The sequence below is a fragment of the Nicotiana tomentosiformis genome, chromosome 8, assembly GCF_000390325.3.
Source record: "Nicotiana tomentosiformis chromosome 8, ASM39032v3, whole genome shotgun sequence".
In the NCBI taxonomy this organism is placed as follows: domain Eukaryota; kingdom Viridiplantae; phylum Streptophyta; class Magnoliopsida; order Solanales; family Solanaceae; genus Nicotiana; species Nicotiana tomentosiformis.
The window spans coordinates 127136719-127208807 of NC_090819.1; the positions used below are offsets into that span (position 1 = coordinate 127136719).

General features: G+C 37.1%; 5 protein-coding genes across 10 annotated transcripts; 4 read left to right on the forward strand and 1 right to left on the reverse strand.

Annotated features, from left to right (window-relative positions):
* Positions 1-23351: 23351 nt before the first annotated feature.
* LOC138898122 (uncharacterized) lies at positions 23352-24014 on the forward strand. Its single transcript, XM_070184159.1, has one exon. It carries the CDS (start codon positions 23352-23354, stop codon positions 24012-24014), a length of 663 nt encoding a protein of 220 aa, XP_070040260.1.
* A 1793-nt stretch (positions 24015-25807) lies between these two features.
* LOC138898123 (uncharacterized mitochondrial protein AtMg00820-like) lies at positions 25808-26293 on the forward strand. Its single transcript, XM_070184160.1, has one exon. The coding sequence runs from the start codon at positions 25808-25810 to the stop codon at positions 26291-26293; it is 486 nt and encodes a 161-aa protein (XP_070040261.1).
* A 367-nt stretch (positions 26294-26660) lies between these two features.
* Positions 26661-26990, forward strand: LOC138898124 (uncharacterized mitochondrial protein AtMg00810-like). Its single transcript, XM_070184161.1, has one exon. It carries the CDS (start codon positions 26661-26663, stop codon positions 26988-26990), a length of 330 nt encoding a protein of 109 aa, XP_070040262.1.
* Positions 26991-35908: 8918 nt separating this feature from the next.
* On the forward strand, positions 35909-38175 carry LOC104117998 (cytochrome P450 87A3). Its single transcript, XM_009629157.4, has 9 exons — positions 35909-36108; positions 36223-36544; positions 36627-36776; positions 36902-37153; positions 37231-37320; positions 37410-37488; positions 37586-37692; positions 37818-37945; positions 38024-38175. Exons 1-9 carry the CDS (start codon positions 35909-35911, stop codon positions 38124-38126), a joined length of 1431 nt encoding a protein of 476 aa, XP_009627452.1. The 3' UTR covers positions 38127-38175.
* Positions 38176-38308: 133 nt separating this feature from the next.
* Positions 38309-52945, reverse strand: LOC104117997 (protein HAPLESS 2). Of its 6 annotated transcripts, none has more exons than XM_070182776.1 (19): positions 52666-52945; positions 52411-52554; positions 49104-49192; positions 47357-47396; positions 46832-46889; positions 46672-46732; positions 46292-46370; positions 45326-45460; positions 44280-44384; positions 43558-43638; positions 43382-43482; positions 42498-42615; positions 41740-41772; positions 41562-41655; positions 41391-41479; positions 40929-40946; positions 40390-40502; positions 39256-39362; positions 38309-39167 (listed from the first exon to the last, which is right to left on the reverse strand). In XM_070182776.1, the coding sequence occupies exons 1-19, from the start codon at positions 52837-52839 to the stop codon at positions 38647-38649; spliced, it is 2160 nt and encodes a 719-aa protein (XP_070038877.1). In that variant the 5' UTR covers positions 52840-52945; the 3' UTR covers positions 38309-38646. The 6 variants fall into 6 exon arrangements, with proteins under 6 accessions (XP_070038877.1, XP_070038873.1, XP_070038874.1 ...); XM_070182772.1 differs by having other exon boundaries at positions 44190-44384; XM_070182773.1 differs by having other exon boundaries at positions 39256-39356; positions 44190-44384; positions 52666-52944.
* Between the last annotated feature and the right edge of the window lie 19144 nt (positions 52946-72089).

The following is a 72089-nucleotide window of genomic DNA, read 5'->3' on the forward strand; positions in this document are numbered from 1 at the left end:
TATGCCATAAATCATTTGACTCCAATAAATAAGAAGAATCTGAAATTTTATTAATAATATCAACAACCATTACATTGAGTTTGAAAAGGTCCTCTGTGAGGTAGCCCTTTCCAACATACATTTCATTCTTGCTTACAACAACTTTGTCAGATACAAATACACATTTGAATCCATTCTTAATAAGTAAAGAAGTTGAAACTAAATTCTTCATAATAGTAGGAACATGAAGAACGTTGTTGAGCGTTAACACCTTGCCGGAAGTCATCTTCAGGAATATCTTCCCATAACCCTCAATCTTGGCTGTTGCAATATTTCCCATGGAAAGCTCTTTTTCGGAACCAACATTAGAGTAAGTAGCAAATGCTTATTTGACAACACAAACATGTCGAGTGGATCCGGAGTCAATCCACCAGTCTTTCGGATTTCCAACTAGGTTGCATTCCGAAAGCATTATACACAGATCATCGATGTCATCATTCTTCTCCACTATATTGGTTTGTCCCTTTTTCTTATCCTTTTTCTGGAGATGACAATCAGGGGTTTTGTGACCAACTTTTTCACAATTGTAGCAGTTGCCCTTGAATTTCTTCTTGTTATGCTCCTTAGTCTATCCAAAAGACCTATTCTTTTTCTTACCTTTTGGAGCAGTCTCCTCAACGATATTAACTCTCATAATCGTTGAATTTCCACGAGACTTCTTCTCGGCTGTTTTGTTGTCTTCCTCAATCTTGAGATGAATCACAAGATCTTCCAACTTTATTTCATTGCGCTTGTGCTTAAGATAGTTTTTATAATCTCTCCATGAAAGAAGCAATTTTTCAATCATTGCATCCACTTGAAATACTTCATTCACTACCATACCTTCAGCAATAAGGTCGTGAAAAATAAATTGAAGCTCTTGAACTTGGGTTTCAACAGTTTTGCTGTCTATCATTTTATAGTCTAGAAACTTGGCAACCATAAACTTTTTCAAGCATGCATCTTCAGTCTTGTACTTCTTCTCAAGTGCGTCCCATAATTTCTTTTCAAAGTTTTCATAGCACTCTAGACATTGTACACGTCATCCTCTAAAGCACTTAGGATGTAGCCTTTGCAAAGAAAGTCTGCCTGTTTCCACGCCTCAACAATCATAAACTTCTCACTTGTGAACTTCTGCATACCAAGCGTGGTAAATCAGAAAAATACCCTTTGCTGCCATCGTTTGAAGTTGGCTCCAGAAAATTTCTCCGATTTCTCTTATGGTGGTACTGTAATTAATGATAAACAATACGTTTAATAAATAAAAATTAAAGTTTTTATATACTGTTTCATTAAAAATGATAAAGTTTTTATGTTCTTCAAATCGTTTCTGATTTTTAATACTCCGATGAAGTTTTTATATCTTCAAATTAGAATAGAAAAATTCAGAAGGAGTAGAAAACCACACAGGTTTTAATCTCTAAAAATAGAATACAGATTATAATATAAAAAATAATTTTCTTAAGATTGTTATCCAATCTGTATTACTATAAAGAATAATGAAACAGTTAACTTTCTGAAACAGAAAACAGAAACAGAAAGTTAGCAGCAAGAGAATGTCGAAATAGTATCTGAAAATAATTTCGAAATAAATCGAGCCCACTGAATGCACTGCGTGTTCTTAAGAAAATTATTCCCTTCAAGTACCCGAGGTGCTGGAATATTATCCTCCCATGATAGAACGATTTAACTCACCAGTGTATTGGTACCAAAAACTCTGATGAACTGCGAACCACTCAATGGTGGTAAAACATACTGGAAAATTTTGTGGAGAAGAAGAATAAGAATATTAGAAAATTTCGTAAGGAAAGATTTTGGGATCAAGCTATATTTATAGCCATTTTCTGGCATTGTTTCTGAAAAGGTTTGCAACCTTTCAGAAACAGCCATGGCTGTTGGAACAGGTGATAACATTTCACTTTTGAATATTTCGGGAAAAAAAATTTAAGATAATCCGGGAAAGAATAAGACCGGGTCGTGTCGCGGGTCCTGAATTATTCCGGGTTAAATTTTCATTAATTAATTGAAAGAAAGTTTGTCCGAAAAGATTAATCAATCAATCTTTGACCAAATTCGAATCCAAAGACGAGCGAGTGCAAGACTTACTTTCTTTCTAGCACATTTAACACCAAGGGAAGTGCTTTCTCAATATAATCACATTCACTTTTTCTTTCCACTACCAATGAGGGACACTTTGTTCTTTTCAAAGCAAAGGAAGCTCACTTTTCCTCCACTTTCTTCCCTCAATTTCCCATTCACTAATCTTTTAATCCCAACATTTACGGCTCGATTGAGTTGTACATACAGGTACCTAAAATAGCAAATTGCTCGTGCTTCATGTTCTTGAATCCTTAATCACCAAGTACGTGTCAGTGTACCTTGCTATGAAAATTATTACTATGAATACAACTTAGCAATCTGCTAAGCATATTATGTCCTCGAATTCAGTAGAGAAGTACTATTATTTATTGTGAGCTGAACATGGAATCAGGGTTATCTTCACTTAATTTTTATAATATTTATATGTTTGTTGCTAAATTTAATATATACTTCCTTTATTTCTACTCCAAATGTTCACTTGGCTTCTCAGGGTGCTTGCTATAGCAGCTAAGCTATTTGGTTCATACAATATCATTACATTTTCTTGTTGATTGTAGTATTCATATGTAACACAAACTTTACATCAACTAAGAAGGTAACGCTAGCTGGTATATTAAATGTATTAATTAGTATCAAGCTAATGGTTGTGGATTAGTGAACGTGGCAACAAAACACACCACTAATTAATGACATCATCAGTACATGGTGCAGTTGGATTATAGTATTCCAATAGCATAAACTCATGAGTAAGATGAGTTAATTAACCGTGGTAATTAAAACTTACTTTAATACAACAAGCAAATGGTCGTGCATAAGTGAACGTGGCACCAAAAGACTCCGTCGATATATATGTGGGTGTTTTGGCTATCGAGAGATTAGAAAAATACCACTAGTTAACATTTTATTTTCGGTATATGGAAGTAATATTCATAAAATTTTATACCAAAATTGCAGTATTATTTTATGCTGGATCTCCAAGACTCCAACATGGAATAATTTATACGAAAACAAAGCACTAAAAAGATCAAATAAACCTTGAACTTATATTTGTATTTTCTTATTTACTTTTAAATACAAGCGTAGAATTGTAGACTTTTATACTATACATTGGGTATCCATATTTAATGTAGTCCAAATAGCATAAGTATACTAAACAATCTCAATTGCAATTGTAACATCATATTTCTTTGCATAATTTTATCTTTGAACCGCACGAATATTTGTGATGGTGAATATGTTGGGATATATACTATTAACTATGGGTTTGGTTTATATATAGTATTTATTAAGAAATAATTATTTATTCAGTTTTAATAAAGTTTTAAATATATCATATATTAGTCTGTGTCCTTTGCTTATATAGTAGATGATTTAGTGTATAGAGTTTAGCTTATACACGGAAGATTAAATCATCAGATCTTATAAGTATAAAGTTTGAGTTCGCAATCTAATGATGGAATTGGACAAACCATCATGGATGATTGTAGCACAAGATTAAGTATAATTTATCTTGATTATGGGAATGGTTTAATTCCAACTTCTTGTGCTAGTATATTTTGTATGTATTGAACGGATCAAGTAGAGATAAGTATTTTATACTGACTTAATAAAATAAACTCTCTAGTCATTAAATGTATTTATACTCTTAATCTTGATATAATTATTACTAACTGTGTATATTATTATTGTTTTGATTTATTATAATGCGAGGTCCTTTCGTGGGTCAATATACCTGGTAAATTGGATAATAATAATGTACATTGGTGAAGTAATAGTTAGTTGATGGAATTCGTGTCTCGGTTTAGAGATTGATGATACACCTTTATGAAAGCTTATAAGTTTTCTTGTGTAAACCCGGCCGATGAATTTTGTATCCGACACATGAAATAAGTTAAGGGAAAGTCTAAAGGAAATAATAAATCAATTAAATCGTCAGTAATTTAATTTAATTGATTAGTATCTGAATCTTAACATGGGGAGTTAAATAAGATTTAATGGATGAATTTTGAAATTGAATAAGGAGTGCAATTACGATTTTTAGTGAAATAATTCGTAATTAGTTATGGTGGATATTAATTTCGAAAATTAAAAATTAATTCCATAATTGGAAGCCTTGTTAATTAAATTCTGTGGTCCATGTTGTGCCTAAATAATAGGAAATAAATGAATCTTTTTTCTGGTGGAAAGAAAAGCCTAACAGGTTTTGGAAAAGGGTTTTAGGCATTAAAACATGTGCTATAAATACATAAGGTTTTCCACATAGAGGGGAAGAATAAATGGTGGCCGAATTTCAGCCCCTTTTCCTTGAAATTTCGCCACACGAAATTACTATTTTCGGATATTATTTGGGTAATACAGTAGAAGACCGTGGAACGTTCGATGATCATGATTATGCGGGTGGTGGAGATTCCATTGAGAAGTTATGAAAATGAAGGCTCACATGTAGAAGAGATATGTTCACGTTTCAAGAGGTAAGCCGTGAAACCCCGTATATGCTAATATATAGATTACATGTGATTTTGATAATGTGATTGTTTCAGCTGTTTATAATAATCAATCCGAATAATCTAGGGAAAGGGCAAATATATATATATATATATATATATATTATTTTCTATCATTAAACGTGCAGAGCAGATCGACAAATTGTCAAACTCTAATATTAGGAACATTAGGACAACTTATGCCTAGTACCTATTGGATTATATGCTATTTTCTTTTAGGGTACTGATTCGAGTTTCTACCTTATCTTATACCTTATTTTAATGGAAGAAGGGAATTTATTTATATCAAGAATCTCTAACTTATATAGTGCTTTTGCTCCCCCAATCCCCTCCCCGTTTTTTTTTTCTTTTTCTTTTTCTTCTTTGGGGTTTTAGATTGGTACATTAAGTTCCTTATGGTCATCGTAATGTTTCATAATTTAATATAGGTTCTTTTGCAAATTGTCAAAAGTATTCATGTGTTAAATTGAAGAACGAAAATTGACTTTTATGTTGAAGTCTTTTCCATTAAAGGGCTGGGGCGCCTCGCATGTCAGGGAAAAATCATTGTTTCTTTATTTATAGTTATGTTTTCACCGTTTTCCTACGTACAAAATAGAAACTAGAGTTATATATGGTGATTAATCAAGATAGATTTGTATAATTCAAAATTTAGATCTAGGTTTCTATATAATTAGATTTATAGAAAAAGAGGGTTAATCAAAATCAATATTAATACTCAGCAACAGATTTAGTATTTTTTGAGCGAGTGTTTAATGTGTGATGTTAGATATAAATGTCCTAGAACGATAATGGAGCAATGAAGGCTCAAAAACGTAAATGATAACAATAAATGACAATAAATGACATTTAAATAATAAGTGGGACAAGATTCACCCGACAAGGGTAAGATTTTCCACTGAGCTTTCTGACAATGATGGATGATGATAAACAATTGAATATTCTGATTCCTCTTGGATCGGAAGAGAAGGATAGAAGAAAAGAAGTATAAAGGTAGACTTTGTATGTATTCAATAAAGAGAGAATCTTCACAGGGAATGTCAATGATGCTCTTTAATCTTTACAAGAATGTTCGATCCTCTTTCTAGAACTACATCTCTTCCTATTTATAAGGGTACATGGGCCACAAAACCCTAGATAGTACAACAGAGAAGAATATTTTCTAGGGAATCTAAATCTTTAAATTAGCCGTTACTGCACACCGAAGATGGATGCTCGTTCTCGTCTTCTATCAAGCCGCCTTGTCCTCGATGATGATTTGACCTCGACCTTTTGGAGTCAAGTTGATACGTCATAACGCCACAACCTTAATAGGCTTTATCTTTGTTGACCAAGTCAAATGCACGACATGAAGTTTTTTGCCCATACAAGATTACTGTACATGTTAGTATTACCACTTTATTGAATGCTCAAGTTAATATGAAGTATAGGATACTCAAATGTGTTAAATAATAATAATGTAAATATAAGATATGTGAATCGACAAAATTTTCCAAATGACTCTATTTCCTACATCCAATCATCACGATTGTGTCGGATAATACATATAACAAATAATTTAATATAGTGTAAAAATTCTTCATTAATGATCACAACATAAATTTTAAAGATTGCAATATTTTGCATTAGATTGGCTATGACATATGACACAAAATATGATCTGGGAGGAAAGAACAAGAAAAATATTTCTTTAAAAATAAAATTGGAAATGTACGAAGAAACGAGAAGAAGAGAACCATTAAGACAATGATTATATCAACATCAAACCTAATCACTATTCTAACATTAACACAATGATTATATCAACATCAACTCTAGCTAATATAAATATTCTACACTGATCAAATGTTACACCCCATGTTTTCGTACGTGAGAGTACGTCGTAAGTCAATTGATGAGAGCTCAGAAATGAGATCATTTTTGAAAGTTCATAAAGTAAGTTAATCAAGTTACCTTGGAGGTTACAAATATTTAAGATCATGAATAACAAGAACCAAGAGTGTTGGAAGGCTTAGAAACTAAACGAATTGAAAAAAATAAGTTTCGTCGAAAGTCGACAAGCAGGGAAAGTTATAACATATACTTTTGGGGTGAGACTAGGGTGCTTAACATGATAATAAGGTTATGTTACAAGTTATTTTAGTCGTATGATAGTCGTGTGTTACGTTTTGGAGTCAAGCAAGTCGTGGAACAAAAGTTGACAAAGGTCATCACAAGTTACATTCATAAATGTGCTGAAACTTAGGTCAAATGTAGCTGAGCTTTTCTCCCAATATACTTTGAATTACGGGATGATCCACATATCAAATTGAAGATCTACGAGTCTAGTTTCTAACTCATTAAACCATTCATCGATACGACTTCTGAGTAGAGAGATATTTATATTTTTGTGAGACTACGCAAGCAGCTCCAATGGGACCCACTTAGGCGGTAGTCGACCTACTTCACTTTAAAAACTATTTGGACGCCTATTTTCTGCTCATTTTCAATTAACTTAGTCTTCAAACTTCTCCTAACCCTCCTAAACAGGTACCATAAGGGTTTGGAGGGGAATCCAAGTGATTACACGATATTTCAACATCAAAGTTAGTTCTAGTAAAGAACAACACCTCTTTGAGGTTGTGTTGTCATTGAGGATAGTTATGGGCTGTGTTTGGTCAAAATTTCAAGTTGTTTCTACTGGTCAAGGTGAGTATAACATCCTATTACATGTTCTTGAAGTTGTTTGTATGTTAGTTGCATTATTTGAGCAAGATACTACAAGAGGAGATTTGAAATAGTTTGAGATGTTATTGTTCTTAATGGACTGTTTTGAAAAGGTTGTTTTCATGAACTTTAAATGGCTAGAAAACTTGAAAAATGACTTTTTTATCATGTTGTTATTATCAATATATTGTCTACATTTCAAACTTGCTGTTGGTACTGTGAATATGAAGAGAAAGGACAACATAACAATGAAAAGTTGTACTTCTTGTTGTTATTGTTGTTGTTGTTATTGTTGGATTGTTGGGCTGTTTGGGGGTGAATTAGGAAATGGATAGGAGGTTATAAGTCCTCCCATTGTACTTAATTTAATGCTAGATATGTGATAAGTGGAGATTTTGACTACTTATTAGCACTTTTTAGCTCTCGTTTTAGTCCAAAAGTATTTAATTGTATTCCTGAAAACTAATGAAATATGCTTAATTGCAGGAGTATTGGAAAATGAGCCACTAAGATGAAATCCAACTCAAAAAGGAGTGATCTGAACTCAAGGACAAAAATCAGGCACATAAGCTCAAGTGTGGACCGCAGATTTTTATCTGCGGCAGCAGAATGTGAAGGAAATTTAATAGAGTCCAAGTGCAAAGTGCGGACCGCATAATTATTGTGCGGCCACAGAAGCTATGCAAGAGCTAAAGTTCAGAGAGTCTCATTTCAAGCTCAAAAAGAAATGCGGACCGCACAATAATTGTGCGGCCGCAAAAATCAGCTACGCGACCGCACTAAAAAATGTGCGGTCCGTAAAAGAGCCCTGTGTAGACGCACCAAGAATTATACAGACCGCAGAATATGGGAGATGCGTCCTCACAATAATTGTGCGGTCTGTACTTTGCACTTGGACTCTGTTAAATTTCCTTCACATTCTGCAGTCGCAGAAAAAAATCTGCGGTCCGAGGAATCTCGCTCTTTTATGTAGGTCATTGTGTTCCCAAACTCCTCCTCTTCTACTCTCTGTTTGCACCTCACTTAAGAATGTAGAACTCAATACAAAGTTTTGTTAAAGGTTCGCTCATCTCTCTCAAAAGAATGTCGCAAGTACGGCTTTAAGTACCATAGGCTTGCCACTCATTAAATCACAACTAATGTAAGCTCACTCGGCTTGAAATCACATAGGGCTTTTTGGTAATGTAATGAAGGCTTTTGGACTAAGGTTATATATACTAGGATAGAACGGGTTCATCTTTCCTTAAGCACTCAATTTTCTCTTATCGGCTCATGCTATGCTACTTTTAGGAGGCATTTTCTTTCCCATATGGGGTTAGAGAGACTTAACATCACCCTTTCTTGGTCATGATATTCATTTCCTCCTTTTTTGTTTTCTCCATGCTTTGCATCATTACCATTCTTTGAAATCCCTTCAATTTTTCAACTTAATCACTTTTTTTTTTTGCATTTTTTTTTCTTTTTGTTCTTCTTTCTTTTTATTGTCTTCCCTTTTCTTCATTTCTTTTCTCTTTTTGTGCCTTGATACCTTTTTCAAACTCCTCGTTTCTCCCCCAAACTTATGTTTTAGCCAATTGTTTCTCAAGAGTGTTAAGAAAAGCTCGGGTACTAAGAGAGGGTCACTACAAAACGGGTAAAGGCTTGTAACATGATTATCAAATGAGAAAGGTTGTAGGCTCAAATAGATTGACTAGGATAACAACTTTGGTGGGTCATGAAAAATTTTAAGCGGGTCAAGGAGAGCCTACAATCACTTCTCAAGCCAAGAAAAACTTAAAATTTCGCCTAGAAACACATTCGGGGTAAGTTCTAGACCATTTGCACGGGGACTTGGACTTGCAACAAAATCATCTCACCTCTCATGCAGCTGGAATGTTAAAAAGGATAGAGTCTAGGGCCCACAACGACCATATTCAAGATTGAAAAATCACTATGGCTCGACTAAACCATTCGATGATTGCCTAAGTCAACGCAAAAGTCACAAGGTCGCTAATTAGAGCTACTTCTTTCCCGAGAAACTTGTTTTTAACCATAAGCACGTAATTAAGTGTGCTGGTACCAAGTGAAACATGTTTGCCTCTTTTATTCATTACTACTACTATTCTTACCTAAACATAAAAAACAGACTCAATCCCTTAAGAAGGTTGTCACGCTATCCATCATTGGAAAGAATCACCCGGTTCACACAAAAACTACCTTTGGAAAGAACCGTGGCATTAAGAAAATAAAAGACTTATTGACTACTAAAAACATAAAAAGAAGCTACAAAATTAAACATAGACTAATAAGAAAACAAAATAAAGAAGCTACAAAGAAAGCTACTAAAGACATAAATGAATGTACATACTGAGAGGGAAAAAGATAGAATATATACATCAATAGAGAAAGAGGGAAAAATATATACATAAATAAAAGGAAAGAGGAAAATGTTATTAGTTATTACAAACTAAATGTCAAATATCCAAATATCAAATAAACTCCACTCCCCTGAATAAAAATAAGCATTGTCCCCAAAGCTTAACAAAATAAGAATAAGGAAAGGTAAGAATAAAGAGGACTCCCTATGTGGCCTTGGACATCTATTTGTCCATAGCAGCATCACCGCCCTTAGTCTCTTTTAACTGGATCTTATCATCCCCGACTCTGGGAGTAACTGGGTTAGTGAACATCTGACGCACCGCCTCAGCAGTGTTGGCAGCCATGTTTGGCTCCTCAGAATGGCCAGCTATTGCTGATGGTGCGGCTGGATCTACTGGTTCTGCTGGGTCTGTCCCCATCAGCATGTCAAATGGAAGGTCACCAGCTGCTACTATCTTAGTCACCTCTCTCATCAGTCTGTCAGCTGATTTCTTGGACGCCTGGGATTTCTTTATTTTCTTTACCTGCTTCCCGAGCTCCTCAATTACTGTGCCATGTGATACTAAGGTGTTCATGATGGTGGTCTGGTTCACTAAGATCTTCTTCAATGTGTCCTCTACTGTCGAAGGAATCTGGGGTGCCGAGATGGATGACTGTGCTGCAACAGCACTGGATATGTCAGTGAGCTTTGTAGTGGCTGTCTGCATCCAGTTGTTGAGGCTCACCAGTATTTAGGAGACTCATAAAGCAGATAGTGGATGAGCGGGCATGGGCACCAGCTTCAAATCGATGTGGAAGGCACTCATGCTGAAGGACCTAAAGAAAGAGGTGGAGGCATAGCTGTTGCACTATCAGAAGGATCTGCTGAAGTAGATGGCATGTCAACTATCCTAGCAACTACCTTGACAGGCTCATTAGACTGGCCTGCGGTAGTAGAGGGCTGACCTCCCTTCTTTGGGTTTCTACTATCCATCAACTAATACCACGAGAAAGGCTTCTTCGCCTTCACCTTGGTGTCAAAATTCCTTAGTTCCACCCCCGCATCTGTGAGGTACTCAGTAATAGTGTTAGGATACGGGTAGGAGGTGTCACCTTGCCTGGGAACCAAGGACATGTTGACTGATATCACGACACCCACATTGATTGGGTACCCGGCCATGATCGAGGCGACTAGCACTGCTCGCGGGATTGGTAGATTTGTTTCATTCCGACATGGGTCTATTCTGCTACACACAAACGTCCGCCATCCCTTTGCCTCAAAATTTAGGGTGTTCCGCTGAATTGGAATCCCTGCTATGATCCATGGTGGTGGTGGTCTCGGAGATGCTAGAAGCTTAGCTAGCCATGGGCGAGCTGCATCGCCCATAGCCAGATTTTCCAAGTATTTCACTGGCTCCACATCCTCCAACCTTAGGTATGTATTCAGAGTGGTTTGGTTAAACCTCACTTTCAAGTTCCTCATTTTCGTCACTTTGGTCCCCTACTTGATGTGTGCCACATTGGCATAAAATTCCCGGACCAAGTGCTTTTAGGCATCCACTACACTTTGAGTGAACCATTTCCATCTTTTTCTTTCCCGAAATTGTCTTAACACATTTGGTTTGTATCTATACAAATCTTTCAACACAAACTGCCGCTCAAGAGTAAGCGATCCCTGCGGCCATCATTCTCGGAACCTGTTGAATACAGTCACGATCACAAACCTATCTTCCCAAACTTCCTTCTTCTTTGACCTCTCTAGGCCTGCAACTCTGGTATCACCCCCCGGCCATCATCTAGGATCTCATCCACCTCTACTGTAGTAGCCTGTGTGTCGGGAGCATGTGTAGATGAAGGCTCCAAAGCCTGACTGTTCCCTTCCGACCCCTCAGAAGTACTCTCAGAAGAGGTAGGCTCATTTCTCAGTCGGTATCTGTCCTGGGGCGGCTATGATTGCACAGCAGGATGCCTTTGCACTGAGTTGCCCTCCGATACTTCCCTAAACGAGGCATATGAACTTGATTTAGAGTGCTCCAGCTGTCTACCTTGGCCTACTGTTCCCTTCTTACTGATCACTTTTTGGAGGGCGAGGGGTAAAGTGCTTTTGCCTCTGCCTCTGGAAGGTTCACCCCTACCCTTTGATGTATCACCATGACCACGTGATCTAACCATATTCTGCACAAAATAGCAGTAAGAGTCAGTTCTAGTTAAGTACAAGTAAGCAGAAAATTTTTAGAACAAAACATGTTACAGGTTGAGGAAGTGCGGACCGTACATTTTTGAGTGCGGCCGCAGATGGGATTGTGCGAACCGCACAATTTGAAAGTGTGGCCGCAGTGATGATTCTGCGGTCCGCACAATTTTAAGTTCGGACGCACATCTGAATCGTGGTCCGCACATTGAAACTTCAAAAATGACAACTCTCAAAAGAGAGAGAATTGCTTTATCTACGATAGCACACACCTTTCTGCGGCCGCGGTTGAATTTTTGCGGACCGCACAATTTCAAGTGCGGTCCGCACAATCATTCTACACCAAGTGCCCTAGCCTACTGATCTGCGGACCGTACAATTCCTTGTGCGGCCGCACAATACAAAAATTTATCTGGCAGATTCTAGGGTTTCTACTTTTACGCACAATTTGGACATGGTAGTAGCAATTATACTATATCAACCAAATATCCATCCCCCATATAGCAACTAGGAGGTTACCCACACAAATTACAGTCCACATGGTTATGAATTTGACAATTGGAAATAGCTAAACAATTTATCAACTGAATTAAGAAAATTGAAAAATTCTAAGGATAAATTGAACATACCAGTGATGAAGTAGTGTTAAAGAGTGATCAAAGATGATGAAATGAGTGTTAGATGCGTGAATCAGTTGAGTGCACTGTGTTTGCCTTTGTGCTAAATGTTCAGAGTTCGTAAAGTCTCAACAGTAGTGAGAAGGCTACTATTTATACTTGATCGGTTAGGGCAAGAGTTCAAGAGATGAGTGCGGCCGCACAATTTCATGTGTAGTCCGCACTCCTTTACCTGTTAATATGTACCCTTTTTTTGATCTGCAGTCCGCACATATTTGAGTGCGGCCGCAGATTTTGGTGCGGACCGCACATTTCCTTGTGCGGATGCACTTTGGCCATTTCCCTGTCAGGAAAACTTCAAAGAGTTTGTAATTTTTTAATCTCTAGTTGTGCGGTCCGCATATTTCCTTATGTGGCCGCAGATCCCTTTCTGCTGTGGCATTCAAAATTGTGCGGTCCACACTTTTTCACACTTAGCCATTTTTTGTGAGCACAGTCCCTGTAAAGAACAATCATTCTTGCAACACACTTTAAAACCAGTTAGCACAAAAGAAAAAGAAAAAGAACAAGAAAAAGAAACATGGGTTGCCTCCGAAAAAGCGCCTGATTTAACATCGCGGCACGGCGCAGATTACCATCACTTCAAATGAATCACTGCCACCACGTGGCCATCATCATCTTGTCCCAAATAATGCTTCACCCGGTGCCCATTGGCTCGGAATACCTCATCAGTTTTGTTCTTCAAGTCCAATGCACTAAAAGGTGTCACACCCACAATTTCAAAGGGACCACTCTATTTGGATTTCAACTTTCTGAGAAACATCTTCAATCGTGAATTGAACAACAACACAATATCAACTTCTTTAAACTCCTTGTTCCGAATGTACATGTCATGTAAGTACTTCATCTTCTCATTGTATAAGGACGAACTTGTATATGCATGGTACCGGAATTCATCTAGCTCATTCAAATATGCAACTCGCAATGCGGCAGTTGCATCCTAATCAAGATTTAGCTTCTCCAAAGCCCACCTGGCCTTGTTCTCAAGTTCCACCGGAAGGTGACAAGCTTTTCCAAACACCAAATGGTATGGAGACATCCCGATAGGAGTTTTGAAAGCAGTCTGATAAGCCCATAGTGCATCATCAAGCTTCTTTGACCAATCCGTTCGATTAGCATTTACTGTTTTGGACAAAATACTCTTTATCTCTCGGTTGGAGACTTCTACTTGACCACTTTCTTGAGGGTGATCGGGAGTTGTAACTTTATTGGTGACACCATACTTGGTGAGTAAAGTATCAAAAGCTTTATTGCAAAAATGCGATCCCCCATCACTTATGATAGCCCTTGGAGTGCCAAGCCTTGTGAAAATGTTCTTCATCAAAAACGCCACCACACTTCTCGCTTTATTGTTGGGTAGAGCAACGACCTCAACCCATTTTGACACATAATCAACAGCTACCAAGATGTAGGTGTTTACACAAGAACTCACAAAGGGACCCATGAAGTCAATACCCCACACATCGAAAATATTAATCTCCAAACTGGTGGTGAGGGGCATTTCATTTTTCTTTGAGATTCCACTGTCCCTTTGACATTCATCACAACGCTTGACGAGATCACTTGCATCCTTGTAAAGAGTGGGCCAATTGAAACTGCAAATTAACACTTTGGCCACCGTTCTTGCTCTACCATGGTGACCACCATATGGAGAAGAATGCCAAGCCCCAAGAATTTCACATTGTTCCTCCTCTAGTACACATCTTCTAATCACTCCATCGGTACAAATCCGGAAAAGGTACGGTTCATCCCAATAATAGTCTTGACAATCCCGTTTGAGCTTCTTCCTTTGGTTTGAAGAGAACCCATTCGGGATAATACCACTCACAAGAAAATTTGCTAGATCTGTGAACCATGGCACCTCTTTAATTGAAATGGCTAAGAGTTTCTCATCGGGGAATGAGTCATTGATTTTAAGACCATCATGCGGCCTCCCCTCCTCCTCCAAACGAGACAAGTGGTCCGCCACTTGGTTTTCACTTCCTTTTCGGTCTTGGATGTCTATGTCAAACTTTAGCAACAAAAGTACCCACATCATCAACCGGGCTTTGTAATCTTTCTTACTTATAAGGTAGCGAAGTTCTGCATGATCCGTGTGGACAATCACTTTTGCACCCATCAAGTGCGGGCGAAATTTCTCAATAGCAAACACAATGGCAAGGAGCTCTTTTTCGGTCATAATGTAATTGACTTGGAAATTATTCATTGTCTTACTAGCATAGTATACCAGATGAAAGATCTTGTTGATACGTTGCCCCAGAACTGCTCCAACCGCCATATCACTAGTATCACACATGAGCTCAAAAGGAATGCTCCAATTCAGGGCGGTGATAATGGGAGTAGTTGTCAACTTGAACTTGAGGAATTTGAATGCTCTCATGCAATCATCATTGAAGTCAAATTTAGCATCTTTCTCCAAAAGCTTGCACAAGGGGTTCACCACCTTTGAAAAATCCTTTATGAAATGCCAGTAGAACCCAGCGTGACCCAAGAAACTTCTCATGCCCTTCACGGATGTTGGAGGTGAAAGTTTAGAAATCACCTCTATTTTCGCCTTATCGACCTCAATCCCCTTCTTTGAAATCATGTGGCCAAGGACAATACCTACCTCGACCATAAAATGGCATTTCTCCCAATTCAACACCAAGTTGGTCTCTTCACATCTTGCCAAGACCTTATCCAAATTTGCCAAGAAATCATCAAAGGAATCCTCGACTACCGAAAAGTCATCCATGAAGACTTTAAGGTAGTCCTATACCATATCCATAAAGAACGCCATCATACACCGTTGAAAAGTTACCGGTGTATTGCATAAGCTAAATGGCATCCGCTTGAAAGCGAAAGTGCCATAGGGACAAGTGAAAGTTGTTTTCTCTTTATCTTAGGGGGCAATAAAGATTTGATTGTAGCCGGAATATCCATCTAGAAAGCAATAGAAGTCCCGGCCGACCAACCTATCAAGCATTTGGTCAAGAAAGGGTAATAGGAAATGGTCTTTCCTTGTAACTTTGTTTAGCTTCTGATAGTCCATACACACTCTCCACCCGGTCACCGTTCTTGTTGGAATCAACTCGTTCTTATCATTGGTGACCATAGTTATGCCCCCTTCTTCGGAACGCATTGCACCGGAGAAGTCCACGAACTGTCAGAAATGGGGTAGACAACCCTGACATCTAGCCACTTTTTGATCTCCTTTTTGACCACATCTTGCATTGCTTCATTGAGTCTCCTTTGATGTTCAATGGAGGGCTTGGCATCTTCCTCCAAATTTATCTTGTGCATGCAAAATGCGGGGCTTATTCCCTGAATATCCGCCAAAGTCCACCCAATAGCTTTCTTCCTTTTGTTGAGTACCGCCAATATAGAGTCAACCTGTACGTTAGTCAAATAAGAGGAAAGAATAACTGGTAAAGTAGAACAAGGGCCAAGAAATTCATACCTGAGATGTGGAGGCAATGGATTCAACTCCAAGATAGGAGGCTCTTCAATTGAAGGCTTTGTAGAAGGAGTTTTCCTATTTTTGAGATCCAAGAAAAGTTTCCGAGGTGCATAATTGTATGACCCCATCCCTTGCAAAGAATTTACACATTCTATGAAGCCATCAATTTCCTCATCATCAAAATTTAGCAAAACGGCCTCCAACATGTCACCCACATTAATAGTGGCACTTGTATCATCAATAATAGCATCGGTCACCAAGTCCACGAACGAACATACTTCATTGCTATTCGGTTGCCTCATAGACTTACACACGTGGAACACCGCCTTTTCATCACCCACCTGAAAAGTGAGTTCATCGGCTTCCACATCAACAAGAGCCTTTCCCGTAGCAAGGAAAGGTCTACTAAGAATAATCGGTACCTTATAGTCCACTTCGCAATCAAGAATAACAAAATCTCCCGGGAGAATGAATTTATCAACACGAACCAATACATCATCAATTATACCCAACGGTCTCTTCATGGTACGATCCGCCATTTGTAATCTCATAGATGTGGGTCTTGGTTGCCCAATTCCCAAAGTCTTGAAAATCGAATAGGACATCAAATTGATACTTGCCCCAAGATCATAAAGAGCTTTATCAAAGTTGGCACTTCCAATGGTACAAGGGATTGTGAAAGCGCCGAGATCTTCCAATTTAGGAGCCATTGAATGCACAATTGCACTCACTTGATGAGTCATCTTTATAGTTTCACAATTCATCGACCGCTTCTTTGTCACCAAGTCCTTCATGAACTTTGCATAATCGGGCATTTGCTCCAAAGCCTCAACCAATGTCACATTAATAGATAGACTCTTCATCATGTCAATGAACTTTTTGAATTGATTCTCGCCATTTTTCTTGGCAAGCCTTTGAGGATATGGAGGAGGAGGCCTTGGCATTGGTGCCTTAGCCTTTGGCACTACCGTTTCTGGTATGTCAACAATGTGCTCCTAGACGGGTTCACTTCCTCTTGCGTCTCCTCCACATTGTCATCAATATCAATTATTATTTCATAATTTGCTTGCACCACATTGTTCGGGATCTCATTTTCTTGTACCACTTGCTCATCATCCATAATTTTTCTTTGACTTGAGGTGGGTGCATGCTCACCTTTTTCACTTCTTGTAGTAACAACCAAGGCATATCCCGTGTTGTTCCCACCCTTTGGGTTCACCACCGTATCACTTGGTAGTGCCCCCTTAGGACGAGTGTTTAAAGCTTGCGAGATTTGCCTCAATTGAACTTCCAAATTGTGAATTGAAGTGTTGTGAGAGGATAGTTTGGCATCAGAGTCGGCATTCTTCTCCATCATTTGTTTGAACATGTTCTCAATTTATCTCACTCATTGTTAGAATTGGTTATTATTCCATCCCCTTTGGTTGTTGCCTCCCCAATATCCTTGACATTTGCCACTCCAATTGCCTTGGTTATTTTGACCATTCCAATTTTCTTGATTGTTTTGATTGTTCCAATTCCCTTGGTTGTTACCACCATTCCAATTACCTTGGTTGCTAGAATTTCAATTCCCTTGATTACCATGAGGTCGTCATTGTTGTTGATTAGGGCCTTGAGAGTTGTTTCTTTTCCCTTGGAAGTTGTTCACATATTGTACTTCCTCCTCTTGTTCATTGTAAGATTCATCTTGATCAAACCCACTCTCTTCTTGCACATAATGTTCCGCACAATTTTGCACTTGAGGACCCTTTTGCCTTCTCTTGTTTACCATCATATTAACTCCCTCCATTGCATTGGCTTGCTTAGGACCTTGAACTTATTGAAGTTGAGCCTTGGCTAATTGATTCATTATGGTGGTCAACTCTGCAATTGCTTGCCCATGATCATGCAATTCTTTATGTAGGTGAATCATGTTTGGATCACCTTGAGGAACATTTGCTCTGTTTGCCATGCCGATGAAGTATCTGCCATTTCATCTAAGATCTCACAAGCTTTCGCATATGGCGTTGTCATTAAATTTTCACCGGCAAGTTGGTTGACCAAACATTGATTGGTAGTATTGACCCCCCTATAGAAAGTTTGTTGAATCATAGCCTCCGTCATGTCATTATTTGGACACTCTTTCACCATAGTTTGGTACCTCTCCCATATTTCATGCAACGGCTAATTGGGTTCTTGTTTGAATGCTAGAATCTCATCTCTAAGAGTAGCCATATGCCCGGGAGAAAAGAACTTGGAAATAAATTTCTCTGCCAATTCATCCCATGTATGGATGGAATGGTTTGGAAACCTTTCTAACCAATCCAAGGCTTTCACCTGTAGAGAGAAAGGAAATAACCTCAACCTTAAAACATCCTCGGATACGTTTTTCTGTTTACTCCCCCAGCAAGTGTCCATAAACCCTTTCAAGTGTTTGTACACATTTTGATTCGGAGTCCCGGTGAAGAATCCTCGTTGCTCTAGCAATGTGAGCATAACATTTGTGATTCGAAAGTTGCCCGCCCTAATACGGGGCGGGACTATGGCACTTGCATACCATTCATTAGGCAAAACCCGGTGTGGAGCCGCTCTTGGTGGAGGTGGGGTGGAACGGGAATGTTGTCTTGAGGCGGCCGGCCTCGTCTATTTTCTTGAGGTTCAAGAGGAACCTCTTCAACTTGGTCATCTTTCACGTCCACATCCCCAAAGGCATGTTTCCGAGAGGATCATTGTTGTTGAGAGCCATTGTTTCACCTATAATTGTTTCACCAAAAAATTAGTAACACGGAAGGAAAAAAAGACAATTCACACATAAAATCAAATATATAGCTAAATCCGTTTTTAGCTCCCCGAAAATGGAACCGAAAATTGATCTCGTCCAAGTCACACCTCTATTTGAGGTTATGAAATGGTCGATGCAATAGTAATACCCAACAAAGAGTCATGGTCGAATTTCACAGGGAGCTATATGAGTGGAATTTAGAAGTATATATTGTGGTAAATGAGCTTGAACTATCTTAAATTACACTTCCACAATATTTGGTTGATTCTAGATCTAGTTTAAACTAAGATTGCAAGATAAATAATTAAAACTAAGAAATGGTTTTTGTTGTTGCTTTCAAATAGTGTAAAAGGCCTAGGGCTATGACCTTCACCTAGGTGTTTGTCTAATGGGTTGTAAACTGTAAAGCTTGTTTCGTTGGTTGGAGTGCATTATAGATATCAACAATCAATTACCCACTCAATACCTCTCGGTAAGAGAGTGATTTTGCCCAATTTGACTTTCTCAAGTCCAAATGGGTATTGAACAAAACAGTTGATAAAATGCTCAAGTCGCGTTTTACAATCTCTAGGTTCAACCCTTTAATTGGGACTATCAATCTCTTGATTTTATCCCAATTTCTTGTTAGCCAAGTTTTCCTAGACTAAGTCTCTATTTCTCAAGACCAAGTCAAATATGCATGGACTAATGTTTGCAACTATTAATTCTATAATTAAAAGCAAAAACAAGGCTAAAAAATAAATTCCGAACCATAAACAAGCCATAAATCAAATACCCCTTAGGTTTACACACTAGGGTTGGGTCATAACCCTAGTTAGAAATCTAGCTACTCATAATGGGTATAGAAGAAAATAAAGAAGAAAAGATGATAAAACTCATATTGCAAGATTAAAAGATAAAAATCTAATGTTAAATTACCAAAATAAGCTAAAATTTCCCAAAGAGGCAAGCAAAAATGCTACATGACTTTCAATATTTTAAACTTGACCTAATTTTATGAAACTAGTCTATTTATGCAAAGTTGGAATTTTTGGACAAAAATGCCCTTACGGAGGTTCTGCGACCGCACAGTTCCATGTGCGGTGCGCACTTCTCTTCAGTCTTGACAAAAGTTGACTCTGCGGCTGCACAATTCTAGATTGCGGCCGCATCTCTCATATTCTGCGGTCCGCACAATTCTTGGTGCGACCGCACAGGGCTCTTCTGCGGACCGCACATTTTTGAGTGCGGCCGCGTAGCTGATTTCAGCGGCTGCACAATTATTGTGCGGTCCGTATTTATTTTTGAGCTTGAAATGAGACTCTCTGAACTTTAGCTCTTGCATAGCTTCTGCGGCCGCACAATAATTGTGCGGTCCGCACTTTGCATTTTGACCATGTTAAATTTCCTTCATATTCTGCGGCCGCCGATAAAAATCTGCGGTCCGCACTTGAGCTTCCATGCCTGATTTTTGTCCTTGAGTTCAGATCACTCCTTTTTAGTTGGATTTCATCTTAGTGACTCATTTTCCAATACTCCTACAATTAAGCATATTTCATCAATTTTCGGGAATACAATTAAATACTTTTGGACTAAAACGAGAGATAAAAAGTGCTAATAAGTAGTCAAAATCCCCACTTATCAATATGTTATTAAGTTAATGAATGTATGACTTTGAGATTAAAGGGTTCAAAAGGGATTCAATCCAAGCTTGCAGCTCGTCGTGATATGTTGTTGACTTGTTAATGAAATATTTTGTACCCTATTGTTGATGTTGTTCTTATTGTATTGCTCTGGTTGTTGTTTTTGGTATATGGTATTGGAGGATGCCCTTGTTACAGGGGAGATGCTGCCCAAATTTACATAAACGAGCTACTAGTTTAAGTTGCGGACTTAGCCATTACTCAACACTGATTTTGAATCTCCTTATGCTATGGTAGATTGAGTTGAGTTGTTTGAAAAATTGCTTGGAAGGTATTAAGGATCCAACAGAGTTAAGGTATGTTAAGGCTATCCTTTCTTTCCTTTTGGCATGATCCATATGATAATAACGAAACGAGCAACCACACAACTTTCACAAATGACTCTATTCTTAGAAGTACTAGGGTTGCCTATGTTCTTGATTCACCATGTGTCCTATTATTATATTGTCTATTCATGGGTCTCAGAAAATACATAAGTTGATAAAGTTTATCCGAAGGCATATTGATCTTATTACATCCCGAGAAATCTTATTGACTTACTTCTTATGCATTGCATTCATTTATACATGTACATTGACCCATAACCAGATGGTGTTATATACACGTATATTATATGTACATGGGGTATGGGGAAAGGTTACAACATTATATACGCACCACCACATGATCAGCTGGTATACGTTGATGATTTTGCCCACAGAGACCGATATGATATGATGGGATGCCCTGAGAGGCTTGATGACGTTATGTACGCATATACCTATACATGATATGACATCTATACGAATATGCATGACATTATACATGTTTCATGATTCACAGAGCTATTCAGACTTATAGGTTGAGTTCTTTACTCCATGTTTCTTTTATGTCTTTTATATACTGTTTTTCATGCCTTACATACTCGATACTTTATTTGTACTGACGTCTCTTTTGCTTGGGGACTCCACGTTTCATGTCCGCATGTCCCGATAGACAAGTTGACAGTCCTCCTAGTAGACTATCAGCTCAGCAGAAGGTGTTGGTGCACTCCACTTGCCCCGGAGTTGCCTATTGGGTCAGTATGATTCAGACATGTATTGATTGGTATGGCGGGGTCCTGTCCCGACCTTTATGATTTTTATGTACTCTTAGAGGCTTGTAGACATATATCATATATATGGATGATTGTATGGCCTTGTCGGCCTATATTTTGAGTGTACAAATGATCATTTCGGTCTTATAGGACCATATGTCACATGTATAAGTTTGTATACCATGTTAGGTCATCCGATGTCGAGTATTCTCTCATGTTTAATTCTGGTTATCTCATGATGACCTTTACGGCTCATTTACTCATGATAATATGATAAAGAGGATATGTTACATTGGTACTCGATGGAGTTAGGTACCGGGTGCTTGTCGCGGTCCTTCGGTTTGGGTCGTGATATCAAATATTCTATGTTGATACCAGGACCTTATATTCACATATTGGTTACAAATTATGGATTTGGACAATTTATAAGTACTACTCCAATTTAGTTTTCCTGATGTTTTTTCATAACAGAACATAACTCCAACTAAGGCTGGGCATATATGGGGTAAAACTGGATAGCTCGAACTGAAAAAAGATTATTAGGTTATCGGTATCGAGTTATTGGATTAACGGTTTGGTAACAATTTAGTATTTTTTTCACTATTGAGTTATCGGTTCGGGCCTCGGTTTGCGTAATTTAATTAATGGGTTAACCGATAACCCAATAAAAATTAATAAAATTATGGATTTACCCTTAAGTATATAAATACATCTAGGGCTTCAGACCTTCAGTTCATTCTCGTTTTCTCTGAACTTTTCTCAGCCGCAGTCCGCACTCTGTATTCCTCAAGTCTTCACAGTTTCACTCTTCTATGTCTTCATTCCATCAATGGTAGAAATTGCATTTGTGCCATTAATAGGGCTTCATATATATATGTTAGTTAATAAAAGTTGCATTTTCCATTACAGGACATTGCATTTGTGCCATTAACAAGGGAATTTGGGTTAGAAGACTGAACTATAGCTATACTTGGAATCTGACTATGCAAACCTCAATGATTGAAATTCAGTCACACTACGCTTCTTCCTCTAGATAGATTTATCTTATTGGGTAAATATTGATATAAAAGGAGTAACCTGAGTGTAAGGGTACTTTAGTCTATTTATGTGTTACCGGATTAGTGAGTTAGTAGCTAATGAAGTGATTGATTGCTCAGTTTGGTGGTTATATTAGTTGATAACAAATGTGTGTGTGTATATATATATAGTTTGTACAAGTGATGGAGATATCGAGAATTCATTTTTCACTGTTTGAGTCATTTTAGCTTCTCTCTCAGATAACTGCTCTCTTCCTCTCTTCTCCCTCGTTAGCTAGGGTTTCTTCTCCATCTCAATTGCTCATTTTAGCATGGTATCAAAGCTTTGAGCTCTGAATTAAAGCTCTCAAATAGATCCTCGTCTTCTCCTCTATTCTATCTTCTTCTTTGTGTACTCGAGTCAATTGAGATCTCAATTTTATGGTTCAAAAACTCTGAATTACTCAACAATGGCGATTGATGATTTGAAATATGAAAACGCAACTGTCACAACTGAAAATGCATCGCATGCATCCTCCGATGATGAATTTGAGGAAGGTATTACATTAGTCACACATCCTCTGTACCTAGCTCGTAGTGATACAAGTGAAATCTCATTGATTTCATTTCAGTTGACTGGTACTGATAATTACTCCCTGTAGTATCGATCTATACGTATTGCACTACTTGACCACAATAAGCTTGGAATTATTGATGGCAGGTGGCCAAAAGAGCAATTTCGTGAGAAGTATTGGTATCAATGGGAAAGATGCAACATAATTGTGTTGTCATGGTTGATGAATTCAGTTGTACCGACCTTAATCACCAGTGCGCAGACAGTGTGGATGGATCTACATGAGTGCTTTGATAAGGTGAATGACACTCGTTGCTACAATTTTCACAAGGAAATTGCTACCTTGAGTCAAGGTACTTCTTCTATTTTTGTCTATTATTCAAAGCTCAAGGATCCGTGGCACGAGTCTGAGTCTATAGTACCCACTCCTGACTGTGAATGTGTCAAGTCAAATGAATTTGTAGTGCACCTACGAAAACAAAAGGTGTACCAATTTCTAATGGGCTTGAATGACTTCTACTCCCAAGCTCGTAGAAAAATCCTTATGATGAAGCCTCTACCTTCAGTGAATCAATCATATGCTATGCTCATGAGTGATGAAAGTCAAAGAGCTGTAGCTGCTTCTGCTGGAGTATTAGGACCTTCTCCCACTATGGATGCACATCTTTGTGACTCCACTGAACTATATAGTGTTAAGCCTAATTTCAACCAAAAATTTAGGAAGAATTATAACATTAAGTGTGAGTTTTGCAAGATGAAGGGCCACAATAAGAAAAAGTACTACAAAATAATAGGTTATTTACCAGATTATAAGTTCAAAATGAAAGGGGGAGCTGGTGCTTACAATGCAATGATAGAACCTAGGTACACTATGCATATGTACTCTAACTATGCCTCTCAGAACATACCAATACATCCTTTGCATGCACACTAACACACTATGGGTCAATGTGCTAAATATTCTGAGGCCCAAGGACATACTACCCCTAAGGTTCAAGTAGGCTCTTCCTCTACAAAAGCTCAGGGATGAGCAAGTACATCTTCCCATGCTCAAGGAAGTGCTTTCCCTTTCACCAAAGAACAATATGATCAGATAATGCAAATCCCGAACAACAACTCAACTTTCTCTGCTCAGGCAAATGTGGAAAGTACTAGCACTGCCCTTTTAGCATCTACTAGCCCACAAGAATGGATTATTGATACTGGGGCAACTAACTATATAGTGTCAGATGTTAACTTACTGACCAAGACCTCTCTAATTGCATCCTCTAAGCCTAGAAGAGTCTTATTACCTAATGGAGATATCACTCAAGTAACTCACATTGGTGACAGTCATATTTCAGACAAAAACACTATTACAAAGGTTTTCTATGTACCACAGTTCAAGTTCAACTTATTATTAGTCTCCAAAGTGACAATAGGTCTTAGATGTTTTGGCTCATTTTATCCCGATTTTTGTGTACTTCAGGATCTCTTCAGTGGCAGGGTGAGAGATATTGGTAGGGAAAGAGATGGTTTATACTTCCTGCAGAGATATGGTGGCAAAAGGCTTAATGTAGTCTCGTTAGCTGTTGTAGGAATAAAGTCAAGACATGGTGACACTAATATTGATGTTGCCTTATGGCATAAAAGATTAGTCCATATATCCAATATAATTCTTAGAAAACTATTTTCTGCCAAACTAGCTAGTATCACCGTCACTATCAATAAATGTAGTGTATGCCCCTATGCTAAGCAAAACAGGTTGTCATTCCTTTCTAGTTGTATTAAAACTACTATTGCATTTGATCTAATACATCTTGATGTTTGGGGTCCATATAAATCTGCAGATTTTGATGGTAATAAGTATTTTCTGATAGTTATTAATGATTTCACTAGGATGACTTGGTCATTTCTTTTGAAATTCAAATCCGATGTGTGTGTTGTGCTTGCTCAACTTGTTGTATTTTTTCAAACTCAGTTTAGCAAAACAGTGAAAGCAGTCAGGTCTGATAATGGTTCTGAGTTTGTCAACCCTACCTATGCCACCCTATTTCAGAAATATGGCATCATTCATCAAAAGAGTTGTGCATATACCCCTAGCAAAATGGAGTTGCTGAGAGGAAGCACAAGCACACTTTGAAAGTCACAAGAGCTTTAAGGTTTCAAGCCAATATTCCTATCAAGTACTGGGGTCATTGTGTGCTTGCAGCAGTATACATCATCAACATGATGCCATATTCTATTCTTCATGGTCTTTCTCCTTTTGAATTGTTATATGGTAGAGCACTACATCTGAGTATCCTTGGTTGTTTGTGCTATGCCAAGCAAGTTCATGAACCGGACAAACTTCTTCTCAGGGCCAAGCCAGTTGTTCTCATGGGTTTTTCTAATACTCAGAAGGGCTATATTCTATTGGATATTTATTCTCACTGCTTCTTCATCAACAGGGATGTCTATTTCAGGGAAGACATCTTTCCTTTCAAAGACATTTCATCCCCATCACCTCCTATTTTCTTGCCTCCTGGATCTTCCACTTATAGTGAAGAGCAGTTTCCATCCTCTTCTACACCTACTAGCACCATGCATGAGGCTGATATCTCAAGGCATGAGGCCGACGACTCAAGGCATGCGTCTCCTCTGCAGCACCATCCTGCATTAGATTTGGTGCATTCTTCATTGCCTTTCCTTGACCAGAACTCCACTATTCTAAGAAGGTCTTTAAGGACAAGGTAGGCTCTCATCTGGATGAAATACTTTGTGTCACTGCCAGGGCACAAGTCTGTTCCTTATTCTATTGCCAATTATGTGTCTTATGATGGAATATCACCTAAGTATCATGCATATCTGGTTGCCTTTTTCACTATTCCGGAGCCTACAACCTTCGAAGAGGTTGTTCAAGATCCTAGGTGGGTAGATACTATGCAGGATGAAATTACTGCCTTAGAATCTAATCATACCTGGGATGTGGTCTCTTTACCTGAAGGCAAGGTATTTATTGGTTGCAAGTGGATTTACAAAGTGAAGTACAAAGCTACAGAAGAGGTGAAAAGGTTTAAAGCCAGGCTTATGGCCAAAAGATACAACCAACAGGAACGCATTGATTATCAGGAGACATTTAGCCCAGTGGTCAAGATGGTTACTGTCAGAACAATCCTAGTCATTGTTGCCTATGAACATTGTCACATTCATCAGATGGATGTGTACAATGTTTTTTCAAGGGGACTTGCATGATGAGATCTATATGACTCTACCACAAGAATTTCAGAGTCAGGGGGAGGCTAGACTAGCATGTAGACTCTTGATATCCTTGTATGGACTCAAACAGGCATCACGACAGTGGAATGCCAAGCTATCTAAAGCACTATTGAGGTTTGTCTTCATGTAGAGTCAACATGATCACTCTTTGTTTATCAAAGGGTCAGACAAGCACATCATAGTCATTTTGGTCTATGTTGATGATATGCTCATTACTGGACCTAAACTGACACTAATAGTTGAGATTAAGACTAAGCTTCAGCTCACATTCAAGATGAAAGACTTAGCAGAACTTAAATATTTTCTTGGCATTGAGTTTGCGAGGTCACAATAAGGCATTCTAATGCACCAGAGGAAATATACACTAGAGCTAATTTCTGAGCTTGGGCTGGGAGCTGCAAAACCTGCAGTAACACCTATTGAGGCCAACCTCATGTTAACCACCAAAGAATATGATGAGCACACTGGCAGTCCTAATGCAACAACTGGTGATGAAGTCTTAACAGACATCAGCAAGTACCAAAGATTACTAGGGAAGCTACTCTACTTGACTGTCATAAGACCAGATATAGCTTTTAGTGTTCAGACACTAAGCCAGTTAATGCAGAAACCAAAAAGGTCACATATGGACGTTGCTCAAAGGATAGTCAGATATGTGAAGGGTCAGCCATGACAAGGCATACTTCTATCTAGCAAATAGAGGAACTCCATCACAACATACTAGGCAACCTGCCTATTACTAGAAAGTCAGTGACATGCTTCTTCATCAAGTATGGTGACTCCTTGGTATCTTGGAAGTCAAAGAACCAAAGCACCATCTCCAGGAGCTCTGCAGAATCAGAGTACACAAGAATTGCATCAACTATGGCTGAATTGGTTTGGATACTTGGTCTGTTCAAGGATATTGATGTTGCAGTTGATCTTCCTGTAAACATCTACACTGACAGCAAAGTAGCAATTCAAATAGCGGCTAACCCAGTATTTCATAAACGAACTAAACATATCGATATAGACTGTTATTTTATAAGAAAAAAGATACAAAATGGTCTGGTGCAAATAGAATATGTAGCAACTAAGGAGCAACCAGTAGATATTCTAACCAAAGGTTTATCACGAGTGCAACATGAGTATTTGATGTCCAAGCTAGGGGTACTTGATGTATTCATACCACCTAGTTTGAGGGGTAGTGTTGAGATAAAAAGGAGTAACCTGAGTGCAAGGGTAGTTTGGCCTATTCATGTGTTACCGGATTAGTTAGTTAGTTAGTAACTAATGAAGTGATTGATTGGTTAGTTAGGTGGTTATATTAGTTGGTAAGACATGTATATATATAGGTTGTACAAGTGATGGAAATACAGAGAATTCATATTTCACTGTTTCAGTTATTTTAGCTTCTCTCTCAGATAACTGCTCCCCTCATCTCTTCTCCCTCGTTAGCTAGGGTTTCTGCTCCATCTCAATTCCTCATCCGATAAAGATCGATAACCGATTAACCGATATGCGACAATCGATATTTTATCGGTTCGGCTATCGATTTGGCATATTTATAAACCGAAAATCGATATGCTAAACCGATAATATTCACAAGCGAATCGAACCGACCGATGCCCACCCCTAACTCCAACATACCATGTATAGGTAAGACAGTACGTCAAAGAACATTTTTTTGACAGTGTAGTAAAACATTATTTTGCTAATCAAGGAGCAATGCGTGAAATCTGAAATGCGCACACTAATTAAACTTCTACCCCCGAATAAGTAATCATTTTAATCTAATTAAGCATTAAATAACGCGTAAATTTATATGAATTCATACACCAACGGATTACAATTTTTAAAACTAAGTCAAAAGCACTGTGTTCCTCTTGCTCTTCCCCGGATCAAGGAATTGATTACTAGGTTTTACCTCTATTAAACAAGGTGAAAAGGTAAAAGTCAAAATCTGGCACCCAATTAGTCAAAAGTCAAAGCACGAGAACTAAGAGAACAATATTTACTTCTATGAAAAACCATTTCCAAGAATATGCATGGATCCAAAGGCAGGTTTTCTTTTTCTCTTTTTTTTTTCCTTCTCTCTTTTTGTTTCCAAAATCGTCTATCCAAATGCAGAAATCTTGAGGCACACTTATGAGCATATATTGGCCAGCAAGTGATCATACCGGAGAAAGTCAAAGTCTGATGGGATTATTGATCGTTACTAGATTCGATTATGGTCACTTTTAAATGGAATTTTCTTTTCAAGATCCCTAATAACCTAGCTAATGCTGGTGATTATGGAATCCGAGGATGCAAAACTGATTTCTCATTTTTGTTTAATTTTCTTTTGCTTCGATATGAACCTATTAGGCTCTAGATAGCCAAGTCAAAAAATTTGTCAACGTAGGTACAGAGATTCAGCAACTAATTTGACTGCTTTTAAACTTGTCCTAAAACATCAGGTAACATGCACCTGAGAGTAGTTGCATTGTTTCAGTGTTAATGTAGTTGAATAATTATTTTAAGTTAAGTAGACTAGCTAGACCTCCGACAACAAATACTCCTAAGTCTTAATTGTAGTAAGGTAATTCGAAAATTGAATAATAAGCTTAATATGATAACTTAAATTCAATTATTAAATACAAATGATACAAGCATGAACAGACACTTGAGCCTGAAAATGATTAAATTCGAGGTTTCGTGTATAGTAGGTGAAATGATACCTTATATCCGCTATAGTAATTAAAATTCTAAATTCGTATGTGTGCAAGATGCATGAGCATGCAGCAGGTGAAAGCTCACAAATCGTAGGTCTCAAGTTCATTTAGGAAGAGGGAGAACTAGTTTAAAGCCTGTTGACCAGGATCATTGTCGTAAGTTTTATGGAAATAATACTTTCCCTATGCGCACGGCACAGACAGAAGGTACAACTTTCTCCTCAATCTTCTCCTCTTCTCCTTTTTTATTTCTTCTCACACATAATTGTAAGTAAAGAAGACACCACTGTATATATACACTTAATACTGTGAGCATATTACAGGTGGTAGTTGAGTGCTTCCAAATTCCAAAGCATGTTCTCTTTACCCACACTGGCGTGCTCAGGGCTATTTCCAGAAGGGCCATGTCTTGCAGACTATTTCAATTATTTGAATGTCGTCGATTTAGCTAGCGTTTGGACATAAATTTGGTTGAAACTTGGAAAAAAAAAATTTGAAAGTTAAAATTGTATTTGGACATGCATTTTACTTAAAAAAATATTGAAATTCTGTGAGTGAAAAATTTGTTTTCACCCCAAACTAGTTTTTGAAACTTGAAAAAAAAATAATTCAAAATTGATCAAATTCCATGAACAAATAATATTTTCAATTTTTTTTAATTAGTAGCCAAAATCTATATTCAAATGGAAGCTTAAGTTAGGAATATCCAATTTGGAGGGTGTATCTAGGATAAGAGTGAGTTCATAAGTTCTAACTAGCTTGAAGAGCAAATGCCAATGCATCTAATCAGGGGCGTGCCACATTGCGGGCTCAAGGATGGTCAGAGACCACCATTTTTCATAAATTATACTGCATGTGTAAAAATATTAGTACGTTTTATACGGATATATAAACTCTTGAACATCCTCGATGAAAGTCCTAACTTGCATCGTATCAAATTGCACTCTTGATGCATTGGATTAATTTTTAATTTTATTTTTAATATATGCGAGTAGTTAGTTCTAGTGAATTTTCTCACACATATACAAAATTCTTATAAACTAGGTCCAACCTTCATCGTTGTTTTTGGGTGGTAACATTTGAAATCAGGAGAGGGTTTCAACTTCAATATCATTTTCTTTTATGATTCAAACAACTTTTTCTCTGGGATCATTTGAAATGAATTTGGAATAAGGGTATGCTCTCCTACATGTTGAGAGACTAGAAACAAAGTGTGACATGTTTACTAGATTAATATATTACTCCTAGTATATGGTTGAAAAGTTAATTTAATAGATAAAATATCACATCAAATATTACATTTAAAATATTTTAATGAAATTAAATTCTTAAAAGTTTTGAAAATAAATAAACATGGATATCGTCATACATTTTTGAAACATCTCAAAATGAAAAGAGTATGATTAATTCAAATTAACCTACTGTATATATCTCAATTTCTTTTTTTGACATACTTCCATATACAGAACAAAGGATTTAAATTTATGAGTTTGAAATACGCACGGTCATCAAATGCTTCCATCCAAATGAGTTCTATCATTATCTTAAGCCCTAGCATGTCGGTGTGAAGTTCGAGTTTGACTACAGCAATGTGTTCAATAATTACACAATTAGCACTTCTAACACAGCAGAAATAAGTGGTACCTTTATAGTAGATCCGTAACTTTATGTAGGGGTGTACATAGGTCGGATTGGTTCGAATTTTTCAATTATCAAACCAAATTAATGGTGTCGAGTTTTTAAATTATAAACCAAACCAAACCAAACCAACAAAGTCGGATTTTTCAATCTCGTTTTTTCTCGGATTTTTCGGATTTTTGAGTTTTTTTCCAGTAAAGTCTTCATAGCATAAAATATGTAACTTGTGCTCCAAATATTTCTTAAGTTCTAGTAAAATACAACTATATAATGTATTTTTCAAACTAACACAATAATATGAGATAAGTCATAGTATTATACTAAAATATTCAATAACAAAGATAAAATAATAAAATTACATAAAATAAATATTGCTAATTAATAAGCCATAATGAAAATTAACATAATCTAAAAATACTATATAGGTCATGCTAAAATAAGTATAGCTAATAAGTACTAATATTACTTACATAACTAAGTACTAAAGAAAAAGATAAACTAAGTTATGCATTTTCATTATAAACCAATGTAAAACTAAAATAATTATCCAACACTATCGTCATTCCTAGTATTGAATTGAATTTTTTTTGTTAGCATTAGTATTGATTTGAACTTTGTTTGAGTTACTATATTTATGGTTTATAAAATTTATTTACCATTCAAGAATGTTAAGTCTAAACTTGAAATAATAATTTAAAAGATAAAATTGTGAAAAGGTTTAAGAAATATTTATAAATTACATTACAATAAATATTTATATGTATAAAATATTTTTAAAAATTATATAAATATACTATCGGGTTGGTTTGGTTTCGGTTTGACTTTTTTTTACTTAAAACCAAACCAAATCAATTATGGTCGAGTTTTATTTTCCAATACCAAACCAAATCAAACCAAACCACATCGATTTTTTTTCTGGTTTGACTCGGATTATTGGTTTGGTGCGGTTTATCGGTTTTCTTTATACACCTCTAACTTCATGTTGCTTTTACAACAACGGCGGAGTGTTAGGGGGACCCAGAAATTTGAAGATCGCGGGTGCACTTTTGCATTCAACCACAATCTGCTTTGTATATATGATGCTACTATTATTTTTAAAAGACATATACATATGCATATGGAATTTTTGCCGAACGTTTCGGATGCCGGTGACTCTTTTCTGTATAACATAGACCCGCCTTTGGGAATTTACCTTACGGTTGGAAAGAATCCGGTAACTGTCTAAACTATGTATAAAGATTTATTATATACAAATTATTAATTTAAAAACTAATAACTTAAACGTATTAGCGTCCCGAACATATAAACTTCGAATCTTGTTCCGCCAAGCATGAGATGAAACCTTGCTCAAGGATATAACTTGGATTCATTAGAGAGACTTGTACAAGGATGCCAAATCTATTTTCAAATTCACAAATACAAAGCATGCACATGTTCAATTGTATGATATAAGATTCAAGCTCTATCTCTTCATTTTTGTCTTCTTCCTTCTTTTTCATTTTCCCCTTTTTAGCAAATCTAGCAATAATATTTCCCCCAGTGCATCAATTTTGAAATTTAACAAAGATGGGGTGGAAACGGGTAGATGAGGATTCTCTCTTTAAAAAAAGAAAGGGCGCTCGAGATAGGGAGACAAGAAAATTGAGAATAAGTTCGCAAGTTGTAACTTGTAAGCACAAAATTTATTACAGGCTAAGGGGTGACAAGCATTTAAAAAAAAAAGAGGGAGGAGTTGAAGAAGAAATTTATCCATCGAAAGGATATTTTCGGACTAATTTTTTTCTCCCACTTATAAATTTGGAAGTACTGTTAATTCTGCATCGAAAGAGGGACTAATTTTCGGACTATTACCTTTTATGGAGTGAAATTATTTTTCTCCCACTTCTAAATTGTACGGGAATAATAGCTTGTTTGGCCAAGCTTATTTTGAGTCAAAAGTATTTTTTTTTTATTTTTGTCAAAAGTATTTTTTTCTTCTAAAATTAAGGTGTTTGACCAAACTTTTGAAAGCAAAAAAAAAATGCTTTTGAGGGGAAGCAGAAGCAGTTTTGAAAAAGCAGAAAAAAATAACTTCTCCCCCAAAGTACTTTTTTGAAAAGCACTTTTGAAAAAAATACACTTAGAAACAGTTTTTTAAAGCTTGGCCAAATACTAATTGCTGCTCAAAAGTATTTTTCAAATTAATTAGCCAAACACAAACTGTTTCTTACCAAAAATATTTTTGAGAAAAAGCACTTCTCAAAATAAGCTGATTTTCGCAGCTTGGCCAAATGGGCTATAAGCCGGCTAAATCAAATTTGTGGTGCATTTATCTCATTAAAAGGAAATTTTTTGCACCAAGAATTTCTTAACTCCCATTATTTAAATCTAAAACCTTTGATTAACTGTGAAGAAATCTCATCCATTCCACACATCTCTTAATGTGAAAATAGCACGGGCTAATCAGTTTTCGGATTGATAATTGAAAAATAGCCAACGTTTGCAAAGTCATTGAAAAATAGCTACTATTTTGCTGCAACACGGAAAGTTCCAGCATAATATGCTGGAGATTGGTGCACCTGTGTATGAACTTCTAGCATATTATGCTGGATCAGTATATTATGCTGGAAATCCAGTATATTATGCTAGAAATTTAGTATATTATGATAGAACCCTAGTATATTATACTAGAACTCCAATATATTATGTTGGAAGTTCACATGTAAAAAATTCGAATTCCAGTATATTATGCTGGAATATTTTCCGGATTTTGAATAATATTTTCGTTCAAATTTATCTTTCCATGAAAAGAATTAAATTTCCATTACTTTTAAAATTGTGACTATTTTTCAATTATTATTATAAATTTGGCTATTTTTGAATTTCATTCTCTATTCTCTCGATTGGGATAGAGAGAGATGTTTACCCTTCACCTTTCATTTTGGCAACATAAAGTAGTAAGTATTAAACCTTTTTGCTCTGTACCACGGATAGTGTGGTAAAATAGCTAAAATTCTTGTCTCGAGTTCGAAACCTTTGAATGAAGAGATTTACCTCCTTAATGGGTTATTTGTCACAAATCTAGAATAGTCGAACTAATAGATTTAAAATATTAAATAAATAAAAAGAACATTTACTGTGGATTCTTGGGTAAACTAAAGAAACAGTTTTATGGGAGATGCAAAACTCACAACATAAAAAATAAAAAAATGACACCAGGTGGAGAGGTTTTGCCTTAAAAATAGGTGGGTCCCAAATATCAGATCTGTGCTTTACACCATCAGGACAAGTAGGACCTTTTAATGTCGGTTCTTAGAAGCCCCATAAGAAAAAGTCCCTTACTCTTAAGCTATTAAAAAATTAAGTACTCGCCAAGGTCCAGAGAATTTGACTTCATTAATCACTTCCTTTTCTGTCTAATCTATAGAGTTAGTACTACTACTTTATTTTAAAAAGCTTCAAACTAGGAGTCAAATTGAGCTGTCATTATTCTGCACCTCCACATAAGACCTTTTCTCTAGCCTAAGGCCAAAAGGCAGTTGAGCTATCTGTGTCATCCTGTTAAGCAATCCATTCAGAATTCGTCATTTTACTCTGTATTCACTGAAACTTTTCGACTTAAAAAGCCTTTAAAACAAATCACCGAAAATTGGTACAATGGTACAGCACCAGTGACACCATTCCAACAATAGCTACGACTTTCCCTGAGGTTTCTCTAAAAGGGAAAACAACAAATGTCTTTGTAATTAGTGACCAAAAAGAACACTTTAAAAAGAAAAATTGAAACGTTAACAATCTAATAGAGCCTTTTTTGCAAAATGGACCCCCTTTGACCCAAACAGTTCAGTCTGCACACGAGTTCTTTTATTTTAATCATAAGTATCCCAGAACCAGACAAAGATTTTGATTCCCGCGCTTGTTTAGATTAAGACTTAAACAGTTGCTTAAACTCATAATCCAATTCTGTAGTCTTAACACATGAATCTTATTACATTATTATACTACTAAAGTACAAACAAATGCAGGATTAGTATTAAGAAGCAAGCTAAGCTGCATAATAATGGTTGGTCATAATCCACAGTAAACCTACCTATACTTCATTATTTAGTGGGATTAAGCCCGCGGCTCGACGGTGGGGGTGGTGCTCTATGTGTTGAAAATGAAAAAGGGTTACTATAAGGCAAAAGAATAGTTAATTTTGCCCTTGTCAGATAAGATAATGGATGAATAATTTAGTAGAGAACCTGATACAGTAGTTGCCTCAATATCTAGAGTACTCCTCTTGGAATCACTGCTTATGTAATTAAGATTCAAAATTTGACATGGTATAACCGACTACAACTAAAGAATAAGATCTAGGATAAGATCTAGGATAAGATCTAAATCTTGACAAGCAAAATTGAGGAATAGAACAATCAATCATGTGTAGCATCTATCTTGATTCTTTACATTAAGTCTGTTTGAATGACAAGAGTATTTAACTTAGATACTGGCAAGATTTTGCTGCAGCTAATTCAACCATAAGATTTTGTAGTTGTAATTTCATATTGATGATTGATTTCATGCTTCCAAGTGCAAGCAAGAGATGCCTTTAAATCCAATTTTCACCCTATTAAATCTGTGAAAATGGCTTTTTTTTCAATCCCAATTAAAGCTCCTAAAGATATGCAACATTTCTTGCAAGTGCTCCCTCAGTTTTGTGTGTTTAGACCTTTCAAAGATAATCACCACAGAGAGAAAGAAACAAAGAGAAGACAGCTTCGTGGTAGCTTCAATCGTCATTTTAGTTTTTTTTTTCTTTAGCATTTTTTATATGTGCCCGTTGACAAAGGAATGAGGGTGTTCTCAACTCAAAATAATTCTGGCAATACTATTCTTATCTCCAACTACTTGTACAGCTCTTTTGAGCAACCAACTTGAAAAAACAAATGGAACTATTATTCTAATTAGTTGTAATTCTAGCCTGCCTATTTAAGAACTTCTCCTCGTGGATATGGAGTACATGACAGCAGTTTCTTCTCATTCTACTAATCTTCTTCTCACAACATCTCCTACCATTACTCTCCCACTTACTATTATATTGATAATAAACCAATATATTTCCTTCTCTTTGGGCAGTCTTTGCTCAAGCTCTTTCATACCTGCCTACAAACACATTTCCACTTCCTTCTCTTGGGAAGTTCTTTCTGCCTCCCTTTACAGTTCTTACTTTTAGAATATCTCCAACTTCTCTTCCCCTCATCTATAGATACAGATAGGCAGATAATATATATTAACTAAGATGATATCAGTGGGTATTTGCATTGGAGCTTTTCTTCTTATAATCATTATACATTGGGTTTACAACTGGAGGAATCCCAGATGCAATGGAAAACTCCCACCAGGTTCAATGGGCTGGCCGTTACTTGGGGAAACCATTCAGTTCTTTGCCCCCAATACATCATCAGATATTGCCCCCTTTGTGAAGGACAGGATGCAAAGGTGGTTGCTGCAATCCACTCTTTTTGGTTTATTATATAGTAATAATAATACAAATTGACATTACCAGACTTCATTTTACGATCCTAATAAACAAGTCTTTCGCAATTCTTTCAGGTATGGGCCGATTTTTCGAACTAGCGTGGTGGGACGTCCTGTTATAGTATCTACAGACCCCGACCTTAATTACTTCATCTTTCAGCAAGAGGGACAGTTGTTTCAGAGCTGGTATCCAGATACATTCACAGAGATATTTGGAAGGCAGAATGTAGGTTCCCTGCATGGTTTCATGTACAAGTACTTGAAAAACATGGTACTAAACCTTTTTGGTCCTGAAAGTCTGAAAAAGATGATGCCTGAGGTTGAAGAGGCAGCGAACAATAAATTGAAGAGGTGGTCAGGTCAGACAAGTGTCGAGATGAAGGAAGCAACTGCCAATGTATGTTATCCAAACTTTACCCTTCGGTAATTTGCTAAAACGTTCTCAATTTTAATCAGCTAATCTCTTGGTGTTTCTACAGATGATATTTGATCTAACTGCAAAAAAGCTAATCAGCTATGATTCTGAGAACTCATCGGAAAATCTGCGAGAAAGTTTTGTAGCTTTTATACAGGGATTGATTTCCTTCCCTATTGACATTCCCGGAACTGCATATCACAAGTGCTTACAGGTATTAACACTACATATTTAGACTTAGCCATCTGGTACAAGTATTCACTTCTGCAAAAGTCATGTTAGAATGGTGTGCACATATACTTGTTGAAGTAATCAACTGACTCTGGAGGTGATCACCAGGGAAGAAAGAAGGCAATGAAGATGCTAAAGACACTGCTAGAGGAAAGAAGAGCACAGCCTAGGAAGGAACAAAGTGACTTCTTTGATTATGTCTTAGAAGAACTTCAAAGGAAGGACACAATCCTCACGGAGGCAATAGCTCTAGATTTGATGTTTGTACTGCTCTTTGCCAGCTTCGAGACCACCTCTCTGGCTATAACTTTAGCCACTAAATTTCTTCACGACCATCCATTGGCTTTAAAAGAATTAACAGTAAGTGTGACTAATCATCTTCAACTAATCTGCCTCGTTTTTGCATGCCAGTAATAACGTGTTTATAATGCTTTCAGGAGGAACATGAGGCAATAATTAGAAGAAGGGAAAATCCAGCTTCTGGACTTACATGGAAAGAATATAAATCAATGAAATTCACATTTCAGGTACTTTATTCAAAATTGATTTTCCATTCAAAATTCTTAGTAACCAGAACTAAAAACATTCTTAACGAACATGAATACTGGATGTGTAGGTTATTAATGAAACAGTCAGACTGGCAAATATTGTTCCAGCAATTTTCCGAAAAGCACTAAGAGATGTCAACTTCAAAGGTATGTGATTAAAATTCTTTACCACCATCTTCTTGTGAATAAAGCTCCAGATTTACTCAAAGGAACATACCTTAATATAATACTCCATCTGATGCAGGGTATACCATTCCAGCTGGTTGGGCGATTATGGTTTGTCCTCCGGCCGTGCACTTAAACCCTGACAAATATCAAGATCCCCTTGAATTCAATCCATGGAGATGGGAGGTGAGCCTTTCATACTTTATTGTTACTGTATTTGCACGATACTGAAGGTTAAAGAAAATGAAATTGGTTGCGTGTTATCATAGTGTAATTTTCTCAACTCTTAATGAAATATTCATGGAATACAGGGAGTAGAAATAAATGGAGCTTCTCGAAACTTCATGGCTTTTGGAGGTGGTATGAGATTTTGTGTTGGTACAGATTTCACAAAGGTGCAGATGGCTGTCTTTCTCCACTCCCTCGTGACCAGATACAGGTAAGAACATAACTCGCAGTAATATCTTTGAGGAAAAAAAGAAAGGGAGCTAATATTATACATGGCGAAAACTGTCAGGTGGGAAACAATCCAAGGAGGAGACACACTGCGGACTCCTGGTCTACAATTTCCCAACGGTTACCACATTAGGCTCTCGGAAAAAGATGAGAAGATACAATAGTCAACAACGAAAAATGAGGAAATCAGTAGAAGTGTCCAAGAATACAAACTTACCCGGATATTCTCAAAGCAGCAAAAGATAATGTCGCTGACAGAGTGCCGGGACAAAGAAAGAAAGAACTCAGCAAATCATTAGTCTGGGGAAATTTTGCTAAAATTTACTGATATCAATGTCTATACATATATTTTTTCTTTTCTTTTCTTTTTTTTTATGATTTCAACACAAAGTGTAGTTGTTATTGAAGAAGAAAAGAACAAAAGTGTGTATAAATTCAATACATGGTACAGTTTTGAATTAAGAACTCCTACTAATCAATGCCTACAGTTTTGCAAAGTTCACTATTTCCTGCTCCCCCATATTTCAAAACCCTGCTCTTCCCCGCAGAATATCTCTAGAGTATTTAGTTTGAACTAGAGATACGAGGGGTCAAAAGAACGTTATAAAGAAAAAACCAAATTTAACATCTTCTCTACATGACATAGCGGCAAGGCTCTGACAATCACTGTCAAACCAGTTCTAGTCAGTCTTTCCACTTGCTTTGCCTCTTATGATGTGTGTCATTTAAGATGGGATGTTTGTGCCTTAGATATTCATCTTGATTTTCAGCACTTGGCTTCTTGTTTATGACAAGTCCTCCCAAAGTTTCTCTCTCTTTTATTTGTCTGTGATGTCTCAAGTGGTCATCCTCTCCATTCCTTGAACGAAGTGGCTTTGTAATGCCTGAGCTCTTGGTTTTTCCATGTTTGTGCTTATCCTTGTGCACATGATGAAGGTAGTGATGATAATCAGTTTCTCTCAAAAGATTCTCGTGCCTTGAATCATTATGAAGCTTTGTGTGCCCCCTTTGTGTATGATGCTTATGATGCCTTGGCTCATTCTTATGACTTTTCTTCTTATGATGAATTCCTAATGGGTCAGGATTGTAACTATGCTTCCAATGACTCATGTGATTATCTTCAGTAATTGAAAAATGATCATCCCACCAGTCATACAGAGGATCAAATAAACCTTTCTGGTGAAGAAGCCAGAGTAGTACAATCACTGCAATTCACAAAAGTAACATAGCGTAAAAAATGTTTCTTCATTCAACTTCTAAAAGATCAGTAAAAGAGTCAAGTAAGCAAGAAACCTGTTGGAAGAATTGCCAAGGACAGACAAAACATTACTACCCAAGTGATGCAGATGTACTGTATATGGCAGCTGAAGTTGAAGAATCCAGAGCACTTTATTCTGTAACTTGGATAATCAGGGTTGCATAATCAGATCCAAAAAGTAACTTGGGCACAACTATTTTCTCTCAGGAAATAGACAGGAATTACTCTTACTTTCAGCGAAATATAAACTTCCGCATCAAACATCAGCAAACTAAATCAAATAACAAAATAATATAAATTTCGTGCAATTGTATGTCCTCCTTCACTCAGCATGAGATTATGGCTGTCAGCATTCTTCTTCATAAGACGAAATATGTCCTTAGGATGGTATATGATATGTTCAAGCACCCAACATGATGGAAATAGCCAATCTATGAATTAAACGCCCTAATCAAGAATAGGATAATTCGAAAGAGAGAATTGGAAGTCTACAAGAAGAGATGCATCAATGTCTCAAATAAAACTTCAATTGGTCATGAGAGAAACATTCAGGAATAAATCTAAGACTATATCACTTTTGGTCCAGAAAGCAGAGGCAATAGCTCTTGCCACATCATAATGTAGAAAGAACTGATAACAGAACCTAAGTAGCTATTTAAGTTCAATTTGGAAAAAAAGATGTTGGTCTCCTAAATTAAATTTATACACTATCACCGATATTTTTAGTTAATATATGTAGAAGACCCTAACAACTCTTTTAGTTAAAAATATTTGTAAACTAAAAGCTGATCAGGAAATTATTTTATCCAAAGAAAGGCTAATCAGAAAATTAACATGAAAACTGAAGTTATATGAAAGGAATACTCAAACACTACTCAAAAACCTTAAGTGGATGCAATGAATACATATATTGCCTACAGTTTAACATGGTTAGCAAGAGACCAATGTAAGACAGATGGAAACTTAACATTGAGGGTATACCAATAGATATCTATAACTCCTGCCTAGAGCACTCAAGTCAGTATATAACCTTAGTGAAATCAATTACGAGCTTTAAACTTTACTGAAACTCAATTGGAAACAGCATAAAAGTCTTCCAAGAGTCTATATCTATAATATGCTTTATTGGTGATCATTTGGCACTAAATAAACATAAAAGATTTGCATACCTGCAACTTTTCCCTGTGATAAAATCTGTCAGATTGTCCCAAAAAATTTTCCATAGATCCTCAATGCTCTCAAAGAAACCATTGATGCTTGTCTTAGGAGGTTGAAATGGAATCTGCATTAAGAAGATGACGTGTGATACAAATAAGAGTGAGTGGAGGACATTGCATGTTTATCTGACAGCCTCACCAACAATGTTCTCTGACGAATGGTTGAGAAATAAATCCTAGAGAGATCAGTCTTAGGATAATCTAATGGCTAAATGGATATAGGTAGGAGGAGAAAAAGAACGCATACTCTCAAAAGCTAGTTTCACAAAATACTAATTGGAATCCACTGAAGCTATTCTTTCTGGGAATTAAAACTGAAACTTTGTTGGAGTCCTGGGAGGCAAAACTGATGGGATAGGAACAGTTTTTGAAAGTGCAATTATTTACTTCAATCAGGCACAAAAGAAAAGGAAGCTTTTCCATTCCATTCTCTCTACCCTTTTGTGAATTAAACACACTGTAATCTCATCCAATGATAGCAGAAACCAAACCTCTTTCCAGGTTGACACCTATAAGGAAAAATGCAGAGATAATTACAAATGGAAAGAAGCTAAACAAATGCTTCCAGCAACACACATATTTGTGATCATATAGTCCTATTGAAAAGCACATATGCCACTCTCTTTCTGTTAGGTAAGTTTCTGCCCCCTCAAACTAATCATTCAAGATGCTAAGGTTCAAACTCCAAACATGTGCAGATAACAAATCCTTTGAAACGAAGTACCTTCTCTCTTAAAGGCATAAATTCAGACCGGCCCCCATGTTAGACTACTAACTTCAACTTATCATTGGTCTAAATCTGTGAACTACGCAGGAAGAAGAGAAATTTTCGTGGTGTCTCCATTCCACTCTCCCCACCATTTAGCCCATTATATCATTGTTTTTATATTGCTAGAAAAAAATATGCACAAACACAGTGTGTACCAAGATTTCCAGCATAAACTACAGCTGACCTGTGATCCATTATCAAGAACAGTAGCTGTGGTTGTGAATTGACACTCCGCCCGATCAACTTCATTAAAATCTGAGTCCTTCAGTATTGCTGCAACAAAGAGTAAACATAGAAGATGTGGCATCTCCAAAATCATCCACTACCTCTCATGCCCTCCTCATTAATATCCTACCTGAGCAGACATACTTTGCGGCTTGATCACTTGCTGGGTATAACTTGAATGCTCGAGTCATGACTTCATTTGGCTTCATTATATAAAATTGTTCCTGCAGCACCATAAGGTTTACTAAAGTTACTTCTTCTAAAATTATCATGATTTTGTCCATATATCAGAAATAAGTAATGATAACCTCCATTTGGCTGACACCGGCTGAGCATTCGAACTGCATGATGAAAAGGTCAATTATGAAAAGTTCACAAATTATTCAAGCAGACGAATGACGTATATCTGTGATTCTACAAAAACTGCTAATTGACTTGCTAAATCAGAATTAAGTTTACAGGCTTGCGATGGTTTGATAAAGTTTCTGTTTTCAGACATCTATGTGCTTTTCTAGAATCCCATAACAAGTTGTGAAGTTTCTGAATGAAAAAGAAAAAAAAGGAATGATACACCAAGGACCTCGCAGATATTTAACAGTTGTCCACTGGTGAAATTTGCTCAGATTAGATCAGGGGTAGCACAAAGGAAATTATCAAGTTGGTAAATGAAAGCAAATATACACCAAGATAATGCTACAATGATGTAGCATGACTTATTCTGGGACTTCCGTTTTTTCCTTCCTTTCTCCTTTGTGGATTGGGGGTGCGGGTGGTCTATGGAACATTTCAGTGAGGGGAAGACTCGTCCAGGGCCAAAGCATGATGCAGGCCTCAAAGAGGACTTACTTTGGATGCACATGTTATCCAGCAGAGGTGATAACCAAGACCTCTCAAGCAAGCATTCGATCCTTACAAACTGAGCCAACTCCTGTTGTCGACTTAATTCTGGGACATGAATGTGGAACTTTATCCTTTTAAATAGCATAGCAGAACATTAAACTGATGAACAGATATAACACATATATTTTAACTGTCTAAGCATAAAGTACATAAAGTAGTTGTCTACCGTGAGGCTGTAGGACGCTTCCACTTCACCTATATTTTTTGTTGTAATTGTTGCTGTTCCAAATTGAGTTAGAGCTTCAAAAGTTGGGATTGTAATACTTATAATTTTGCCAGGACTCCTGCATAAAAGGCCCAAATCAATCTATACAGATGAAGAAGTTTTCTGTTTTAATGTGATGGTATTTTGATTTTACATCACATATCCTCATACTTATGAAATTGTTCCAAGCTAAAAAGGGACAGCTTTTCTCTCATTTTCCTATTAGTTGATAATGGTTGTTGTTCCTTAAAAGTTCGATGTACTATGCTTCTTAAAATTGTAATTTGGTTAGTACTTGGCATTTCATAATAAAGGACAAATTGTTTTCTATTAAGAAACATAAATAATAGTAGCAAAAGATAAAGTCATATACAGAACTACGACCACAATTAAAACTAAACAATCTCCGTTGTATGAATAACTGCAAGGACAAAAATAGCAGATTAATCTTGCAAATAGAAAAAAATCTTACTCAAAAGAGCTACTTATCTTAACACTTGAATATTGAAGTAGAAGTCTAAAACATCAAATATGTTCTCAAATGGCTGATTATCAAATGCTGCCTAAATTTATTTGATAGGAAAAATATCAAAAGGTAATTTGAGATAACGTTTTCTGGACTGCATAATAGTTAAACAAATCTAATAAATTGATGAAGAAGCACTACGGAATTGGTCCCTTATCTCATTATGTCTTTGTCTTTGTTATTGCAGGCTCGATCTGGAGGTGATACAAAATCAGCATCACATAAGCTCACATTTTTCAGATAAAGGGGAACATGGATTAAAAACTATGCAAAGGAGAACCACAAGGACAAAGCACTAATACCTAATAAGGTGACTGACCTTTGATACACATATTCTATATCATCTGCATTTAGTTCTATCAAGAGATTTGTGTTCAGGACTTCTGTAATTCCAATAGAGAATGCATGACTTCCTGCATTCTGCAGACACTTGTAAATTACAAGCAGAAGGAAAAGACATCTGTGCAGACACAAAATCTAAACCCGAAACTTAACTGGATGCTGATTGATTCTTTCAAACCTTCCTTGCACGCAGTATAGCGGCACCTGATTTCTACTGATTCTATTCTGGTCAGCCTGCAAGATAAAATTACTCACAGTTCAAGTCTGGAACATTGTGAATTGCTTCTAAGGTCCATTTGTACTTCAACCACCGTTTTCCCCATGTCATTTATATCTACTTTTAGTATAAATGTGCTGGTTGATTCTCAAATTGGTATTTAAACAAGCCACTGGAATAGTAGACACGTAGGGAGAAAATGTCTTCAAACACCAGCAACAAAGAAAAAGGGAAAACATGGGCAGCACAAGCCTGTAGGATATAGAAACAGATAACAAATAAACAACCATTACAGAAATCTAAAAGATGTCTCTTTCATGCAGTTTAGACAGATATATGAATTGGATTAGACAGACATGTGAATTGGATTAGACAGATATATGAATTGGATAAGACCACCATTATGGTGCAAATGTCGTAGTGGCAAGAAAATTTGGAATGAAATTACTTAAAAAGGAAAACAAAGAGAGCAAGACTGCAGTAGAATAAGTTTTCGAATGACGTGTGAATTTATTAGACAAATAAAATCCTATTTTAGAAAATGAGCATAGTTTTTAAATTTACTGACATCCCAAAAGTTCCATAGTTGATTGTGCAGGCAACTCCAAAATGATGCTGAACAAAAAGCTGACTGTGCATTGAACGCGTCGTAACCTACACCAATTTTGTTACATTCAAGCCCGTCTAACGTAAACCTCACTCTCTCAAGTAGCATCCACATGGAAAAATTGCTCCCCAGATTTTGTGGTTGACCTGGGCCACCCTTCAACAAAAGGGATACAAAAACCTCTTAATATCACAAATGATAAGAGTACCCAAGAATGGCAAACAAAAAATTCCATCGGAAAGAAGAAACAAATTGCAGTGAGCATATAGAAACGCTTCCATGATCAACAAAAAAACACATGGCCAAAAGTAACTAGTTGTACAAAGCAATTGCATATGCAATAAAGTAATACGCATTATTCCTTTTTTTTCTGATAAGGGAGTAATAAGCATTATTCTTGTCCTTCAAGAATTAAATTTGCATAATACATCACTTTAAGGAGTGCTTTCTAGTATAGCATATTCTCAGTGATTTATATCAGGTAAAAACAGCTACCAGAAAAGGGGGGGAATTAAGACTGAAATGCTACAGCTGCCCATCGTTCTCTACTACCCAGTCCAATTCTATTCTCAGATAGCGCTGCATTTAAAAGCGCATCAGCTTGAGAGTTGGTGTTTAATGTCAGCTTCGCAGAAAAGTTCCATATACATTCATCTCTTGAGATTCTCTCCTTCCCAACTTATAGTAGCCAATTTAATTTTGGGATGTCATAGGGGAGCTGAATGCTTTTTCCGATTACAGTTTATGTAGAGTGCATAACTCTTGCCATAGCATAATTTTACTGTTTCCATTAACTCCAAAAACTTAAATGCTCCATAACACGCAAATGTGGTGAAATTCCATCCGGAAGCTTCAGAAATAAAAAATGAACATATTCCATATATCTCAAGTATAATACACTAGTCAAACTCTCTATTCTGCAGTTGAATGTCACAATAACTCTAATATTTTATTTTATACAATATATCAGTAGTTACTTCTTTCATGTAAAATCATCACAAAAAGGTGCATATAATTTTGCACTACATGAGATACTTAAAAAAATTAAAAACTGTTAAAGAGTTCTCTTTCAGAGTGAGATGAGTGACAAGATCTACCTGTCTTGGTATAACAAGGTAGAGGTCATCAAAAGACGGAATATCAGTGTATCCAACATAGTCTCCAACCAGATTAACCCGCAGAAAATTATCATTGGATGTAGCAGTTCTATTTTCCGGACCGACAATCACTTCCTGCCGCCAATAATTCACAATGAATCAACTATTACATCTATACCCTTCACATGCAAAAGTGAGTGGAATATCATCATTCCACCAGAAAAAGGCATGGTTTTGATTTTATCATTGGTACTGCTTCTGCTAATTATTCCTATATTCATATTTGCACCATATATTAACTCTTGCAGGCAGTAGTATATTTTTCAATTGTTTTTTCCATTGAGATGACCAAAGGAGTTAGCTTGACAACATATTCTAGTTTAGTTATACTAGTTTTGATAATTCATAATCTTCTAAGATGATGGAACAAAATATACTCTCCATCCCAAAAACTGAATATTGTCAAACAAATGAGATGGAGAAGTGTGAATTTGTCAATATTAATATGCAGAAGAAATGGTGAAAGGTGAACTGGTGAAGATACGGAAAATGCCTGTCTATAGCTGATTTTTAGGAGCTAATGCCCAGAAAGACAGATAAATCAATTCTAAACTAGCTGTACATGAAAACATGTAAAGGAGATAAAGCACAGTGCTGAAGACTAGCAAAGCAACACTATTTTGCAACATTGGTCTTTCTCCAATTCATGCTGCTGGCTTCTCTCTCTACTAACTAGCATATATCAATCAATCAATTATGCCTCAATCTCATACAAAGTTGGATGTTTAATAACTAACATATTTCAAAGAAATGATCCTGCATACAAGACACCACCATAACTTAGACACTACAAAACAAAATAAAAAGGAAATGAGTGCTTTATGCTGAGAAATTAAATGTGAAACAAGTATGCATGGTGGAGCGTAAAATATAAAAGATGCTTGGAAGGATTTCCAGAGAAAATACCGAATTCTGAGATTGCTTCTTAACATCAATTCGGATGGTAAATCCAATTGAGCGCTGCCCAATGGCAAATACATGGAACCTAAAGGCAGAGAGAACTGTTTGCAACATTAAATAATCTTTACATGTCACTATAGCGTTGCATAAAGCTAGTAACAATAAAATATATCACTGGTAGAGAAGGAATGTATGGAAACTGAAATGTTATAAGAAGCCATGTTAGAACGGCATCTTCAGAAAACCATTTTAACGTTTTAACATCTGCAAAAAACAATTTTGATCCAAGAAGCTAGATGACTTTCAAAATTAATTGATCTCAAATCATAACACGAATTTCCATAGAGATTTCATTGACACAAAATGGAGAACTATAAAGACCTTACCAGTCAACTGGAAACCGAAGACAGTGAGCAGTGTTTGCCTTGCCGTGCATCATCTTGTCAACTAAATCAAGAAACTATATCAGCTAGGAAACAATTTCTTGCTAACTCTATAATATCCACTGAAGATGAAAGATTCTTTGAAAACTGGATATGAACTTACAAAAGTTTCCACATGATGAAGGAACCCTTCGCTGATCTCCACAAGGACAACAGGTAGGCTGAGAAGAAATAATAGAAGAAGGATTACATCCTGTGCTAGGCTAAATCAATAAGGGAAAATTTTCAATGGGAGAAAATATTGTGAAGTAGACCTTCCGGTTATTAGTAGATAATATGTTCAACATTAACTGAACATATTCATTTGCCTTTTCAACAATACTCCTAAATACAGTTTTAAATGGATGACCTCCACTTACCTTTAAAAATTCAATTTGAAAGACAGCTCTTAGGTATTATGATTGGCAGCAAATTTCCTTAGATCTCTAGTTATAGCAGTCATTAAGAAATTGGATATATCTCTCCTTTATTTTTCTACGGCATGAAATTTTTTCTGAAAAACCATCCCAGATTGCAGATATAGTCATCATAAGTATGGCAAGATGATGAATGTATCAGTGGGTCATGTTAAGCTATGACAAGAAACAATTCTACCAGGATGAAGAAACAATTAAAAATCTCATGTTACCTGAGTGTTCTCGATAATATGTCCGTTCTCATCCCTCAACCTATTAAAAACATCAAGAAGTTACTTAGCTGACACAGAAAGCACTTTTGAAAAGTTAGGAATCACAAAAATATAAACATTTAAGCCTTAAAAAGTGTTAGCAGAGGAGTTGGTGGAAAGATAGCATAAAGATGAAATGTCTGCCAAGAAGCAATGTCAGATCCAAACCTCTACAGAAACAGGAGACATGAATAGTAGTCTAAACTTAGCATACTCGCACCATAGAAAAAAGGGGGCAAATTCAAATATTCAAAAATACACAGGCCATCAATCATTTCTCAAGATTATATACCTGTTCAGTTGGAGGAAACTCAAAGGACGAAAAGTAAGATGATGATACTTAGATGGTTGTACTCTTCTATCTATCAATATGAGTTTTTCTGGCAGCTAATGAGATAGTTATAAATTGTTATTTACTTGATAGTGGCAAGTCTGGTCATACTAAATAGAAGAAGTATGTGGGAACACTATGTGGTGTGAGTGTCAATTAATTTCTGTGAGTCTGTGACCAATATCGCGGAACTATCTCAAATCCACATAGGGCATCCTTTGCAGCCACAGTTATCTCCTTTTGCATTCAATCTGATTCCCGTCAAATGGTGCACATTTAGGAGGAAACGGAATCCTCTAAGACTGGAAACACATCCTCAACACTTCAGGCTACTTAACTTATCATCATATAAGCCTTCAATCATCACGGCTCCTAGAATTTCCATTAAAAGGCCTTTGGTACTAAGCTCTTCCGGAGCTTTGATTATAGATTATGCCACTGATATATAAGTGTGAATCCATGTGATGTTTATACTCTAAATACGTGCTGTAATTCATCCATTATCTATAACTAGAACTTAAAGTAAATGCAGGTTTATGTCAAACATCAAATCACAATCATCAAATCCATCTCAAACACCCGTTTGGTTTAGGGAACTGTCTCTTTAGCTAATCGGATATACCGATTCATTTTCTCTATCAAATAACAACAATGGAAGGCTATAAGGCACAGCTGGCTTGGAAACAAGTTTGCAGCTTACCTCTGAACACGGACCGCTGAGGAATAACATTTTGAGGCAATCAAGGACTAAAAATTTCATCAATGTTTTTGGTCGTATTATTTATGAAATGACAACCTAGATTGCAAATATAATATATCTTTTCTGAATTTATCTATGTTTAAGGCAGTGAAACGCAAGGGGAACTATCCGCCTAGATTCCCGAATGATTATTTTTTCTTTTGACATCCCTTTCATATCGTCTTCAAGATTTCTAGGAAGATGGAAATTGGAGCCAAATTTGGACTTACCCATAAGATAGAAAAGTCAAAGATGATATTTATGAAATTCAATAGCAGAACTATTTAGTCACCGGATACTTGTGAATTAGGGGTTGCTCTGATGGTAAGCAACCTCCACTTCCAACCAAGAGGTTGTGAGTTCGAGTCACCCCAAGAGCAAGGTGGGAAGTTCTTGGAGGGAAGGATGCCGAGGGTCTATTGGAAACAGCCTCTCTACCTCATGGTAAGGGTAAGGTCTGCGTACACACTACCCTTCCCAGACCCCACTAATGGTATTATACTGAGTTGTTGTTGTTGTATACTTGTGAATTAACCAAATTCAGATGCCATAATCACAAACAAAGATTGTTGATGAAAAATGAAAAAATAGCCTAAAGTAAGTCCAATTTGGAAAAGAACACTATCAAAATGAATTACCTCTCACATATTTTCACCCTATCTGCCCCAGCATCTGGCTCACACTTGCGTGTATTGACATAGAATTCTTGTGGTTTATAAGCAACATCCTACACGAGAAAAGTCAATTAAACTGAGAGAAAGCAATACCATGGAATTAAACTCAAAACAAGGATCGGACGTGTTATCTTTTTTTGCTTCCCTTTTCCAACTGTCTACTATTTGGTGGCCTAAACAAGTTTCTGTACAAGACCATATAACAGTGACTCCGACCTACTGCAAGTATTGTTCCACCATTATGGCAAATCAGACGAGTCAATTATTTGTCATAAGAGAAATGAAAGTGTACAGGATAATAAATATAGCAATAGAAAAGCTTCTTCAGGAATAAGTGCTACCAGAGAACATGAGTGCGTTTTGGAGAAATTACATGGATCAATATATGGAAGGATTGCTTCGATATAAACATTGCTTAACAATATCTATCCGATGAACTGTAATTGTGAGAATGCACCGGAGAAAAATTTATTTTTTTAACAATGATACAATGAGCCCTATATATAATACATATTCTACTCCTACTACATTTGGGACTAGGACATATTCTACTCCTACGTATAGGACTAGGACTATTTACACATAACTATCTAACACTCCCCTCAAGCCGGTGTATACAAATCATATGTACCGAGCTTGTTACATAAGTAACTAATACGAGGACCAGTGAGGGACCTGATAAAAATATCTGCAAGCTAATCATTTGATATACAAGGCCACTAGACTCCCCCTGAGCAACAAAACCAAGTGGTTGCTGATAAGCAGAAGTTGGCCGAAAGGTCGCCGGAAAAATTTGAAAATAGTGAGACTAAGCCGAATTCCACACTACAAAATAGGTTCTAAAACACCACCAGAAAACAGAAACTTTTTTGAAAATTATTGTTCACATTTCACGCCAGAGAAAATAAAAGTTGTCAGAATTTGATGTAATTTATATGGGTAGACTCAGAATCACTGGACGAGTAAGTTGTCCTGAGGAAGTTTTGTCAAAAAGTGGCCGGAATGGCTCACACGCGTCGGAAAATTATTGTAGCTCGACGGAACCCTAGTTATGGCGGCACGTGGAGGCGCGTGAGGGACTATCTGCCGCAGCTATTGACTGTTTCCGAACAAGATGATAGTGTTGGTTTTCCCACAACACTTAACGATGAGGAGATAACGCAAATCAATCTTGAGTCGTCAACCGGTAAGACACACGGTGACTGACTTTTCTGTTCCGATGGGACTAAAATTTCTGGGGCTTGGTGGCATAAGGGCTTCGGATCCGATGGTGGTACTGGTATATGCACAGTACCACTGTAGCAGTGATGAACCCTGGGAACAAGACGAAGTTGCCGGAAAATTGCACGGCGACGAGATCTTTCTTCCCAGATGTCGCTGGAATGACGCACAACGATCATTTTCTCACTGAAGCTCTGATACCATGTGAGAATATACGGGAGAAAAATCTATTTTTTAACAATGATACAATGAGCCCTATATATAATATATATTCTACTCCTACTACAGATGGGACTATGACATATTCTACTCCTACTACATATAAGACTAGAACTATTTACACATAACTATCTAACAGTAATATACACATGACGATCAAGTTTACTTAAAGATGTAATGTAAGGGCCTCCAGCTTCAAACTGATAACATAGTATAAGAAAAGAAATTGGCCTCCAGCTTCAAACGATAACATAGTATAAGAAAATAAATTATTCCAAAAATTCCATCGAGTTATCAGAATTCAGAACTACTTAACATTTGCACGGTGTATACAAATCATATGTACCGAGCTTGTTACATAAGTAACTAATACGAGGACCAGTGAGGGACCTGATGAAAATATCTGCAAGCTAATCATTCGATATACAAGGCCACTAGACTCCCCCTGAGCAACAAAACCAAGTGGTTGCTGATAAGCAGAAGTTGGCCGAAAGGTCGCCGGAAAAATTTGAAAATAGTGAGACTAAGCCGAATTCCACACTACAAAATAGGTTCTAAAACACCACCAGAAAACAGAAACTTTTTTGAAAATTATTGTTCACATTTCACGCCAGAGAAAATAAAAGTTGTCAGAATTTGATGTAATTTATATGGGTAGACTCAGAATCACTGGACGGGTAAGTTGTCCCGAGGAAGTTTTGTCAAAAAGTGGCCGGAATGGCTCACACGCGTCGGAAAATTATTGTAGCTCGACGGAACCCTAGTTATGGCGGCACGTGGAGGCGCGTGAGGGACTATCTGCCGGAGCTATTGACTGTTTCCGAACAAGATGATAGTGTTGGTTTTCCCACAACACTTAACGATGAGGAGATAACGCAAATCAATCTTTGAGTCGTCAACCGGTAAGACACACGGTGACTGACTTTTCTGTTCCGATGGGACTAAAATTTCTGGGGCTTGGTGGCATAAGGGCTTCGGATCCGATGGTGGTACTGGTATATGCACAGTACCACTGTAGCAGTGATGAACCCTGGGAACAAGACGAAGTTGCCGGAAAATTGCACGGCGACGAGATCTTTCTTCCCAGATGTCGCTGGAATGACGCACAACGATCATTTTCTCACTGAAGCTCTGATACCATGTGAGAATGTACGGGAGAAAAATCTATTTTTTAACAATGATACAATGAGCCCTATATATAATATATATTCTACTCCTACTACAGATGGGACTAGGACATATTCTACTCCTACTACATATAAGACTAGAACTATTTACACATAACTATCTAACAGTAATATACACACGACGATCAAGTTTACTTAAAGATGTAATGTAAGGGCCTCCAGCTTCAAACTGATAACATAGTATAAGAAAAGAAATTGGCCTCCAGCTTCAAACGATAACATAGTATAAGAAAATAAATTATTCCAAAAATTCCATCGAGTTATCAGAATTCAGAACTACTTAATATTTGCACGGTGTAATTCAGCAGCATTACTGAATGAAACAAAATTCCACACTTATTCTACAGCAAAAACATACTTCCACAAACATTATACATAAGAAAGGAAAGGAGACAAACATTTGACAAAAATTCCATTAACAACATTATTTCAAACAATTCCAACAGCTTTTTGAGAATTCAATTCATTTAACTATATTCAAATTTTAACCTTTTTCCAGATTCAAATTTTAACGTTTGATACAGAGTTCCTCTATCAAACTTAACTTTTCACTTATCACTGGTATATTTTCTTCCACAATTACTAAAAACATACAAAGGTCAAAACTCAATGTCCAGTCCAACACAGAATGTTTTAAAACGTACTCGTATATATGCCAACTCATACAAAGCATATGCGGCGGATTTGTTAATGGTAACAACCGGCGGAACTCGAAGTGTTCGCATGTTAGTGCTTGAGTTATCTTCCACTTCAACTATCTCTGCCACCAATGAAGCCTCATTTCCACTCTAGAAAAAATAAACTCAAACATCAAATTCGCATTTACACACAATTGGTTAATCTACAACAATCGATTGTTAAATCAGAAGTTTCTAGAAGAAGATAGAGAGATCAATTACCGATTCACTGGGAACAGCCAAGTCGATGATGATTTTGTTGGTGCAATTTAGGCGATTCGAATCGGAAACTTTCTCGCATTTTTGAAGCTTTGATTTGGAGAGGATTTGTACTGCGGAAGCGTATTGAAGAAGAAAGAACAGAGTGAAGAGTATGAGAAGAACGAGCGGTTTCATTGTGGGACTTTTGATTTTTGAGTGTTAAAATTGTGTAACTGGCAATTGTCAGGGCATATATAGTGTAGTGGGCACGGTTTTGGCGCGCCTGTAACTGCACCTAACGTTGGGTTTTGCAGGTAGGTCCTCTAACATTCCAGTATTTCTAAAAGAGTCCTGAAAAGTCTTTTGTATCTTCCATCTTAGCGATAACTGAAATTATGGCGATTAAATTTATTATTATCGTGAATTACGTTTTTAGTTTTACTTAAATTTTAAATAAATGCTTATGCACGCATCATATAACTAATCTCTACGATGCTAATTCTTGTATAACTTGTATTTGAACTAAATGAACCTTACTCCATTTGATGAATACTAATTAGGGATTTGATCTAACCAAAATTATTGCATTTTTTTTTGTAGTGATGAGCTTCTTAATTCCCTGGACTTTGCAGTACACCTGGACATTGAGGTGTCACAAGTGTTTTGGAGATATGTCATGTGGTCATAAGGGACGGCTCAATAAAATTGTTGGTCTAAACTAAAGTTTAATATTAGTCCTTATTTTACAAAAATAATTATATAAATTTTATTTGAAATTTATTTTTTTTAGCTTTTTGAGATGCAAAGTTGTTAATATATGTTTTGCCTCAATGTTTGAAACTTTAGAAGAAGAAAAAAAATATTGCACAATATATAATTTATTTAATAATATTCTTCAGCTCTTGTCTTTTATAGAACAATACTACATTTTTTGTTATTTACAGAAAATATAGCTTATCGAAAACTTAAACTCTCGAAGAAATCAAGAAAGGAAGTATAAGAGTATAATACATGTTTTCAGATGAGAGGTCAAAAGAAATGAGATTTAGACTATTGGAGATACCAAAAAGAGAGAATTTAATAGTTCATTACACATTTGTAATGAGAAATGTAAGCAATACAAGAATAATATAGGTACCTCGCTAATGATGTTAACTGTAGAATGTAAATTACCCAAAATTTCCTTTCATATTAAGAGGTCGTTTGGTAGAGTGCATTAAAAAAAATAATACATGTATTAACTTTGTATATTAGTAATACTTTATTTGGTATACTTTTTCAACCTATGTATAACTAATACAAGCCGTAGTTACACACTATATTTGATATTATCCTATGTATAGCTAATACATAGCAAAACCATGGTATTAGCAATACCAAAGTTATTAATAAATGCATAAGTTTAGTCAAAGACATAATTGCCCCTCAAATCCCTCAAAACTTATTCCAAATACTTTTCGCTATTTTGTATATGTTTATATTGTGATATTTTAATTAATTTTTCCGCGTTTGCATTCTACTATAACCAAAATAATATCATATTTAATACTAAAATTGATTTTGAATTCGTTCAAAATAAAAACTAAAGTTTTTTTATTTGTTAAATATTTACCTATTTTTTTAATGATTGGTATTTTATATTATATGTCATAGCAATTAAATTTTTCTTCCCTTTTAATTTTAATATTTCAATTAGTTTTCTCTTTTGGTTTTGTTCTCCTATAAAAAAAATTGGCTTTGGAGAGAGTAAAGAATATGGAGTGTAATAAAACTGTTGAAATAAAAATAGTGCACAAAGTTAAAATATATGGAGGGTATTCTTGTAAACAATCATTTAAAAAAAAAAATTATGTAATGCTTTAATACATCAAATCAAATAGTGGATAAGAAATAATCTTAGCATAACAAATACGAGCATAACTAATTCCGGCATTACTACCAGCATTACTAATACACCCTATTCAACACTATTATTATGTCTCCTACCAAACAACCCCTAAGAGCGTAGGGGTGATTCTTTTTCTCCAATTTTTTTGTCAAACGGTTAAATCAATTACAAAACTAAAAGTTATTTTTCCTTTGTACAAAATATTTTACTTTACTACTTTGAAATATACTTAATACATTTTTTAAAAGAAAAACTAGTCCATAAATTTATTATTGGTAAGTTAAAGCCCCAACACCAAAAGTTGTTGAGATGAATAAGATCCCAACCCTTTTCCTTTAACCAAATGTTTTGAATTTAAACCCTGAAAATAGAAGAATTTTTTTTTAATGGAAGTGCTTCCCTTTTAATAGGTCTCAAATTCAAATAAATTGAGGTCTCAATACGACTATTCGCTATGGGGTGAAAAACCAAAAAATAAAATTTTGGGGTCTAAAGCCTTTGCTTCGCCGCTTTACTCTTGTATTGGTGGGAAAAAAGGGCATGACACGTGGACCATCAATGAGGTGACTGTCACGACCCCAAATTCCCTCAGTATGATGTCGTGATGACACCTAATCTCTAAAACTAGGTAAGCCTAACAATACGGAATAATAAATAAATATCTAAAATAAATAACCTACAATTCAAACGATTTCAACTCTCAAAACCCGGTAGAAATAAATCACAAGCTTCTAAGAATTTATTCTCAATGTATCTATATATCAAGGTCTAAATAAAATATAAGGAAGCAACATAAAATGATAGAAGGGGACTCCGGAGTCTGCGGACGCAGACATATATACCTCGAAGTCTCTGTACGTAGGTAACTCACTGACGTCTAGGCTGGTAAGATGTACCTGAATCTGCACAAAAAGATGTGCAGAAGCGTAGTATGAGTACACCACAGTGGTACCCAGTAAGTGCCAAGCCTAACCTCGGTAGAGTAGTGACGAGGTTAGGTGAGGCTCTACTAGAATATAAAAATGGAATGGTAAAATGTTTAACAATATAGTAAAATAAAATGACACTGGAAATGAATCAAATAGTATGTCATATTTAATGACACCAAATAATTGCAAATAATATCTCGTGGAATCAAAACAGAATTTCCTTCAACTTTATGAAAATCACAACAATTAATCGAAGGCAACTATGGCCATAAATCAATATTAACAAGGACACTACCGAGGTACCGCCTCGTAGTCCCAAATTATAAATAATTTCACAATATCTCATTTTTCTTATATCACCGCGGGAGCCTTCACAATTTATTTAAAGAAAACATTTTTTTTCCCGAAATAGCATCCCGCGTTTTAGCCACCCTTATTACACCGCATGACTTCTAGTAGTCACCCCTACTAGCCACGCGTATCAAGCCACCCTTATCTCACCGCATGCGTTTCAACACCCAGACCTTATACCACCGTATGAGTATCAATATCACAATATATCACAATTTTCACCTCAAGTGCCCAATATTTCAATTTTACACGAAAAAAAATCTCACAAAAATATTCAAGAATAAATAATTCAGAAAAATAATATTCCAATTTTTTAATACGTTGCTTCAATATCAAAATTAAAAATGTCAAATACTTTATATTAATAATATTTAAAAATCAACCTTCAAATAATGCACAGTATGAAAGAAACCAAGTTTCAATTAAACAGGTAAAACAATTAGCAGGAAAAAGGAAAACAAATTTAAAATATATATCATAGATCAATGATGAAGAATATAACAAGATAAAATAATTTAATAAATGTGCAACAATGATCTACACAATTTAAAAATATAATCTTTCACATTTAGCCCGTGTACACACTCGTACACGACTTTCAACACATTTCAATAATCACATTAATATCAATTCTAGGGGAAATTTTCCCCACACAAGGTTAGACAAGTCACTTACCTCGACTTGCTCTAATTTAACCAAGTATTATGCTTTTTTCTCGATTTTCCGACTCCGATCAACTCGTATCTAGTCATAATTAATTCGATACAGTCAACAAAATTATAGTAATCAATTTCATAAGAAAATATTATATTTTTATTAAAATCCGAAATTAGCTCAAATTTTCCTGTGGGACCCACATCTCGGAATCCGGCGAAACTTACAAAATCCGACAACCCATTCAATTACGAGTCCACCCATACCAATTTTACCAAAATCCGATAACAACTCGACCTCCAAATCTTAAATTTTCGTTTTTGGAAGATTTTACAAAAATCTTGATTTTTCTTCCATAAATTCACGGATTCATGATGTAAATGAGTATGGAATCATGAAATATAGTCAATATAGGACAAGGAACACCTGTCCCAATATTTTTCCCGTAAAAATCGCCCAAGAACCGTGCTCCAAAAATCCAAAACGAAATGAATGAAATGACCATTTTTAGTCCTTAAGTTTCTGCCAATCCGTCACTAAAAGTCCATTTTCCGTCACTAAAAGTCCATTTTTCGTCACTAGAAGTCACCAGAAACTGCTCTACTAGCTTTCCTTCAATTGATTATAACTTTATGTACAAATGTCCAAATGATAAATGGTTTAATTTTCTGGACACTAGAATCAACCTACTACAACTTTCATGTTTTGTAACTTTTCTGATTCCTTATGAATTGCGAGATATAAGCTTCCAAAGTCGGCTCCATGCATCATAATTTCTGGTGAAACTACTCTACCAGCCTTCATTCAATCCATCATAACTTTCTGTACAAATGTCCAAATAATGAATGGTTTAACTTTCTAGAAACTAGAAACAAACAAATACAACTTTCATGTTTTGGCAATTTTCGGATTCCTTATAAATTACGAGATATAAGCTTCCAAATTTGGTTCCACACACCAGAAATTTCTGGCGAAATTTCTACAAATTTCCAGCAACCTTCTTTGTCCGAAATCCATTTCGTTTACCCTCCGAATTCCACCCGAGACCTTCGGGACCTTAACCAATTATTCCAACATGTCCCAAAATACAATACGAACTTAGTCGAGGCTTCAAACCACATCAAACAATATCAAAGCGACTAATCGCACCTCAAATCAAAATCTATGAACTTTGAACTTTTAATTTCTACAAACAACACCGGAACCTATCAAATCCAGTCCAATTGAACTCAAATTTTGCACGTAAATCATAAATGACATAACAAAGCTATGAAAATTTTCAGAATCGAATTTTGACCCCAATATCAAAAAGTCAACCCCTCGGTCAAACTTCCCAAAAATTTAACTTTCGGCATTTCAAGCCTAATTCCACTACGGACTTTCAAATAAAATTTCGATCATGTTCCTAAGTCCAAAATCACCATACGGAGCTGTCGGAATCATCAAAATTCTATTCCGGGGTCATTTACACATAATTCGATATCCGGTCACTATTTAAACTTAAACTTTAAATTTTTCATCAAAATTCCATATCTCGGGTTAGGGACCTCGGAATTTGATTCTGGGCATACGACCAAGTCCCAATTCACGATACGGACCTATCAGAACTGTCAAAAGACTGATCCGAGTTCGTTTGCTCAAAATGTTGACCAAAGTCAACTCAGTTATGTTTTAAACATCTAATTCACATTTTAATCCATTTTTCACCTGAAAACTTTCCGAAAAGTTTTTACGGACTACACACGCAAGTCGAGTAATGGTAAATAGTGCTTAGATCACATAATTAATCATTAAATTTAAAGATGATATTTTAGGTCATCACAGTGACAAGTGACTCTTTCAGTTGAGGTAATAAAAGAAAACGTAAATGCACCAATGAATGGGTGTTTCATTAGAAGAGAGGTAACGACCCTGATAGATGGAAAAGAAGAAATAGGCACGAGATGAATGAAGACCATAAAAGGGGAAGATTCATGAATCTGTTATAAATATGGAACGAGAATCGACATTGATCTTGATTACAGGAAATCCTAATAACTGTTACAATTAAATATGATAACGGGCAATCAAATCAATTAATGCCATTAACGAGCCAGAATTAAGTAGGGAAACTGTTATAATTATGTATCCTTATATAAGGACCCGTTCCTCATTTTGTATGATGATTTCAATATTTTCAATATATGCAATCAATCTTTTACTTTATTCGATTTAAGTATTGAATTCGCAATTCTCTAAGATTAGCATCTTTCCTAACTTTTTATTTCCTTTAATTTTTCTTATTCTTTGAATTACCAAGAAAGTGAAGTAATTTTGGTTATCAGTAACTCGTTTTTTTAAATATTAACTTTGACCGTAAAATCTATTTTTGGGTTAAATAAATTGGTTTCATTACCGGGAATCTGATAATCTGTTCAGTTTTCAAATCTCATTTTTAGCAACAAAACATGTCTACTGCTTACGAAAATAATTAGCTGAATCAACAAGGTGACACACCCACAGCTACTCCTCAGAATTCGTGAGAAAGTTCACCTGAAAGTTCTGCTTCACATACTGATGGACAACAGGGAGGTGAACAAACCGTCAAACATGATGCTTTGAACCAGTTGATTGCACAGCACGTGAAGGAAGCACTACAAGCTTTTGCGAGTGGATTGCCCAACGTAGCACAAACCCCACCACTAGTGAATACCACCTTGAAAAATCTGTGTTCAGGACTTGACAATTCTGGAAGTGGAGAAATGCCAAATGAATCCCGAGATGAAGGATCGGGTACACCGAATAATTCCAATTTATGAAGTTTAATACTAACTTTGCAGAAATAGCTGAAGGAGAAAAATGAGCGTATAGAGCAAATACCTGGCATGCCTCTTGTAATCAAGGGTGTAGACATTGACAAATATTCACAACAACACTGGAAACTAAGTGCAACACCTTTGCCAATTCCCACAAAGTTTAAAATGCCTGATATCCCTAAATATGATGGGACATCTGACCCACGGGATCACGTTAATACATTTACCACAGGGGTAAAAGGCATTGATTTAACCAAGCAGGAAATTGAATCAGTCTTGGTCAAGAAATTTGGCGAAACTCTCACGAAAGGGGCGTTAACATGGTACTCACTCTTACCTGAAAATTCTATTGACTCTTTTGTTTAGCTTGCAGATTCGTTTATAAAGGCATATTTGGGGGCCCAAAAAGTTGAAAAAATGATGGAAGATATCTTCAAAGTTAAACAGGGAAGTACAGAATTGCTTAGAGAGTTCGTAGATAGATTCCAACGAGAGAATGATGTTGCCACGAGTACTTGATAATTGGGGAGTGATCCACTCCCAATCCACACTCAACAATGAGTGAAAGAGGTCGTTGGAAGAATAGTACGCAACTATGAGTCGTGGTCGATTTCCTCAAGGAGCCAAATATAGGTGTTAGAGTGTACACTTGATGAGTGTAGAAGAAATGGCTTAAATACGCTTCCAAACAAGATGGTTTTGCAAATTACTTCTATAAACTATACTATCAGTGATTAACTAGATAAATGAAACTAGAGATTGATTAATTATTTTTAGTTGTTTTCGAATAAGTAAAAAGCCTAGGGATATAACCTTCGCCTAGTTGTTAGCTTAATGGGTCAATTATGTTAACGCTTATTTTAGTGATTGGGGCGTATTATAACTCTCAACTCTAAGTTACCCACTCAATACCTCTCGGTCATAGAGTGATTTTGTCCAATTTGGCTTTCTCAAGCCCAAATGGGTATCAAGACAAATAGTTAATATGAGCTCAAGTCGGGTTTTTTCAATCTCTAGTTCAAACCCGTTAATTAGGCTAGTCAAAACCTTAACTAGCCCAATTTCTTGTTAACTAAGTTTTCCTAGACTAAGTCCCTCTTTCTCAAGTAAGAACCAAGTCAAAAAGGCATGAATCAATATTTCCAACCATTAATTCTAAAATTAAAACATGAACAAGGCTAAATAACAAACACCCAATCATAAAAAAGTATTAGATTAATTACCCATAAGGTTTACATACTAGGGTTGGGTCACAACCCTAGAAAATATCTAGTTACTCATAGTAGAAATGGAAGAAAATAAAGAAGAAATACTAATTAAAGCCATAATACAAAATTAAAATGATAAACTAATGTGCTTTTAACCCAAGTTGGTCATAAATTACCAAAAGTGTTAAACTACAACGGCTACAGCTCAAAAAACTACCAAACTTAACCTAAAAAGGTTAAAAATGCCCTTCAGGAGGTTCTCCGACCACATAATTCCATGTGCGGTCCGCACTTTGCTCGAGTCTGCAGGTTGAGGGGTTCTGCAGACGCACAATTTGATATGTGGATGCACTTCAGCTTCTGCGGTCGCACAATTCCATGTGCGGTCCGCACTTCTGGCAAGGCTTCAATCTTGGTCGTTTTGCACACTCTCTGAACTTTTTGAATTCTTGTCAGTGCGACCATGTTTTGCAGCCGCACAAATTATGTGCGGTCCGCACTTTTTTCAGTCAACTTCTGAGCTTCAGCACCAGATCTGCGGCCGTAGAGAGAATTCTGCGGTCCACGCTTTCTTCTGCATCCGCAAAAATACTTCTGCGGGCCACACTTTTGGCTTGTTGCGCTCTTTCTTGCCTTATGAGCCGAAACACTCCTTTTTGAGTTAGATTTCTTCATTAGAGTCCAATTCTCCAACATTCCTGTAATTTGTGCACTTTAATTAGTTTTGGGAACATAAATCAACAGTTTTCGGACTAAAACTAAGGCCAGAAGGTACTAATAAATAGTTAAAAACCATATTTATCAGGCAGCTATGGCATTTGCGAGTAATTTGAATGAGAAGAGTTCAGAAGCCACGAGTAGGTTTAAAGAGAGTTTGCAGGAATTTCCTACAACTACCTGGAGTGATATGTACAATCGATACAACACGAAGTTGTGAATAGAAGAAGATACGGTTACCCAGCCAAGGGTAGAAGAAAGGCCAGGATCCAGACGTTCAGAAACAGAGAAAAGGCCTGGTAAGAACATATACGATCCTTACATAGGATCTAGGGGCGAGATTCCCGGTCTAAACAAGAAAATGCACGGTTCGATTCGAAATCAAGACAAAAAGGAGCCAAGTTCTTCTTCCCGATTCAAAAAGGAACATGACACACGAGGCAACGATTCCAGCACTCAAGCAAGAATAGGAGATTATGTCACGACCCAAAACTAACCCCTGTCGTGATGGCGCCTATCGTGGAACTACGCAAGACGACTCATTTCCAAAACAAATTGATATTTTCATTTTAAAGATAATTTCAAGGTTATTTAACATAAACCTTTATTTAAAGAGTTCAAATTAAAAAAAACAGAAGTGCGGAAAAGAAAAGCCTGACATCGGGGTGTCACTAGTCATGAGCACATACTACAATCTGTCTAACAATATCAAGGCTAACTCAGCCCGAAAAATAGCTAAATACAACTAGAGGAAGATAAGAGGGAGAAGAGTAGGGGCTGCGATCGCCAAACAGCTACCTTGCTATCTCCAAGAAAAAAAACTGCAACCAAAACACTCAATAATCGCTACCATGTCCAGCTACACCTGAATCTGCACACAAGGTGCAGGGAGTAACGTGAGTACGCCAACTCAGTAAGTAACAACAATAAATAAAGACTGAGCAGTAGTGACGAGCAATAAAGCATATAACATTCATATCATGAAATCTCAGTAAAGTACAACATGTTTTAAAAATCAGTGTTGAATCAAATCATCTCTTTTAAACCCGGTTCCAATAAAAATCATTTAAAGATATTTGTTCAACAGTTTCTCAAACAAAGGCTCAATGCAAAGGTGAGAAAAATGATGAAATCATAAACAGCCCCTCGGGCAAAACATCACTCATATACAACCCCTCGGGCAAACCTCACAGTCACTCGTGCCACTCGGGCATACCTCACAATCACTCTTGCCACTCGGGCATACCTCACAATCACTTTTGCCTCCCAACCACTCAGCACTTGGCACTCGCACTCAGTAGGTACCTGCGCTCACTGGGGGTGTGTACAGACTCCGGAGGGGCTCCTTCAACCCAAGTGCTATAATCTGCACGAACAACTCACGTGCGATAATAATAAAGTATGCTGCAGGCGGGCAACCCCAATCCACACTCATCCTCACCAATCAGGCCCTCAGCCTCACTCAGTCATAAGTATGCTGCAGGCGGGCAGCCCCGATCCACACTCATCCTCACCAATCAGGCCCTCAGCCTCACTCAGTCATAAGTAACTCAAGCCTCTCGGGCATTTCAGTAAAACAGGGCATTCGGCCCAAAACATTTATATGCATCAAAATAGAGTCATAAAACTGAGTTATGCAGTAAACAAGTATAAACATGACTGAGTATAGATTTTCAATCGAAAACAATGAGAGGATGGTAAGAAACAGCCCCTAAGGGTCCAAACAGATTTGGCACAAGGTCCAAACATGGCATTTAGCCCAATTTACAGAAATTCTTTCTTAAACATATAAGTATCAAATGGTTTCAACAAAGTATGCAATTTTACAGTTTCTACGGGACGGACCAAGTCACAAATCCCCAACAGTGCACACCCACACGCCCGTCACCTAGCATGTGCGTCACTAAAAAATAGTAGAATGATACAAAATTCGGGGTTTCATACCCTCAAGACTAGATTTACAATCGTTACTTACCTCAAACCGGTCAAATCTCTATCCCGCAATGATATTGCCTCTGGACTCCGCCTCCAAATGCTCTGAATCTATTCACAATCAGTACAATACCATCAATACGCGCTAATGGAATGAATTCCACAAGAAAAACTATAAAATTAGACCAAAATCCGAAATTGGCTCAAAATTCACCTGTGGGGCCCATATCTCGGAACCTGACAAAAGTTACAAAATCCGAAAGCCCATTCAACCACGAGTCTACCCATACCAATTTTACCAAAATCTGACCTCAACTCGACCCTCAAATTTACAAATCTTATTTCCAAATTTTTAAGTTCCAATCTCCGATTTACACCTCAAAATCATGCAATCTAGTCAGATTATTCGATGATAATTCAATATTATGAAGTAGAAATGATCACAAGGGACTTACCTCAAGTTTTCCTTGAAAATATATCAAAAATCGCCTCTCCTCAAGCTCCAATTTGTCAAAAATGGAAAATGGGACGAAGTCCCTGTTTTTATAATTCTGCCCAGACAACCTCGGTTCTGCCTCGATCTTGGCCTTCGATCTTGGAACTCGATCATGGTCCTCGATCCTGGTTCTCTATCCTAGGCCTTCGATCATGTCTTCGACCCGGCCTTTGACCGTGACCCGCGACCCTGGGCTCGATCATGGCTTCGATCGTGGCCCTTGACTCTGGGCTCGATCTGGGCTTCGATCGTGGCCTTCGACTCTGGCTCGATTTCTGGGCTCGATTCTGCGAGATTTCTGGGCTTGATTTCTGGCAGAAGAAATTTCCAACAGAAGGAAATTGCAGTAGTTATTGTAGTTCAATTTTTGATCCGTTAACCATCCGAAACTCACCCGAGGCCCTCGGGACTTCAACCAAATATACCAACAAGTCCAAAAACATCATAAGAACTTAGTCGAATCCTTAAATCACCTCAAACAATGCTAAAACCATGAATTACGCCCCAATTCAGCCTAATGAACTTTGAAATTTCTAATTTCTACAAATAACTCCGGAACCTATCAAATCACGTCCGATTGACTTCAAATTTTGCACACAAGTCCTAAATGACATAACAAAGGTATTTCAATTTTCAGAATTGGATTCCTACCCCGATATCAAAAAGTCAACCCCCCGGTCAAACTTCTCAAAAATAAAACTTTCGGCATTTCAAGCCTAATTCCTTTACGGACTTTCAAATAATATTCCGGACACGCTCCTAAGCCCAAAAATCACCATACGGAGCTATTAGAATCATTAAAATTCAAATTGGAGGTCGTTTACACATAGGTCCATATCCGGTCTACTTTTCTAACTAAAATTTTCAATTATGAGACTAAGTGTCTCATTTCACTCCGAGTTCCTTCCGGACTCGAACCAACTAACCCGATATAATATAATATAGCTGAATGACACAAAAAGAAGAAGGAATGGGGAAAACGGGGTTATAACTCTCAAAACGACCGGTCGGGTCGTTACATCCTCCCCTACTTAAACATACGTTCGTCCTCGAAGTGCCCAGAGTTGTTCCAAAAGCCATCAAATCGCTGTGTAGCTTTCACATGCATATACCCGGGGGTGATCCCACGTCACCCTATCCCATACAGGTCCGATAGCACAGCATAACTGAAATTTTTTAATTCAAACTAGCCCACAAGCCTTCAAATCAAATTTCCAACATCCGAAATTTCCTATAAGATGAGAAGTTTGCATTTACATACCGTATATGTCTGAACAATCTGTACCAAAAGCCGTAACCATAACTCAAATACTCAAATTCAAATTCCGCATAGCTCGAATGCTCGAAGCAATGATTTCAAATCACAGTATCGACTCAAATCAATCCAGTGCCAGTAATAAACTCATATCAGACAAAACCTCGTTTTCAAAACCTTCGTACACTGCCGATGATGAAAGAAACATACCCAATGTATAGCCATTCATTAGACCAAGAGGTCATGGAGCTCTCATTCCTTCTACAAGAACTATAGCCAATTTCAAAGCCGACTTCCGATATTATCCTCCTAATTATACCACAATCAAATCTGATAGCATCCATTCTAGGCCCAATGACCTCGTCTCCTCCAACACGACCACTCTAGTGACATGACACATCAATACAATTTAAAGCCACAACCCGTGCAATCCATGCACCAGATAGCAACATTCCAAATGTACCCAATAATAATAATAACCCAAATAGGAGAACCGTTCCGCAAGCTCGACGAGTACCACCCCGACGAAATGCTAAGAACCCATCATACACCACAGAACTATAACATACGAATCTTACACAAGGGATCATATTTCCACATAACTCTGCTGCAATACGCGACCCTATCCAAATAGTGGTCCATATGAAACACCTCAAGCCACCCTGCTAAAATCAATAACCATGCGCAATTCGACATCAAGTACCCAAAGTGCATTACCATAACCACAGAGAAGCAAACGACACCATGCCACATAAAACCCGAAAGAACATGACCAATATGTCATCAACCAAGCAATATCCAATACTATTCTTGCTCAAATTCCGCTATAAGGACATAATAGAACCGCACAATATGTGCATATAACCAACAAATCACAACTCTTCATAGCATAGAAGAGTAACTCACAGATCATTCCAGAACACGAATAAGCTTCACATCAACTGAATGGCACATCCTTCAACAATAGTAGTATAGAGCCAATCAATCCGGCTCGGTGTAGAATACACATCCTAATTGGGCCTACCGATGGGCCCGGAATCAACTATGGTCAGCCACCAATAGATAGACAACCTCCGAAAGTCCACAATGACAAAATCATAACACCTTCTATCATCTGGCTAGCTCTGGCCACAACTTCACAGTCCACCACCATGAAATAATCTGCTTATGAGAACTCCCAATCTTCAATTCCATAGAACACATGAATCACCCTGTTTGATTCCACCTCCACCGCCCGAATGCCTAACACCTCTCTCATACATAATCCTCCCACAAGAAATACTTTTAAACTTCTTCCGTGCCACCTGGCAAAAATTTGAATATCAACAGTCGATCAACCAGGAGAGTGCCGCAATACCAGCGAAGTACCCATAAATCAAAACACACTGCCCCTTCTGAAATGTACACTCTCATCAAGCTATACCAGATAGTAATATCATTTACCTAGTCATCGGAAACCGTTCATGCCGCCTAAGAATTTATGTCCTTCCCTTCAAAACTGAACTGTGACCTGGTACATGTAAATCCTATTCCCGTACAACACACCACATTTATTATGCCATCATGTGACTAGCATAAGAATTCCATTATCAACTCTGAGTTACTAGCAAATTACATACCTTATTAGTCAGAAACCTCTTTCTTGCTTCTTTCTAGGAGAAAATCATAACACACAACACGCTCCGTGCATCGATAGAAATTATCCGGTTTAAACCATGGTAGAACCCATCATGAACACTTTGAGATCCATTTGCACATAATCAAGCTATCTGAACCGAATTCCGCTAACTTCACCAAGCCACACAGGTTGCCAAATCCGGGAGCAATTCCACGAAGCACCTGTAGATACTAGCCACGTCATAAGTACACAAATAACCGATCATACCCATTACTGTGCTACCCCAACCTACTTACAAACTGTCATATTTTCCCAAGTCCTTTCCAAATCGCCTTCAAATTGCTATCTTATTTCCTTATTAGAACACTTCTATCCTTAACTAAAACTGGCCCCACGAACTCTAGCATAGAATTACACCGCCCTAAGGCTTATAAGCCGCCGAATACCCTTTTTATGTATTCCAAAGGTTCCACAACCAAACATGCTTACTTCGAAGAGACTTTATAGGAACCTAAAACCGTTTCCTTCACCTTCTTAATACTGAAATGCATAATTCACAATGATATGAGATGCAACGAGTCTCAACACCATTCAATGCAACTCCCAGTTTTCTAGCCATATTTATAAATCTTGAATCCATTGTAACCATTCTCGAATTAACCGACCAAACGGACCGAAACGACATGTGCCCCATTAGCACATCAACACCCAAGGGAATAAAGAGTAACCCTCACTCCTGCGCAACCGAGCAAATTCCCGCTCCATATACACTACATTCTCTGTGAATAAACACTCAATTATTTTTATGGTCCTCCCATAACCATAGAGTGTAATACAACTTGTGTCCAGAAATTCCTTTACCCGAGTCATCCTCGATCTCGACCTCTGCAAGTCATAACTGATTAACCGGTATACCCCGAACCGAAACTAATACGACCCATAACCGTGAAAATCAACTCGTCGATAGCAGACTCCCCCACTTAGCCTTAAGCTGCAATTATATAAAATTAGAACCCGTAAGGATTTCTCCTTCTCAATTACTAAGGTCTCGCACCGTTAACTTGCCAGACTTCTCGAAGTCTTTTATTAAGCCTTTCATGAACATCCTAAATCTCCAGCCAAAATTACACACGCGACCTCCTACCGGGTAGCTAGTAATATTCCTCACAAAAGCTTCATCAACATCTAGCCACCACTAGCTGCACACAGGAGATAACCCACATGTAGAATTCCTTACCGACATCTCCCAATGACCTTGCACTGAGTGCAACGACCACGAAATTCATAAATTCTCCTGAGTTCATGCTCGCCCACCATTTATATAAGTCTGCACTTTCCCTATTGACATCAACTGTACGTCAACAATACCTTCCAAACTCAAGTCATATTGCACCTGACACAATAATCAGATCTTCACGCCTCTATTCATTTCAAATACACTTTGTACACTAACCATCACTCCAAATAGAGTATGCAGGCTGGTTCACATAGTAACACGATTCCAAATCATTCTACACTTTCTCAAGGCGCACGACTACCCTACTAGTGAATTCATATGCTAATCTGCCACTCTTACTTCGGTTAAATCATCTCCTTTAAGAAACTTCTCAACCTCTACTTCTTCTACTTGACCTGCTAGTACTTCAACCACCACAAAACACTTCCCGTCATGTCTTCCCTCATACTTTGCTACCCAACTACTGCATCAAATCAAAATGTATTTCTGTCGCACCTGAACCAATAAAATGTTACCGACTCTAAGTCTCTTCAAAGATTATCTTTCCCGATCCATCAACATCAAAATACCCATTCGCAACCACCATTACTACACAATCACTTACTCTTCTTGAGTTTAACTCATTGACATACATGAGAATTTAATTTGCCCCAAAATTTAACAACATAAAATATCCTTCCAAACATTCACACTCAAGACGGTACGTCGCATCAAAACAAAAATCAAGCACCCAATGGCCTTCCTTTACATTTAAAGAAAACACTTCTCGTCACGTTCACATAGTCTTAACACTTCCCGTAGTTACGTCATACTCACCACAAAGCCATTCCATTGCTCATTGAGCCACAATTCAACTCGTAGGGACATTATCAGACATATGAGTCCAAATGCATAGGTTACAACTGAAGCTACCGAGCAAAAACTACCGTTTAAACCTGGCCTCAAGTCCTCCAGACTAGCCCATCACCAAAACACATAATACAAATCTTGAACCTCGTTCATAGAATCACAAACCGGAATACAAAGAGTTATGTCTCAAGCTGAATCATTTTCGCACGATAGAATACAAGAAAGTGAAATTTTCCTTAAGGGTTCTGCAACCTCCTGAAGATAAGTACATACGTCTCCGTACCGATCCGCAAGACTCTACTAAACCCGCTCATAACTCGTGAGATTTATGTAACCTAGGCTCTGATAGGAGATTATATCACGACCCAAAACTAACCCCTGTCGTGATGGCGCCTATCGTGGAACTAGGCAAGCCGACTCATTTTCAAAACAAACTGATATTTTCATTTTAAAGATAATTTCAAGGTTATTTAACATAAACCTTCATTTAAAGAGTTCAAATTAAAGAAAACAGAAGTGCGGAAAAGAAAAGCCCGACATCGGGGTGTCACTAGTCATGAGCATATACTACAATCTGTCTAACAATATCAAGGCTAACTCAGCCCAGAAAATAGCTAAATATAACTAGAGGAAGATAAGAGGGAGAAGAGCAGGGGCTGCGATCATCAAACAGCTACCTTGCTATCTCCAAGAAACAAATCTGCAACCAAAACACTCAATAATCGCTACCGTGTCCAGCTACACCTGAATCTGTACACAAGGTACAGGGAGTAACGTGAGTACGCCAACTCAGTAAGTAACAACAATAAATAAAGACTGAGTAGTAGTGACGATCAATAAAGCATATAACATTCATATCCTGGAATCTCAGTAAAGTACAACATGTTTTAAAAATTAGTGTTGAATCAAATCATCTCGTTTAAACCCGGTTCCAATAAAAATCATTTAAAGATATTTGTCCAACAGTTTCTCAAACAAAGGCTCAATGCAAAGGTGAGCAAAAATGATAAAATCATAAACAGCCCCTAGGGCAAAACATCACTCATATACAACCCCTCGGGCAAACCTCACAATCACTCATGCCACTCGGGCATACCTCACAATCACTCTTGCCACTCGGGCATACCTCACAATCAATCTTGCCTCCCAACCACTCAGCACTCGGCACTCGGCACTCACACTCAGTAGGTACATGCGCTCACTGGGGGTTTGTACAGACTCCAGAGGGGCTCCTTCAACCCAAGCGCTATAATCTGCACGGACAACTGACGTGCGATAATAATAAATGATGCTGCAAGCGGGCAACCCCGATCCACACTCATCCTCACCAATCAGGCCCTCAGCCTCACTCAGTTATAAGTATGCTGCAGGCGGGCAACCCCGATCCACACTCATCCTCACCAATCAGGCCCTCGGCCTCACTCAGTCATAAGTAACTTAAGCCTCTCGGGCATTTCAGTAAAACAAGGCATTCGACCCAAAATATTTATATGCATCAAAATAGAGTCATAAAACTGAGTTATGCAGTAAACAAGTATAAACATGACTAGGTATAGATTTTCAATCGAAAATAATGAGAGGATGGAAAGAAACAGCCCCTAAGGGTCCAAACATGGCATTTAGCCCAATTTACAGAAATTCTTTCTAAAACATATAAGTATCAAATGGTTTCAATAAAGTATGCAATTTTACAGTTTCTACGGGACGGACCAAGTCACAAATCCCCAACAGTGCACGCCCACACGCCCGTCACCTAGCATGTGCGTCACTAAAAAATAGTAGAATCATACAAAATCCGGGGTTTCATACCCTCAAGACTTGATTTACAATCGTTACTTACCTCAAACCGGTCAAATCTCTATCCCGCAATGATCTTGCCTCTGGACTCCGCCTCCAAATACTCCGAATCTATTCACAATCATTACAATACCATCAATACGCGCTAATGGAATGAATTCCATAAGAAAAACTACAAAATTAGACCAAAATTCGAAATTGGCTCAAAAATCGCCTGTGGGGCCCACGTCTCGGAACCCGACAAAAGTTACAAAATCTGAAAGCCCATTCAACCACGAGTCTACCCATATCAATTTTACCAAAATCCGACCTCAACTCGACCCTCAAATCTACAAATCTTATTTCCAAATTTCTAAGTTCCAATCTCCGATTTACACCTCAAAATCATGTAATCTAGTCGGATTATTCGATGATAATTCAATATTATGGAGTAGAAATGATCAAAAGGGACTTACCTCAAGTTTTCCTTGAAAATATATCAAGAATCGCCTCTCATCAAGCTCCAATTTGTCAAAAATAGCAAATGGCACGAAGTCCCTGTTTTTATAATTCTGCCCAGACAACCTCGGTTCTGCCTCGATCTTGGCCTTCGATCTTGGACCTCGATCCTAGTCCTTGATCCTGGTTCTCGATCCTAGGCCTTCGATCTTGGTTCTTGATCCTAGGCCTTTGATCATGTCTTCGACCCTGCCTTCGACCGTGACCCCTGACCTTGGGCTCTATCATGGCTTCGATCGTGGCCCTCGACTCTGGGCTCGATATGGGCTTCGATCGTGGCCCTCGACTTTGGGCTCGATTCTGAGAGATTTCTGGGCTCGATTTCTGGCAGAAGAAATTTCCAACAGAAGGAAATTGCAGCAGCTGTTATAGTTTAATTTTTGATCCGTTAACCATCCGAAACTCACCCAAGGCCCCCGGGACTTCAACCAAATATACCAACAAGTCCAAAAACATCATAAGAGCTTAGTAGAATCCTTAAATCTCCTCAAACAACGCTAAAACCATGAATTACGCCCCAATTCAAGCCTAATGAACTTTGAAATTTCTAATTTCAACAAACAACTCCGGAACCTATCAAATCACGTCTGATTGACCTCAAATTTTGCACACAAGTCCTAAATGACATAACAGAGGTATTCCAATTTTCATAATCGGATTCCGACCCCGATATCAAAAAGTCAACCCCCGGTCAAACCTCTCAAAAATAAAACTTTCAGCATTTCAAGCCTAATTCCTCTACGGACTTCCAAATAATATTCCAGACACGCTCCTAAGCCCAAAATCACCATACAGAGCTATTGGAATGATCGAAATTCAAATCTGATGTTGTTTACACATAGGTCCATATCCGGTCCACTTTTCTAACTAAAATTTTTAATTATGAGACTAAGTGTCTCATATCACTCCGAGTTCCTTCCGGACTCGAACTAACTAACCCGATATAACATAATATAGCTGAATAACACAAAAAGAAGTTGGAATGGGAAAAATAGGGTTATAACTCTTGAAACGACCGGTCGGGTCGTTACAGATTTTAGTTTCAACATCAGCACTTCTGAATTGGTGGTTGTTCTAAGAGGAATGGGAGACAAGGTACGATGGCCAAAGAGATGAGATCAGATCCCAACAAAAGGAACCCAGAATTCTGGTGCGAGTTTCACAATGATCATGGCCATAGAATAATAAATTGCAGTCTCTTACAAGGGGAGGTTGAATATC

What these genes read in the sequence shown, in the direction of transcription:
- LOC138898123 (XM_070184160.1), top strand. Translation starts at nt 25,808, where the DNA reads ATGAAATACTTTGTGTCACTGCCAGGGCACAAGTCTGTTCCTTATTCT.
- LOC104117998 (XM_009629157.4), top strand. Translation starts at nt 35,909, where the DNA reads ATGATATCAGTGGGTATTTGCATTGGAGCTTTTCTTCTTATAATCATT. An exon ending in TGGCTTTAAAAGAATTAACA is followed by an intron (nt 37,154 to 37,230) that starts GTAAGTGTGACT and finishes TAATGCTTTCAG; the next exon opens with GAGGAACATGAGGCAATAAT. An exon ending in CAATGAAATTCACATTTCAG is followed by an intron (nt 37,321 to 37,409) that starts GTACTTTATTCA and finishes CTGGATGTGTAG; the next exon opens with GTTATTAATGAAACAGTCAG.
- LOC104117997 (XM_070182772.1), bottom strand. Translation starts at nt 52,839, where the DNA reads ATGAAACCGCTCGTTCTTCTCATACTCTTCACTCTGTTCTTTCTTCTT. An exon ending in TGGCTGTTCCCAGTGAATCG is followed by an intron (nt 52,555 to 52,665) that starts GTAATTGATCTC and finishes TATTTTTTCTAG; the next exon opens with AGTGGAAATGAGGCTTCATT. An exon ending in AACTATGGAACTTTTGGGAT is followed by an intron (nt 43,639 to 44,189) that starts GTCAGTAAATTT and finishes TTTATCTTGCAG; the next exon opens with GCTGACCAGAATAGAATCAG.
- LOC138898122 (XM_070184159.1), top strand. Translation starts at nt 23,352, where the DNA reads ATGGATCTACATGAGTGCTTTGATAAGGTGAATGACACTCGTTGCTAC.
- LOC138898124 (XM_070184161.1), top strand. Translation starts at nt 26,661, where the DNA reads ATGCACCAGAGGAAATATACACTAGAGCTAATTTCTGAGCTTGGGCTG.